General features: G+C 39.6%; 1 protein-coding gene across 1 annotated transcript; it reads left to right on the top strand.

Moving 5' to 3' along the window:
• The first annotated feature begins 25,039 nt into the window (after window positions 1-25,039).
• On the top strand, window positions 25,040-55,957 carry MTPAP (mitochondrial poly(A) polymerase). The gene is made up of 9 exons (XM_061436245.1): window positions 25,040-25,696; window positions 30,429-30,601; window positions 31,118-31,351; window positions 33,318-33,542; window positions 40,748-40,959; window positions 43,364-43,590; window positions 53,293-53,385; window positions 53,466-53,539; window positions 55,205-55,957. The coding sequence occupies exons 1-9, from the start codon at window positions 25,543-25,545 to the stop codon at window positions 55,562-55,564; spliced, it is 1,752 nt and encodes a 583-aa protein (XP_061292229.1). The 5' UTR covers window positions 25,040-25,542; the 3' UTR covers window positions 55,565-55,957.
• Window positions 55,958-72,089: the final 16,132 nt, after the last annotated feature.

The raw sequence follows: 72,089 nt of genomic DNA, 5'->3' as shown, positions 1-72,089 counted from the left end.
AAAAAAATTTTAATAATCTAAAAATTAAATATCTAAACAAACTGAAAAAAAAAAAAACATACAGCCATTAGATCTCAATATTCTTGGACTTAGCTGGTGCTAAGTCACTCATTCAAGAGACTTATGGGGAGCAGTAGCCTCCAGGGACAACCCGCATTGTCCATCTGCTGCTGTTTATTGTCCAGGAAGACACTGGCCAGTCCTCCCTACTTCTGCCCACAGCTGTGCTCTCAGAGGCCACACCAGTTTGAGTGCCCCCAGCCCCTACCTCCTTGGTTGCTTGAAACCTGCCACTCTGGGTGGTTTTGGCTAACTGAACTAAAATCAGGTCATCTGGCTTCACCCACCAGATTAAAGATTCACGAGCATATTCTGGGCACAGACCTCCAAGCAGGGCTGAAAGAGTAAGATACTTATTATTATTCTATTTTTTCTATATAGTATTCATTTATGGCAGTGCTGGGTCTTCGTTGCTATGTGCAGGCTTTCTCCAGTTATGGTTCACCGGCTCCTCAATGCTGCGGCTACTCTGATTGCAGGGCACAGACTCTAGGTGCACGGGCTTCAGTAACTGTGGCACATGGACTCAGTAGCACTGAGGCATGTGGGATCTTCCCAGATCATGGATCAAACTGGTGTCCTTAACCACTCGACCACCAGGGAAGCCCCAAGATGCCTCTTAGCTAATTAAAGATGGAGAAACTCCAACACACCACACGGATCCCATAAGCACCCCTGTCCTGGTGCCCAGGTTGTAGCTTTAACTACTAGAAAAATTTCAAATTAAAGATCATACCAAGACTCTGCGCTTTGTGAAAACTTAAATCTGATGGCAAAGCAAGTTATGTTCACTAAAAACATTCTGGAAAATAGAGATAATGAAATTTACCTACAGTCCTAACACTCAGATCTCCAATAACTACTGTCAACATTGTAATCAACAGCATTCTGATTTTCTTTGTAATGCACAGAAATTAATATTTCCTTGCCTTTTGCCCCTGGGGACTGCTTCTAAAGTCAGCTTTGCAAGTGAGAAGCAGAGAATAACCACCACATGATTTAAAAGGCAATTTGATCACTCATTTGTTTATTCACCAAACACCTGAGTGGCTGGTCTATGGCAGGGACAGTTCGAGGTGCTAGGAAACAACAGTGGACAAGCCCACTGGCCTTCTGGGAGCCTATCACCTGGGGACAGCGAGGCACTGGACAAATACACACAAACATACCATAGTTCAACTTCTGACGAGCGCTCCGACGGAAATGAACAAGGTGGAGGAAGTAAAGGGAAGTGAAAGACACTTATGAACTAGATCTTGCAAAGCTCAGAGAAGACCTTTCTGAGAATGTGCCCCTCACATAAAGATAGTGATGGAGATGATAGCAGCATGATATAGGTCAAATGTCGCTGTGTAGGTGTAGCTGTTTATCACTTAACTCCACCTTTCAATTTTGTTCTGAGCTGATGTGGGTCAATTCTCAAAGTAAGCAATGGTCTTAGAGGTGGTTTAACTCAACACCTTCACTCTATAAATGAGGAGGATGATGTCAAGGGGTGGCTTATTCAGAACCATGTTACTAGCAAAGAGCAGAGCCTCGTCTACAGGCTAACTTTCAGTTCAGTTCAGTTCAGTCGCTCAGTCGTGTCCGACTCTTTGTGACCCCATGAATTGCAGCACACCAGGCCTCCCTGTCCATCACCAACTCCCGGAGTTCACTCAGACTCACATCCAACGAGTCGGTGATGCCATCCAGCCATCTCATCCTCTGTCGTCTCCTTCTCCTCCTGCCCCCAATCCCTCCCAGCATCAGAGTCTTTTCCAATGAGTCAACTCTTCGCATGAGGTGGCCAAAGTACTGGAGTTTCAGCTTTAGCATCATTCCTTCCAAAGAAATCCCAGGGCTGATCTCCTTCAGAATGGACTGGTTGGATCTCCTTGCAGTCCAAGGTACTCTCAGGAGTCTTCGCCAACACTACAGTTCAAAATCATCAATTCTTTGGAGCTCAGCTTTCTTCACAGTCCAACTCTCACATCCATACATAACCACTGGAAAAACCATAGTCTTGACTAGATGGACCTTTGTTGGCAAAGTAACGTCTCTGCTTTTGAATATGCTACCTAGGTTGGTCATAACTTTTCTTCCAGGGAGTAAGCATCTTTTAATTTCATGGCTGTAGTCACCATCTGCAGTGATTTTGGAGCCACAAAAAATAAAATCTGACACTGTTTCCACTATTTCCCCATCTATAACTTTGGTGACCCATAAATCCCATCTATTATTACTATAACATACAGTTCCTTTTCAGTTCAGTTCAGTCGCTCAGTCGTGTCCGACTCTTTGCAACCCCATGGACTGCAGCACGTCAGGCCTCCCTATCCATCACCAACTCCCAGAGTTTACTCAGACTCACGCCCATTGAGTCAGTGATGCCATCTCATCCTCTGTTGCCCTTCTCCTCCTGCCTTCAATCTTTCCCAGTATCAGGGTCTTTTCAATGAGTCAGTTCTTCGCATCAGGTGGCCAAAGTATTGGAGTTTCAGCTTTAGCATCAGTCCTTCCAATGAATATTCAGGCCTGATTTCCTTTAGGATGGACTGGTTGGATCTCTTTGCAGTCCAAGGGACTCTCAAGAGTCTTCTCCAACACTGCAGTTCAAAAGCATCAATTCTTTGGTGCTCAGCTTTCTTTATAGTCCAACTCTCACATCCATACATAACTACTGGATAAACCATAACTTTGACTAGATGGACCTTTGTTGGCAAAGTAATATCTCTTTTTAATTACTTTTAGAGAAGCTTAATAGAAAGAAATGTTGCTCTATATTGTTCTCACAAATACACTGTAATCAAATATAACCAATCACACAGTAACTCGTATCTTTTTTTTCCCCCTCTGATACAAAGTCTAGGGCAAAAGAAAGAAGGAGGATTTTGGTGTTAGTTACATTACATCCAGATGTTTTTTTCTTTTTTCATTCATTCATTTATTCTTTCTTTTGCCTTTCCCTAGCTGGTGGGCTGCCATCTATGGGGTTGCACAGAGTCGGACAGGACTGAAGTGACTTAGCAGCAGCAGCAGCAGCAGCAGCTGTGTGATTGGGAAAACGTACTTAATTCTCTGAACTTTAGTGCCCTTATTTATGAAACCAGCATGCATCGTAAGTGGTGGTTTTTATTCCAATGTTTAAATGGAGAAAATTGGGCAAGATTATAAGGGGAAAAATAGCATACATGGAGTGATACAAGTTAATGTCTTCAACGCAGGGGAAACAGAGTCAAGCTTGCTGGTGGTTGGGTTTTTCTTGCAACTCACTAGGGCTCTGATTAGTAACAGAAACCCTGGGTAAGTGCGTGGAGAAACCTCGTAACCAATCCAGCAGACTGAAGCTGTATCACTGTGGTTTTTCTCTTTAAGATACCAAACCTTCCGGTTTTCTTTGGTGCCTCTTTTCTAAACTTGCTTTATTGACTGCATCACCGGCTGTGTGGTAGTGGTTTCATTTTTACCAGTGAACTGGATTATCCCTCTGCAAATCTCCCTGGGGTTCTTGGAAAAATATCTGAAATTGATAAGAGCCAGGACATACCCAGGGTATTTGAAGGAAATACCCAGCTAAGAAATCACTGACTGCTCTTACACAGTTTGCAGAGGTGTTAGGGAGATCTTAACTGTCTCCTTAGAAAGGCCCAGTTAAAGGTGTATTTTTAGGTCTCAGAGATCTCCTTGGAATGCTCTTTTTTGGGGGGTTGGGGGGACCACCAAGATAGGAAGAAGCCTAATATTAATGTGTTTGAGCCTTTAGCTCTGAGGCTTCTCAAGCAGGCTGCTCTTTTCCTAACTCAGCTGGGTTCCCACAGACCAAGCAGAAATGGTCTGACCCAGAGAGAAGATGTGGGCTCCAGCCCAAGGATGGGCTCTCACTGATCCCAAATACTGATCCCCTCCAACTCGGGGCTCCTTTCCTCTGCTTTGAAGTCCCTGGCAGGCAGTTCTGCCCAGAAAAAGGCATCCTCACTGTGGCTTGCTGGCTGCAACATTTCCAGAGAGATGCACAAGGCAGCCAGTGACGCATGGCTCCCAGAGGGCACACCAGCCTGCAGAGGAAAGAAACGTGTACCGCAATCTCGCTTCTCTCTTTGAAGACTCTTTCTTTCTCCTTTCTTATATATATATAGATATAGATATATATATACATATAAAATAAGATATGAGCTAGCTTTAAATGTGGTAAGAATAAAAATGAATATTTCTGCACTGGTGACTATGTGTCTGGGTTCATGGTCTTTTTGGCATCTAAGGGGCTTCCCTGGTGGTGTAGATGGTAAAAAAAAAAAAAAATCTACCTGCAATGGAGGAGACCTGAGTTCAATCCCTGGCTCAGGAAGATCCCCTGGAGAAGGAAATGGCAACACACTCCAATATTCTTGCCTGAAGAATCCCATGGACAGAGGAGCCTGGCAGGCTACAGTCCATGGAGTCCCAAAGAATTGGACATGTCTGATTGACTAACACAAGGTCATGGACCTCATCATTAAAGACAGAATGACAATTCAAACTCACTTATAAGTGAATCAGTAGAACTCTTTGTAATATAAGTGAAAAAAAATAATGTAAGCAAATATAGCCATTATTATTATTATTAAGAGGGGGCAAGGTCTTCCCTGGTGAGTCAGTGGTTAAGAATCCTCCTGCCAATGCAGGGGACACAGGTTCGATCCCTGGTCTGGGAAGATTCCACACGAAGCAGGACAACTAAGTCCTGTGGCCTAAAACTACTGAGCCCACATGCCTAGAGCCCGTGCTCCACAACAAGAGATACCACCTCAATGAGAAGCCCATGTATGGCGACAAAGAGTAGCCTTCACTTGCTACAACTAGAGAAAGCCCCCCAGCAGCAACGAAGACTCAGCATTGCCAAAAATAATGAATTTTTTTAAAAAGGGAACAAAATATGCCCCCTCAAAATATACCATGTTACTATATAGATTATTCTGAATTAAACCCCCTTGAGCAGCAGCTGGTGCAAGACACACTGACCCTCCTTTATCCCCTGTAAGCAGGAAATAAGTCTCCCAAATGAAGTGACCCTCCGTGTACCAGGAGGGTAGAAAGACATCCTTATCATCAGAGATAGGGAATTCAAGGCTAAGAAAGTTGTATAAACAAACTTTGTTGCTTCCTCAGTAATTTACTGCCCCAAGCCTACACTTCTTCGTGCTATCGATTCTTCACGAATTTACTGTTTCTTTGTCTAAGAGGTATAAAAGGTGCCTGCTTATTCACTGCTTTGAATCTCCTATTTTTATGAACTTCCTTCCATACAAAAATTCAGTTTGTTTTTCTCTGTTCGGTCTGTCTCAGGTCAACTTAATGATTAGAACAGCAGTGATTCTCAGGCTTGAGCATACCTAACACTAACAGCAACCAGTCGATCCTAAAGGAAATCAACTCTAAATATTCATTGGAAGGACTGATGTTGAAGCTGAAGCTCCATTACTTTGACCACCTGATGTGAAGAACCGACTTGCTAGGAACCTGATGCTGGGAAAGATTGAAGGCAGGAGAAGAAGGGGAAGACAGAGGTTGGATGGCATCACCAACTTGATAGACATGAGTTTGAGCAAGCTCCAGGAGATGGTGAAGGACAGGGAACTCTAGCGTGCTGCAGTCCATGGGGCTGCAAAGAGTTGGACACAACTGAGTGATTGAAAAATCACAACAAAACACTAACAGCTTGTAAAAAAAAAAAAAAAAAAAAATTCAGACTCCTGAATCCCACCCCTAGATAGACTGATTAAATAAGTCTGGGGATATAACCTGGAACTCTCTACTTTAGTAAGCTCACCAAATGCAATTGCCAAGTCGTTTCCAACTGTTTGCAACCCCATGGACTGTAGCTCACCAGGCTCCTCCATCCATGGAATTTTTTAGGCAAGAATACTGGAGTTGGTTGCCACTTCCTTACTCCAAGGAATCTTGCCAACCCAGGTATCAGACTTGCGACTCTGTCTCCTGCACTGGCAGGCAGATTCTTTACCACTGCTCCACCTGGGAAGCCCCAAAACTAACTTTAGAAATCCTAGCGTCCCTAAAAGAGAAAGCATACTTAGTATGAAATATACAAAGTAAAAACTGCAAGAACATTGCTGACATGTTCCCAAAGCCAATGCTCATAATTATAAGTGTTTGTACAGGACTTCCAATCTAATGTTCCAACTTCATGTTCTAAGGGGCAACCTCTTAGAAAAAAAAAATTACAGGAGAAAGAGAAAATCTGTCATTGCTGCTGGTGCCTCTCTGGGAAAATGAAGACTATAGGAAAAGCTTTCAAATAAGGTAACTTTGTATCTCAGAGCTCTGAGATTTTTGTGGTCCTAATAGAAATGTTTCCTGTGGTTGGAGGTCTGTACAAATGCCCTCTGGGTTCAGAGTCACCCAAATTACTTTCTTTAAGGGTCTTTTGTTGTTTTTAAAAAATATTGTTTAAATACCACATTTTTTTTCTTGAGAAAGAAAGATATCAACTGAGCTGGGAATGTTGGCTATCCTAATTACTATTCTACCTTTACTCATAGCCTGGTTTTCTTTTGTTGTTGTTGTTTTTTGAGGATGAGATGGTTAGGTAGCATCACCAACTCAGTGGGCATGAATTAGAGCAAACTCTGGGAGATAGTGAAGGACAGGAAAGCCTGGTGTGCTGCAGTCAATGGGGTTGCAAAGAGTTGGACATGACTTAGGGACTCAATAACAATGGATTATTCAATCTCTCTATGCTTTAGTTTCCTCACACATTAAATAAGGATGATAACAGCTTATTTTATCGATTCTAAGATGGACATTTTCCCCATAATTTAGTATGTCTGAAATCAGAGTGCATTTCATCATTGATAATTTTCTTTTTTAAAGCATTGTGTCCTAAATTAACTAGCGTATTTTTCTTAGGGGTGTATAAAATAATGGAATGTCCTATAATGGTGATGTCTGTTGTTGTTGTTGGATGAAATATGATAATAATATGGATATCCTAAGCATTTGTGAGAGTTAACTGAGTTAAGAAACAAAACGCTTAGAACTGTGACTTGCTAATAATTAATCACTTAATAGATATAATCTATTAGTATTCTTACCCATGGGTAGATTATAAATTAACTAGTCGCTCCTTGGTGGCCCTTTAGCTCATCTCCAATATTTCTATCATTATGAAGTGAAGAGAAGGGAAGTGAAAGTTTCTCAGTCATGTCCGACTCTTTGTGACTCCATGGACTAACCATCCATGGAATTCTCCACACCAGAATACTGGAGTGCATGGCCTTCCCCTTCTCCAGGGGATCTTCCCAACCCAGGTATCGAACCCAGGTCTCCCACATTGCAGGCGGATTTTTTATCATCTGAGCCACAAAGGAAGCCCAAGAATACTGGAATGGGTAGCCTATCCCTTCTCCAGCGAATCTTCCCAACCCAGGAATCGAACTGGGGTCTCCTGCATTGCAGGCAGATTCTTTTTACCAACTGAGGTATGAGGGAAGCCCTTCTACTGTTATCAGTTCAGTTCAGTTCAGTCGCTTAGTCGTGTCCAACTCTTTGTGACCCCATGGACTGCAACATGCCAGGCCTTCATGTGCATCACCAACACCCGGAGCTTACTCAAACTCATGTCCATTGAGTCAGTGATGCCATCCAACCATCTCATCTTCTGTCGTCCCCTTCACCTTCTGCCTTAAATCTTTCCCAGCATCAGGGTCTTTTTAAATGAGTCAGCTCTTTGCATCAGGTGGCCAAAGTATTGGAGTTTCAGCTTCAATATCAGTCCTTCCAATGAACACCCATGACCAATCTCCTTTAGGATGGACTGGTTGGATATCCTTGCAGTCCTAGGCACTCTCTAGAGTCTTCTCCAACACCACAGTTCAAAATCATCAATTCTTTGGCACTCAGCTTTCTTCACAGTCCAACTCTCACATCCATACATGACTACTGGAAAAACCATAGTCTTGACTAGATGGACCTTTGTTGGCAAAGTAATGTCTCTGCTTTTGAATATGCTATCTAGGTTGGTCATAACTTTTCTTCCAAGGAGTAAGCGTCTTTTTATTTCATGGCTGCAATCACCATCTGCAGTGATTTTGGAGCCCCCAAAATAAAGTCTGCCACTCTTTCCAATGTTTCTCCATCTATTTGTCATGAAGTGATGGGACCAGATGCTATGATCTTTGTTTTCTGAATGTTGAGCTTTAAGCCAACTTTTTCACTCTCCTTTTTCACTTTTATCAAGAGGCATTTTAGTTCCTCTTCACTTTCTGCCATAAGGGTGGTGTCATCTGCATATCTGAGGTTATTGTTATTTCTCCCCGCAATATTGATTCCAGCTTGTGCTTCATCCAGCCCAGCATTTCTCATGAGGCACTCTGCATATAAGTTAAATAAGCAGGGTGACAATATACAGCCTTGATGTACTCCTTTTCCTATTTGGAACCAGCCTGTTGTTCCATGTCCAGTTCTAACTGTAGCTTCCTGACCTGCATACAGATTTCTCAGGAGGCAGGTCAGGTTGTGGTATTCCCATCTCTTTCAGAATTTTCCGCAGTTTATTGTGATCCACACAAAGGCTTTGGCATAGTCAATAAAGCAGAAATAGATGTTTTTCTGGAACTCTCTTGCTTTTTCCATGTTGGCAATTTGATCTCTGGTTCTTCTGCCTTTTCTAAAACCAGCTTGAACATCTGGAAGTTCACGGTTCATTACTGCTGAAGCCTGGCTTGGAGAATTTTGAGCATTATTTTGCTAGCAAGTGAGATGAGTGCAATTGTGCAGTAGTTTGAGCATTCTTCGGCATTGCCTTTCTTTGGGATTGGAATGAAAACTGACCTTTTCCAGTCCTGTGGCCACTGCTGAGTTTTCCAAATTTGCTGGCATATTGAGTGCAGCACTTTCACAGCATCATCTTTCAGGATTTGGAATAGCTCCACTGGAATTCCATCACCTCCACTAGCTTTGTTCATAGTGATGCTTTCTAAGGCCCACTTGACTTCACATTCCAGGATGTCTGGCTCTAGGTCAGTGATCACACCATCGTGATTATCTGGGTCATGAAGATCTTTTTTGTACAGTTCTTCTGTGTATTCTTGCCACCTCTTCTTAATATCTTCTGCTTCTGCCAGGTCCATACCATTTCTGTCCTTTATTGAGCCCATCTTTGCATGAAATGTTCCTTTGGTATCTCTGATTTTCTTGAAGAGATCTCTAATCTTTCCCATTCTATTGTTTTCCTCTGTTTCTTTGCACTGACCACTGAGAAAGGCTTTCTTATCTCTCCTTGCTATTCTTTGGAACTCTGCATTCAAATGGGTATATCTTTCCTTTTCTCCTTTGCTTTTTGCTTCTCTTCTTTTCACAGCTATTTGTAAGGCTTCCTCAGACAGCCATTTTGCATTTTTGCATTTCTTTTTCTTGGGGATGGTCTTGCTCCCTGTCTCCTGTACAATGTCATGAACCTCTGTCCATAGTTCATCAGTCACTCTGTCCATCAGATCTAACCCCTTAAATCTATTTCTCACTTCCACTGATTTAAATCTAAATCTCACTTTGATTTAAGTCATACCTGAATGGTCTAGTGGTTTTCCCTACTTTCTTCAATTTCAGTCTGAATTTGACAATAAGGAGTTCATGATCAGAGCCACAGTCAACTCCCGGTATTGTTATAGAGCTTCTCCATCTTTGGCTGCAAAGAATATAATCAATCTGATTTCAGTGTTGACCATCTGGTGATGTCCATTTGTAGAGTCTTCTCTTGTGTTTTTGGAAGAGGATGTTTGCTATGACCAGTGCATTTTCTTGGCAGAACTCTATTATCCTTTGCCCTGCTTCATTTTGTACTCTAAGGCCAAATTTGCCTGTTACTCCAGGTGTTTCTTGACTTCCTACTTTTGCATTCCAGTCCTCTATAATGGACACCTTTTTAGGGTGTTAATTCTAGAAGGTCTTGTAGGTCTTCATAGAACCTATCAACTTGAGCTTCTTCAGCATTACTGGTTGGGGCATAGACTTGGATTACCATGATATTGAATGATTTGCCTTAGAAATGAACAGAGATCATTCTGTCGTTTTTGAGACTGCATCCAAGTACTGCATTTCAGACTCTTTTGTTGTCTATGATGGCTACTCCATTTCTTCTAAGTGATTCTTGCCCACAGTAGTAGATATAATGGTCATCTGAGTTAAATTCACCCATTCCGGTCCATTTTAGTTCACTGATTCCTAGAATGTCGACGTTCGCTCTTGCCATCTCCTGTTTGATCACTTCCAGTTTGCCTTGACTTTTGGACCTAACATTCCAGGTTCCTATGCAATATTGCTCTTTACAGCATCAGACTTTACTTCCATCACCAGTCACATCCACAACTGGGAGTTGTTTTTGCTTTGGCTCCATCTTTTATTCTTTCTGGAGTTATTTCTCCACTCTTCTCCAGTAGCATATTGGGCACCTACCGACCTTGGGAGGTCATCTTTCAGTGTCCTATCTTTTTGCCTTTTCATACTGTTCATGGGGTTCTCAAGGCAGGAATACTGAAGTGGTTTGTCATTCCCTGCTCCAGTGCACCACATTCTGTCAGAACTCTCCACCATGACCCATCCATCTTGGGTGGCCCTACACGGCATGGCTCATAGCTTCACTGAGTTAGACAAGGCTGCGGTCCATATGATTAGATTGGTTAGTTTTCTGTGATGGTGGTTTTCAGTCTGTCTGCCCTCTGATGGAGAAGGATAAGAGGCTTACCATTATATACGGCGTCAAATATTTTTGTATGTAACCCTTTATGTTCACCTCTAATTAGGATAGACTGCTAAAAGTGAAATTGCTAAGGTCAAAAAGCAAGAATGGTATTTAAAGGTTGGACTTAAGAAAGTCAAATCTGGATTAGGCTCGCCAAAGGATTCTTAGTCATTCTACTTAGCCTTTCTGCGTCTCGGTTTTTGCATAGATCAAATGAGAATAATGATAAAATTCACAGGTGTTACAGAGAAAAACCACAGGCCCACAAGGGCAGCACATCCCAGAAGGATATCAGGCCTAGACTTAATGGCTCTCCTATTTGCAGTTTCAACCTCCCCTAGAAATGTAATCTTAATCAACCAGTCTGGAATTTTCTGGTCAGTACCAATGACATCATCGGTCACATGGGCCCTTTCCACTCCCCTCCCCACCTCGAAAGGGGGAGGAGGCCAGCTGTGTGATAAACTCCCTTTCCCCTCCCACTCCATAAGTGTCTGGGCCTCAAATAATCTTTTCCTTTCTTTTCACTAACAGTTCCCTTGCCCCATCCTTCTCTCATAGAAACCGTCCATTTGGTACCACCCCTTGGAGTGCCTTTTAGATTCGAGGTGAGGTGCTCCTCTGTTTACGAATCACTGAATAAAACCAATGAGATCTTCAGTTTTACTCGGTGGCATTTTGTTTTTTAACACAGGCATGCTGTGAGGTTTAAATAAAATGATCCAAGTAGACAGCATACAGTACTGGGCCATAGTGAGTTCACAGTGAAGGTAAGCTATTTTACTGGGACATTCAGACTGGGCTTCCCTCGTAGCTCAGTCAGTAACAAATCCGTTTGCAAAGCAGGAATCCGGTTGCTTGCAGGAGACTGAGGTTCGAGTCCTGGATCCGGAAGATCCCCCGGAGACGGAAATGGCTAACCCATGCCAGTATTCTTGCCTGGAAAATCCCATGGACAGAGGAGCCTGACGGGCTACTGTCCATGGGGCCGCAAGAGTCGGACACAAACACGACTTAGCGACTAAACCACTCACCGTCACTAAGCAGACACCCTACTAAGGCGGCCCGTCGTGGACCTGTCCTCGAAGCACTGTGAAATCACCAGGGTCCAACAGTGACCCCATGTGGCCATATTAGAAACAGCAGCTGCAGAAAGAAGGCCTGCGTTGCCAGATACGATGAGATTCCTGTGTTCCTTTCTCGTGGTGTCCCGTGACCAGACTGTCCCCGGCCAGAAGCATGTTCCTGGGATTCTTGAACGACCTGAGACAGACAGACTCAGTTAAGGGGTAATGGGCACTGCCGACCTGAAGAGAAAGACCTGAGCGATTACTTTAAATGTTGATAGATGATGACCTTATAGGTACACGTGAACTGTGGAAAGAGTTAGTCATCATTTCTACAGAAACTACAAAGAACAGTGGATCTCCTTGCACAATATAACCATGAGACAGCACTTTGGCAATTACGTGTGTCCCTTATCAGTCAGTTCAGTTCAGTCGCTTAGTCGTGTCTGACTCTTTGTGACCCCATGAATCGCAGCACGCCAGGCCTCCCTGTCCATCACCAACTCCCGGAGTTCACTCAGACTCACGTCCATTGAGTTAGTGATGCCATCCAACCATCTCATCCTCTGTCATCCCCTTCTCCTCCTGCCCTCAATCCCTCCCAGCATCAGAGTCTTTTCCAATGAGTCGACTCTTCTCATGAGGTGGCCAAAGTACTGGAGTTTCAGCTTTAGCATCATTCCTTCCAAAGAAATGCCAGGGCTGATCTCCTTCAGAATGGACTGGTTGGAACTCCTTGCAGTCCAAAGGACTCTCAAGAGTCTTCTCCAACACCACAGTTCAAAAGCATCAATTCTTCGGCACTCAGCTTTCTTCACAGTCCAACTCTCACATCCATACATGACCACAGGAAAAACCATAGCCTTGACTAGACGGACCTTTGTTGGCAAAGTAATGTCTCAGCTTTTCAATATGCTATCTAGGTTGGTCATAACTTTTCTTCCAAGGAGTAAGCGTCTTTTAATTTCATGGCTGTAGTCACCATCTGCAGTGATTTTTGAGCCCCCCAAAAATAAAGTCTGACACTGTTTCCACTGTTTCCCCATCTATTTCCCATGAAGTGATGGGACCGGATGCCATGATCTTGGTTTTCTGAATGTTGAGCTTTAAGCCAAGTTTCACTCTCCACTTTCACTTTCATCAAGAGGCTTTTGAGTTCCTCTTCACTTTCTGCCATAAGGGTGGTGTCATCTGCATATCTGAGGTTATTGATATTTCTCCCGGCAACCTTGACTCCAGCTTGTGCTTCTTCCAGTCCAGCGTTTCTCATGGTGTACTCTGCATGTAAGTTAAATAAGCAGGGTGACAATATACAGCCTTGATGTACTCTTTTTCCTATTTGGAACCAGCCTGTTGTTCCATGTCCAGTTCTAACTGTTGCTTCCTGACCTGCATATAAGTTTCTCAAGAGGCAGGTCAGGTGGTCTGGTAGTCCCATCTCTTTCAGAATTTCCCACAGTTTATTGTGATCCACACAAAGGCTTTGGCATAGTCAATAAAGCAGAAATAGATGTTTTTCTGGAACTCTGCTTTTTCCATGATCCAGCAGATGTTGGCAATTTGATCTCTGGTTCCTCTGCCTTTTCTAAAACCAGCTTGAACATCAGGAAGTTCATGGTTCACATATTGCTGAAGCCTGGCTTGGAGAATTTTGAGCATTACTTTACTAGCGTGTGAGATGAGTGCAATTGTCCCTTATAAACCCCGACAAATTCTGATACTGAATTTTAGTGAGTGGTTTAGTGGGGCTGTAACTACCCCAAAGACCTTCTGATGCAGCCTGGAGTTCATATAATGAGCACATTGAATATACTTAACAACTGGCTTGTCAGGTGATTGATTTTCATATTTCATCGATTGTGTTTCACATAATACCATGTAGACCTTAATTGTCTGGTGTCTACAATCTACTCAAAAGGATTAACTAAAAGAGAATATGAATTTTAAAAAATTTTTTTAATTGGAGGATTAAAATTACAATATTGTGATGGCTTTTTGCCAAGCACCAACATCACTCAGCATTAGGTACACACATGTCCCCTCCCTCTTGAACCCCCTCCCACCTCCCTGCCCTTTTTATCCCTCTAGGTGGTCACAGAGCGCTGGCTTTGGGTTCCCGGCATCATACAACAAATTCCTGCCAGCTATCTGTTTTAGATAGGGTAATGTATATGTGTATGTTCCAATGCTATTCTCTCATATCATCCCACCCTCTCCTTCCCCGCTGCTGTGTCCAGAATGTCTGTGTCTCCTTTGCTGCCTTGCCAGTAGGATCGTCAGTAAGAGAATATGTTTTTAAAAGAAGCTTTTACTTTTTTAAGTAGACAGCATCTAGAACTACAGAACCTCAAGTAACAGTTGAAAAATGGCCATAAACCATCAAAACCATCAAAATCATATGGATGTGAAAGGTCAGTTTGAATTGGAATAAATTTAGAATATGTAATTTTAAAACTTTATAAGATTTTTTTCAATGTAGTATTTAAGAATGTATATAATAACTTCAAATACCAAGTTATATGGAAGATCTAAAATGCTTAAAGGTATATACTTCCTTTCTCCCTCTAGATACACATGGTTAAAAAAAAAAAAGTAAAGATGTGAAAGGCAGACAATGAAACTAAGTTGTCTCCCCCTCAACCTCCCTACAGCCCCATCAGATCCCCAATTAATCTCCTCAGAGGCAAGCTATAGATATGAGATAATTTATATTTTTAATGAACAAGTGTTTTGAATCTTTAAAATCAAATTTAGAGTTATAATGTTTAAAAATGTTTAAAAGGTCAAAAGCTACACAAGGCAAAAAAAAAAAAAAAAATCTGCCTTTCATACTTGTCTTCCAGCCTTTCAGTCTCATCTCCAAAATCAATCAAGGCTACCAGATTTTCTGTGTATCCTTCCAGAGGTAGTCTGCACACACACCAGCAAATGGGTGTGTTTAGTGTCCTACCCACTGGCTGCTCCACTTGCAATTTTAATAATGTATCTCTCTTTGAAACTTTTTAAAATTGAAGTATAGCTGATTTACAATGCTGTGTTAGTTTCTGATATATAGCAAAATGACATACAGAGATATCTTCTTTTTCACATTCCTTTCCATTAAGGTTTATTACAAGATATTGAATTAGCAATGTATCTTGAAGATTATTCCAGATCAGTAGATAAAGAGCCTCCTCTTTCATTTATTACTTCTTCCACTAAGAGCAAGTTTGTCTCTACTATACATTTCTAGAAGTAGAATTGCTGGATCACAGGTTATATGGATTTGTATTTCTGAGAAGTATAGACAAACTATCTGAAGAACATTTCTAAAATTCAACTGGTTCAAAGAAATTCACACATAGTTGACATTTCATTTGCATTTTTTCATTGCAAAGTCCAGTTTCATAAACAACAGAAAGCTAACTTTAGTCTCATCTCTGTCCAAATTATCTTAATTCCAAATTGGTAGAAGATTAACAAATTCTTTGTCTTCAGACATATAAAATTATAATGAAATTTCTGTAATGGAGCAAATGGAAAAAAGTGACAATTAAACCAAATGGAAATGAAAAGTAATATGCCAGTTTACGAGTAGATGTCCTGTGTTAGCACAAGTGTTTTAAAATTTTGGTTCATAATTCGATGACTTGCGAACCTATTATGTTCTTAGCGCTAGAGGAACAATGATGATTGAGTCACAATTCTTATAACAGCAAGCTGCTCACAGTCTTGAGAGAGAGAGAGTGTTCGTGTACCATGCTTGTCTATTCCTGTGGCCCACCCCTCCCTCACAACACACCATGTATTTTGGGGAACATCTGCTTCATGCTTGCTTTCCCTTCCAGCATTTACCGCTGGATGCTACTTAACCTATCAACCAGTCTGATCGCCTCAGCAGAAGGTAGACTCCCTGAGAGCAGAAACACAGTTTACTCTGATATAAACATCATAGCACCATGCAGTACTGGCTCAGAATTTTAAGGGAATATGTCTTAACTGAATTCTAAGTCTTGGAGTTGTGATGCTAGAGAAGATTCCTTAATGCCACCCAACCATCTCATCCTCTATTGCCCCCTCCTCCTGCCTTCAGTCTTTCTCATCATCAGGGTCTTTTCCAGTGAGTCATCTCTTCACATAAGGTGGCCAAAGTACTGGAGTTTTAGCTTCAGCATCAGTCCTTCCAATTCAGGGTTGATTTCCTTTAGGACTGCAGTCCAAGGGACTCTCAATGGTCTTCTCCAGCACCACAGTTCGAAAGCATCAATTCTTTGGCACTCAGCCTTCTGTATGGTCCAACTCTCACATCCACACATGATTACTGGAAAAACCATAACTTTGACTGGATGGACCTTTGTACGCAAGGTGATATCTCTGCTTTTTAATATGCTAAGTTGCTTTTCTTTCAAGCAAGCATCTTTTAATGTGATGGCTGCAGTCACTGTCTGCAGTGATTTGGGAGCCCAAGAAAATAAAGTCTGTCAAGATGGAAATGACAAAAGAATTTGAGTTTCTCTCCTGAGGACACACATAGCAGGTTTCTGGAAGAGGCAGGACCAGAATCCAGCTTCCTGACTCACCAGGCCAGTGCTTTTCTCACACCTCCTGATGCTTTTGCCTGATCTCAGGTTGCTAGCCAGGGGCTGCCCTCATACAAAGTGCTATGCAGAGCTTTGAGAAACAGCTATGAGGTTGGGTCTTTGGTCTTAAACAATGAATGAAAAGATGGGTGGAATTAGTATAAGTTAGTATAAATTTAGTATAAATTCACTGGAGAAGGGAATGGCAAACCACTTCAGTATTCTTGCCTTGAGAACCCCATGAACAGTATGAAAAGGCAAAATGATAGGATACTGAAAGAGGAACTCCCCAGCTCGGTAGGTACCCAATATGCTACTGGAGATCAGTGGAGAAATAACTCCAGAAAGAATGAAGGGATGGAGCCAAAGCAAAAACAATACCCAGTTGTGGATGTGACTGGTGATAGAAGCAAGAGCCAATGCTGGAAAGAGCAATATTGCATAGGAACCTGGAATGTTAGGTCCATGAATCAAGGCAAATTGGAAGCGGTCAAACAGGAGATGGCAAGAGTGAATGTTGACATTCTAGGAATCAGCAAACTAAAATGGACTGGAATGGGTGAATTTAACTCAGATGACCATTATATCTACTACTGCGGGCAGGAATCCCTCAGAAGAAATGGAGTAGCCATCGTGGTCAACAAAAGAGTCCGAAATGGAGTACTTGGATGCAATCTCAAAAACGACAGAATGATCTCTGTTCATTTCTAAGGCAAACCATTCAATATCATGGTAATCCAAGTCTATGCCCCAACCAGTAATGCTGAAGAAGCTCAAGTTGAATGGTTCTATGAAGACCTACAAGACCTTTTAGAACTAACACCCAAAAAAGATGTCCTTGTCATTATAGGGGACTGGAATGCAAAAGTAGGAAGTCAAGAAACACCTGGAGTAACAGGCAAATTTGGCCTTGGAATACGGAATGAAGCAAGGCAAAGGCTAATAGAATTTTGCCAAGAAAATGCACTGGTCATAGCAAACACCCTCTTCCAAAAACACAAGATAAGACTCTACACATGGACATCACCAGATGGTCAACACCGAAATCAGACTGATTATATTCTTTGCAGCCAAAGATGGAGAAGCTCTATACAGTCAACAAAAACAAGACCAGGAGCTGACTGTGGCTCAGATCATGAACTCCTTATTGCCAAATTCAGACTGAAATTGAAGAAAGTAGGGAAAACCACTAGCCACTCAGGTATGACCTAAATCAAATCCCTTATGATTACACAGTGGAAGTGAGAAATAGATTTAAGGGGTTAGATCTGATAGACAGAGTGCCTGATGAACTATGGAATGAGGTTAATGACATTGTACAGGAGACAGGGAGCAAGACCATCCCATGGAAAAGAAATGCAAAAAAGCAAAATGGCTGTCTGAGTAGGCCTTACAAATAGCTGTGAAAAGAAGAGAAGGAAAAAGCAAAGGAGAAAAGGAAAGATATAAGCATCTGAATGCAGAGTTCCAAAGAATAGCAAGGAGAGATAAGAAAGCCTTCCTCAGCGATCAATGCAAAGAAATAGAGGAAAACAACAGAATGGGAAGACTAGAGATCTCTTCAAGAAAATTAGAGATACCAAGGGAATATTTCATGCAAAGATGGGCTCAATAAAGGACAGAAGTGGTATGGACCTAACAGAAGCAGAAGATATTAAGAAGAGGTGGCAAGAATACACAGAAGAACTGTACAAAAAAGATCTTCATGACCCAGATAATCACGACGGTGTGGTCACTGACCTAAAGCCAGACATCCTGGAATGTGAAGTCAAGTGGGCCTTAGAAAGCATCACTATGAACAAAGCTAGTGGAGGTGATGGAATTCCAGTGGAGCTATTCCAAATCCTGAAAGATGATGCTGTGAAAGTGCTGCACTCAATATGCCAGCAAATTTGGAAAACTCAGCAGTGGCCACAGGACTGGAAAAGGTCAGTTTTCATTCCAATCCCAAAGAAAGGCAATGCCAAAGAATGCTCAAACTACCACATAATTGCACTCATCTCACACACTAGTAAAGTAATGCTCAAAATTCTCCAAGCCAGGCTTCAGCAATACGTGAACTTCCAGATGTTCAAGCTGGTTTTAGAAAAGGCAGAGGAACCAGAGATCAAATTGCCAACATCTGCTGGATCATGGAAAAAGCAAGAGAGTTCCAGAAAAACATCTGTTTCTTCTTTATTGACTATGCCAAAGCCTTTGACTGTGTGGATCACAATAAACTGTGGAAAATTCTGAAAGAGATGGGAATATCAGACCACCTGACCTGCCTCTTGAGAAACCTATATGCAGATCAGGAAGCAACAGTTAGAACTGGACATGGAACAACAGACTGGTTCCAAATAGGAAAAGGAGTACGTCAAGGCTGTATATTGTCACCCTGCTTATTTAACTTATATGCAGAGTACATCATGAGAAACGCTAGGCTGGAAGAAGCACAAGCTGGAATCAAGATTGCTGGGAGAAATATAACCTCAGATATGCAGATGACACCACCCTTATGGCAGAAAGTGAAGAGGAACTAAAAAGCCTCTTGATGAAAGTGAAAGTGGAGAGTGAAAAAGTTGGCTTAAAGCTCAACATTCAGAAAACGAAGATCATGGCATCTGGTCCCATCACTTCATGGCAAATAGATGGGGAAACAGTAGAAACAGTGTCAGACTTTATTTTTGGGGGCTCTAAAATCAGTGCAGATGGTGACTGCAGCCATTAAATTAAAAGATGCTTACTCCTTGGAAGAAAAGTTATGACCAACCTAGGTAGCATATTCAAAAGCAGAGACATTACTTTGCCAACTAAGGTCTGTCTAGTCAAGGCTATGGTTTTTCCTGTGGTCATGTATGGATGTGAGAGTTGGACTGTGAAGAAGGCTGAGTGCCGAAGAATTGATGCTTTTGAACTGTGGTGTTGGAGAAGACTCTTGAGAGTCCCTTGGACTGCAAGGAGATCCAGCCAGTCCATTCTGAAGGAGATCAGCCCTGGGATTTCTTTGGAAGGAATAATGCTAAAGCTGAAACTCCAGTACTTTGGCCACCTCATGGGAAGAGCTAACTCATTGGAAAATACTCTGATGCTGGGAGGGATTGGGGGCAGGAGGAGAAGGGGATGACAGAGGATGAGATGGCTGGATGGCATCACTGACTCGATGGACGTGAGTCTGAGTGAACTCCGGGAGTTGGTGATGGACAGGGAGGCCTGGTGTGCTGGGATTCATGGGGTCACAAAGAGTCGGACACAACTGAGCAACTGAACTGAACTGAACTGAGTATAAATTTCTGTTTGCTGGTAGAGAAGTAAATCTTCCTACCTGGGCTGGTCCGAAGCAAGTGAAAGGGGATTATGAGCTTTCCTTGCTGCTGAGAGGTGAAAAGCTGGGTGAGGTGGACCATTTTGTAGACTCAGCGTTTCTCCACCAGGCTCTCTCCTGATTCGATGCTGTGATGCCAAGAAGGCAGTGAAAGCTTGCAGTTGCACCTTTGATGGAACACTGAAGAATTTAACAAAGGACAGCTCCAGTCTCCAGTGTCACCCCTGGGCCTCACAGATGGGAGGGCAGGAATCTTTGGCAAATGGGGATGAGAATCGTGGATTGCTGATTTTACTCAAACATGATTTGAGAGGGAAAGTAAACTACAACCTCTCTCAGTATCCTCGGGGCATTGCTTCCAGGATCCCTGCAGATTCCAAAATTCACAGATGCTCAAGTCTGTTATATAAAGTGGCGTAGTATTTGCATATAACATACACAAATCTTCCCATATGTAGGGGGTTGGGGTGCTGACTCCCATGCAGTGGGAAATCCACAGATAACTTCAAACTCCTCCAAAACTTTACTACTAAAGCATTCTGTTGACCAGAAGCTTTACCAATAGAATAGACAGTCAATTAACACATATTTTGTATGTTTTATATATTATACTGTATGTTGTTGTTCAGTCACTAAATCGTGTCTGACTTTTTGCGACCTTGTAGACTGTAGCATGCCAGGCTTCCCTGTCCTCTATTGTCTCCTAGAGGTTGCTCAAGTTCATGTCTATTGAGTTGGCGATGCTATTTAACCATCTCATCCTCTTCCACCCGTATATAGTGTATTCTTACAATAAAACAAGCTAGAGAAAAGAAAATGTTATTAAGGAAATCATAAGGAAAATACAGGTAATGTATTATATTTATCCATACATCATCTGTTTATGAGTCATTGTGTCAGTACCTATGTCAATATTGTCTTAGATGGTACAAAACACGGTAGATGTCATACATATTACTAACACTAGCCGTCACAAATGAAAAGATAATGTGAAAAGGAAATTTGTTTATTTATAGTTATAACAAATCATGCATTGATAACTTTATGGTTGCCTCATGTCATGGATAAGATTGCTCCACAATTAATGTACACAAATGAATGAATCATTATAAAATTTTATGGCATAGAGTGTTAGTCATATTCATAATACTGTATTGGAAGCATTGCTACATTTTTTAAAAAACCACTTACCTATGATGATAGCTGATACACAGCTTCTCCAATTACGAGAGGGATACCATACAGTAATGAAATTCTTTGAAAGCAAAGCTGTAAAACAACAAGGAAAGTAACCCATTATTAATTTTATAGTAAATATCATTCACCTTATGCCTACATAAGGAAACACTGTGAATGAGTGCTCAGTTACTCAGTCGTGTCCTACTCTTTGCAACCCCATGGACTGTACCCCGCCAGGCTCTCCTATCCATGAGATTTTACAGGCAAGAATACTAGAGTGGGTTGCCATTCCTTCTTCAGGGAATCTTCCTGGCCCAGAGATCAAACATGCATCTTTGGCTTCTCCTTCATTGACAGGCAGAGTCTTTATCGCTGAGCCACCTGGGAAACCAATACACTAATATCTGAATATATTTTATGCATTCATAGCATAACCTTTTTTGTTATATATATTTCCAGGCCAGGCTATGAATTTCATCTGTAAGTTTTTTGAAATTGTCACAAATCTCCAGAAAATGTTCCAATATAGTTATTGAAAAAAATTTACATGTAGGTAGATTCATGCAGCTTAAACCCGTGTTGTTCAAGTCAACTGTGCTTTAAATCATCTGTAGATTTCTTATAATACCTAATACAAAGCAAATGTTATATAGTTGTCTTCGTGGGGAAAATTCAAGTTTGGTTTTTTAGAATTTTCAGAAATTTTATTTTTCGAATGTTTTCCTTCTGAGGTTGGCTGAATCTGCAGATGTGGAACCCATGGACATAGAAGGCTGACTGTAATTTAGCATACAACTTAGCAGCAGCAGCAGCAGTGAGGAAAATAGTTATTTTTCTACAGCAGCAAAAATATAAATATTGTAGAGAATGGACATTTTCATGATTTTATAGATAAAAAACATAATTTCTCAGAAATTCTAAGACTGTGATAGCTCATGCCTTTCAAAATCCCAGTGGTTGTAAGTTTGCTTTTCTCTGCTAGTAAAGCTTTCTTTTGCACTTCTGCTTGCTGAGCTGTTCTTAGTCGACATACTCAGCTTTGAACATGAAAATCCTTCTTGATGACTTGAACAGGAAACCACGAACTGAAAGGCCATTAGTAAGGTAGCCAGATAATTTATCCTCTGAATTGGAATACTTGTTAGAGTGAGAGTGTGGAGTTAATAATTACATGAGCACCACTGAATATATGCCCTCTGGAGGCTTAAATCACACACTTTCACATTTTATCAAAGACAAGCTTAACATGTAAAAAGCATTGTGTGGCATATGAAATGTAGACACAATTTAAGAATTTCCTTACTCATTTTCTATTGGCTTTCCATCTGCAAAGGATTCCTTTTTCTTTTTAGTGATAAAAATAATACCTGTTTGTTTAAAAAAAAAAATACTAAATGCTGGGACTTCCTTGGTAGTCCAGTGGTTAAGAATCCACTTTGCAATGCAGGGGATGCAGGTTCAATCCCTGGTCGGGGAACTAAGATCCCACACGTCTCAAAGCAACTAAGAGTAGGTACTCTATTAACAGAAGAGTCTCATGATGCAACGGAGATCCCACACGGCACAACTAAGACCCGAGGCAACCAAACTCATGAATTAATTTTAAAAATGCTAAATGCTAAAAGTCTCTCATTTCTATGCCCCTCAGCGCCTAATTTCCCTCCTCATCAGATAGCACCATTTAGGTGGCTTAAAATAAAAGAAATGTATTGTCTCACTATTTTGAAGGACAGAAATCCAAAGTCAAGGTGTTAGCAAGGTTGTGTTCCCTCTGAAGCCTGTAGGAGAATTTTGTGGCTTGCCAGCCATCTTTTGGCTACATCTCTCCAGTCTCCACCTTGTCATCACTTGTCATTCTTCTGTGTGTCTGGCTTCATCTGGCTGCCTTCTTATAAGGACACCAGTTATACCCCCTGCCCCTGCTTCACTATGAACTTATCTTAACTGATTACATCTATAATAACCCTATCTCTAAATAAGGTCACATTCTGAGTTCCTGGGGGTTAGGATAACTTTAGACGGGCACGATTCAATCCACAATAGAAGCTAAACTCTGTAAGTCAATAAATTAAGGCTGCCATCTATAACAAATATTCATAATACCTCAAAGTTTGGCTCTTTTTACCCATGTTTGAGAGAATCTATGGGAGCAACATTTTTTAATTGACATATAATTGAGTTATAATGTTGTGTTAATTTCTGCTGGTTTTCAATTTCAGCAAAAATGATTCAGTTTATATATATATATATATATATTCTTTTTTCATACTCTTTTCCACTATAATAACCACAGGAATTGAATATGGTTCCCTGTACCATACAATGGGACCTTGTTGTTTATCCATTCTATATATAATAGTTTGCATCTGTCAGTCCCAACCTCCCATTCCTTCCCTCCCCCATCTACCTATTCCTTAGCAATGTGTGGGTAAATTATTGATAGACATAGAGAAGCCTGAATGAACTGACCTCAGCTAACCAGAATCACCAACTTATTGACCAAAATGTATATGCACTGGACTTTCCAAAAGAGCAGTCATTAACAAGAAAATACTCAATGACATGAATGTAACTTTGTATTAAATATTGAGTAGATACAAAATAACATTTATAAACATGTGTATGGTAAGAAGAATTCTGATCCAATGAACAATTATAGCCCCACCACACAGTTTAAAAAATAAAACACTATCCTTCAAGAATTCTACATTTAATTTTTAAATGGCTAAATTAATGTGTGGACATACTTAGTCTAAAAACTTTTTATAATTAGAATTCTATTGAACAAAAATAGAATGGAATAAATAAATAAAACAGATAATAAGGAGTATTGACAAGAATGTAGAGAAACTGGAACACTCATAAACTAGTCGTGAGAATGAATATGATTCAGCAGCTATGGAAAATAGCCTACAGTTCCTCAAAAAGTTAAACACATGACCCACCAATTCCACTCCTAGGTATGTATCCAAGAGAAGTGAAAACACATGCTCACACAAAAACTTATACATGAAAATTCATAGCAGCATTATTTATAGTAACAAAAAGGTGGAGACAACCCAAAGGCCCATGAAGTGATGACTGGATACCCACTTGTGGCATAGTCACACAATGGAATATTATTCTGCCACAGAAAGAAATAAGGTGAGATAGATGCTACAACGTGGGTCAACCTTGAAATGATCATATCCTGTGAAAGAAGCTAGTGACCAAAAAAAAAAAAAAATCTCATGTGATTCCATGTATATGAAATGTCCAGAAAGGCAGTTCCATAGACACACAGAGTAGATAAGTGGTTATTTAGTGCTGGGGGGAGTGTGGTGGTTAGGGGTGGTAGCTGACAGGGGCACAAGGTTTCTTTTGGAGGTAATGAAAGTGTTTCTAAAAATAACGGTGATTGGTGTCCATTTTCGTGAATATACTAAAAATCACTGAATGATGCACCTAAAGGGGTGTAGCAATGGCACCCCACTCCAGTACTCTTGCCTGGAAAATCCCATGGGTGGAGGAGCCTGGTAGGCTGCAGTCCATGGGATCGCTGAGGGTCAGACACGACTGAACGACTTCACTTTCACTTTTCACTTTCCTGCATTGGAGAAGGAAATGGCAACCCACTCCAGTGTTCTTGCCTGGAGAATCCCAGGGACAGGGGAGCCTGGTAGGCTGCAGTCCATGGGATCGCTGAGGGTCAGACACGACTGAACGACTTCACTTTCATCTTTCACTTTCCTGCATTGGAGAAGGAAATGGCAACCCACTCCAGTGTTCTTGCCTGGAGAATCCCAGGGACGGGGAGCCTGGTGGGCTGCCGTCTATGGGGTCGCACAGAGTCGGACACGACTGAAGTGACTTAGCAGCAACAGCAAAGGGGTGTATTTTGTTGTATATGAATTAAATCGCAATGGAAATTTTACCAAAAAATGACAGGGAGGGAGCGAGAGAGGGAGGGAGGAAGGGAAACCCTACTGTGAAACCTAGGTTTACTTCTATTTCTTTCCCAGTCTGGCTGTAGAACTTTAGGAATGTTACTTAACTTCTCTAAGCCTTAACTTCCCCATAAATAAATGGGCATAGTAAGAGTTCTTACGTCACAGGGCTGTTGTAAGAATTTAAAAAGTCAACACACGTCAAGGGCTTGAAGTGAAGTCGCTCAGTCGTGTCCGACTCTGCGACCCCATGGACTGTAGCCTACCAGGCTCCTCCCTCCATGGGATTCTCCAGGCAAGAGTACTAGAGTGGGTTGCCATTCCCTTCTCCAGGGGATATTCCCGACCCAGGGATCGAACCCGGGTGTCCCTCATTCCAGGCAAATAGTTTAACCTCTGGGCCACCAGGGAAAGAAAAAGTGTCGAATTTATTATATTCTTAGATTCCCAAGTCAGCGCCTCTTCCTCATGCCCCCGTCTCTGGTTCTATTTTCAATGTAAAAGAGTAAGTCGCCTGCTAGTTCTCTTCAGCGTCTTTTTTCAGAGAACCGCGGGAGAGTGGAAATATTAAAACATGTCAGAAAGCTCGGGCATCTTTATTCAAGCTGCATCTTATTATCTAAGGGAAACGTCCTTTGCTTAGTTTGACCCTCTAGGCTTCCTATCCTTTTCGCCTCAGCGCGCATGCGCGGAAGCCCGGCGCCCCTTCGTTCGTGCTTCTGCCGCTTTGACAATGGCGGCTTGCAGCGTGGGGCTGTTGACCCGTTTGTCCCTGCGCGTTCAGAGAAGCCAAGTCCAGCGCCCTCTTCGCAGGCTTCTCAGTTGCCCAGGAACGGTGGCCGCAGGCCTCAGGAGGGAAGAGCAGTCCTCGGGGAGCGCGGAGACAGGTGTGGTGCCGGGGCTGTAGCCGCGATCTGCCTCGGGCCAGGGCAGGAGGAAGAGTCTGGAGTCGCGGGCGGGCGCTTGACCTGTGGAAGCGGCCGAGGAGCCTTTGGCCATCGGAGAGGCGTCCCGACCTCGTCTGACCGCGCTCGGGGAATCTAGAGCCGCCGTCGTGGCTCGTGGTCGTAGCGGGGTTTGTGACATTTCTGCCTTCGGGGACTCCGTGTCCAGCAGTGAAGTCGTTCAAGGCTCGTTTGCAGGCCAGGAACACAATTTGCCAGTGTTTGAGTTTGGCGAAACATTGTTGCCAGTAATGGTAGTGATTCCACAGTTCCTTTTTCGGTAGCTTCCTAGCTCACAAATGTATCTGATTTTGATGCTCACAAGTTGCTCATGGAGGCCGAGCGATGCCTTGATGAATGGGTAACTGGGATCCCTGGTCCTCCAGTGGAGGCTCTGCTTCTGAAGTTACTGCCTTTTGCTTTATTCTTCTGGCCAGTTTGAACAAAATCAGCCTGGTTAACAGACCTGCAGGGGCTGGAACAGCAGGAGTTTTAAGTTTATGTGTTGGTGTGTTCAGAAGTCCAGCCACCCCTCTTGAAACCTAAGAGATGTGTATACGCTGTTTATAATTCTTAAAGCAATCTAGCAAGAAATGTATAATTGTTTCCATTTTAGAGATGTAGACAGAGGCCCAAGGTGCTGAGTGGTTTGCAGCTCAGTTAATTTATACCTCGAGTCCCGCTGTTAAACAAAATATGTTGATTTTACCATTTCTTGGAGCTGGAATTTTAAGATATGAAATTATTTCTGGGAACAACTCTAAAACATGCTACACCAGGAAAGTGTTTTTCCCTAAAATAAATGATAGGGTTGCCGTCCTCATCAGACTGTTTGAGAGACTCATTGACAGTGAGTGGGAAATACTGCTTAATATGACAATTCATTGAAATGCTGATTGGGTTGTGTGTAGTAGAAACTGCTTCTGTTAGAATCTCTTTAAGTGACTCAAAATTTAAGTAAGACTTCTGCCAAAGAAGCTATTATAATTTAACATGACTATGGAGAAGGCAATGGCAGCCCACTCCAGTACTCTTGCCTGGAAAATCCCATGGACAGAGGAGCCTGGTAGGCTGCAGTCCATGGGGTCGATAAGAGTCGGACACGACTGACTGACTTCACTTTCACTTTTCACTTTCATGCATTGGAGAAGGAAATGGCAACCTACTCCAGTGTTCTTGCCTGGAGAATCCCAGAGACGGGGAGCCTGGTGGGCTGCCGTCTATGGGGTCGCACAGAGTTGGACACGACTGAAGCGACTTAGCAGCAGCAGCATAGCGGCTTAATTTTAGAGTATTTTCATATGCTCTTTGAGATACAGAACTATGTGAACTCAGTTTGGAAGGAATTATTAGTCCATTTTATAGATACAGAAACAAGTTTGTCCAGGTGGTGAGTAAGTGGTTCAAACTCATTCAGCTATTCAGTGGCAAAGGTAAGAATAAACCCTTCTGATTCCAAGGCTTCATTTAGTAGAACTTTTGTGTTTTCCTTAAGAAATGTGTTTCATTTTGTATCATTAGGGTAATATAACTGGCTAAATATTTAGAAATTCTTGTGAGGCATAACAAGTAACAAAATTCTCATTTGAATTGCTTTTCTGTTTTTAAAGAGAAGAAGGTGATTATTCTATGTAATTTTATAATTAGAAGAAAATTGAGAAATACCCAGTTGAGTTATTCACTCAGTGCAAGAACTCATTGCCAAAGCTTTGCTAGTTACATTTTCTAATAACAAGGAACACACTATTTCATAAAAAAGTCAGTTCATTTTTGATGAGGCTCTGATGGCTGGAAAATATTTATAATGAGCTAAAGCTACTAATTTCCCATTTCCCTGTTGGTCTTAGTTTTGACATAGCTTTCATGTGAGAAGTGGAAAGAACCCTGATTTAAGAACAAGAATTTGTATTGTTCAGGACTCTGGGTGCAGATGACAGAAACTAACTCAAATTAAAGGGAGGATCCACCAACCATGTAACCAAACTCCAGAAGGAGACATGACTGCTTTAAGGTCACCTGGATGGATGTGATGAGAGTGAGTTATTTCCTCTGCTGTTCTTGTGGCGGCCTCCTTATCTCAGGTTCTTCTTCTACAGGTTGTTAATGGTGAGGTGGGGAGGAATGGCCACTAGTAGCTTGCAACTTTGTCCTGTGGGAGAATAATCTTTTGCCTGAATTTCAAAGATCCTAAGAAAGAGTTTTTGATCATCACCCCATCCCACCCCGCCACCCTCACCTACTGGACCAAGAGGTGCTGTTTCAAATCATTTGAGAGTCCTGGCCCGCCTAGTGGGGCGTGGGCACATGTATGGGAAGATAGCTATTGACAGCTGCCCCCTACAATCTCACAGACAGGGTTGTGTGTTACCAGAACAGGGGACATGTGTCAGGCAACCAAGAAGCAGCTAAGCTCTTCAGGAGGCTACCCAGCTTGTTAGATGTTTGATTTGTTTTTTCATCATTAATGATACTTACCTTGTCTATCTCAAAAGGTTATTATGAGATTCAGAAGAGAGTGTTTTTGTGAAAACTGGAAAGTGCTGCCCCAGTGGAAGGGCAGCTGTCGCGTTCTCGTTGGTTTGTTCCAGGTTGTAAATCCCTACTTTCTTTGCAGTGCTTCCCTACCAGAGTTTTAGACCTTTGATTACTTCTTTCCAGATGCTCTCTGGTTAATCAGCATCCTTCAGATCCCTAATGTCTGGAGCAGAGCGTATACTCTACATGTGGCCTGACCAGTGAATAGTGAAAAAGTGACGGTACCCCTTGAACTTGGATTTTATATCTATATCTATCTTCTCCCCATTCTCACCCCAGAAGTTAATACATTCCCTTGGCTTATATTGAACTTTCATCAAATCACACTTTTGTTCTTCTTTTATACATCTACTGCTAGCTGATCCCTCCCCTCCTCCCACCCCACCCCCATTATGTGCTTCTGTGTTTATGTTGTTTTTGATTCTAAATGAAGGACAGTATTCTCTGTGTTTTTGCTTATCAGATTGTTATCACGACCACTGCAAATTTGAATCTGTCTTAGAATATTAGCACTTACTACTTTTTCCTTCCAACTTTGTGTTCTTTGTACATTTGACAAGCCTTTTTACAAGGTAATGAACTTACATTACCTGAACTTTCTGACCCCTCTTTCATGCCTTTGTTCTGTCTGCATCATTCATACCTTCTGTTGTTGAGGGCCAGAGCTGTTAGTTCTGTAGACCCTGCCTTCCCCCCTTACCTCCTGTCTTTTCAAGCATGTTTCTCCATCATTCATCAAACTTCTCGATCTCCTTCTCAAATTCAGTTTCTGTTCCTCCTCAGTAGTCCAACTGCAGGCAAATACTTGCATAAAAGTGCAAAGACATTGTATACTGATGACATTGCAGTGTTGCTCGTGATAGTGATAAACCATCTAAATATTTATCGTAGAGGATTAATTAAATTACCATAAATACCCAAGAATACTTATGCAATTATTTTTAAAATAAGGTAAATATATATCTACTGATGTGAAAAGATATGACAGTGTATTAAATATTTTAAAACGTATTACAGAACAGAATGTACAGTACATTTTCAGTAATTTCAGTTATGTGAAAAATGTTTATCTCTGGAGAGGTACAGATGTATATGTTTATATATGCCTTGAAAATGTCTGGAAAAGTATCACACTTAATACTTGGGTGTTAGAACTGCAGGAGGATTTATACATTTACTCTATGAAATTTTGCAGTTTGATTTTACTTTTACAATTAGCAGTTGAACATCAGTGTAGAGTCAGTAAATATCAGCAACAAGAAGATTGAGGTGGTAATTACAACTGGAGAAGTGGATGAGAAAAACTTGGACCATTAAAAAAAGAAGAAAATAGGGACCAGGTGGAAAGGCTGTCAGTAGACTGAGGTCATCCCTGTCCTAAGGACGGAAGACAGGTCCTCTTCTGTGTTGTTAAAGTAAATACAACACTGTGACTGACATTCTTCCAGAGATGTTGAAGTGAGGTATTGTAGAGTGGAGGCGATTCTGCCAAGAAGAGTCACAGACCTGAGCCCAATTTGCAGGATGAATGGGAGTTTGTGAGACAGAAAATGAGAAGGTGGGCATTGCAGCCAGAGAGAGAGGCTGTGAAAGTTCACTGTGTGATGGTGTCGTGTGGAGAGCACTGTAGGTTCGCAGTGTGGAGGAGGAGGAGGTGGCGGAAGAGACGTGGGTGAGAAGGGGCCAAGGTGCTGGGAGCCTCAAACTCAGGCCATGGGGCTGAGACCGGACTGGGAGCACAGCAAGAAGAAGACTTTGCTAAAAAGATTATTTTATAAAAGGGACTTTGGCACCTTTGTTTCATTGCACTCAGGCTTGAAAGTATTTCTTTTAGACTTTGAAATGTTACAGCTTATATAGACTTCTTATGTGTGTATTTATAAAAGTGGTTTTACTTTGAAAATTTTGTGGAACACTCCCTTTTTAGCGCTATTCATTGAATATAGTCAATCAAAACAGTGGAAAGGTGAGTGGTAAACACAAGGAAATGGTGGAGCACTTCACCTTGATAAAGGAGGAGAAGAAATAAGATGAGGTTAGGATAAAGTTGACTGTAGCCAAGTGTACAGTCTTTATATCCTTATCAAGAGACGCTTTAAATTTTACGTGTGTGTTGGTAACGTCTTTGTCTCATTCATAGGCTCTGAAGACAGGACTCCAAAAAAGAGATTCTCTGAGGTGCAAAATGAGAGACGAGAGCAGGCCCAGCGGACTGTGTTGATCCACTGCCCAGACAAAATCAATGAGAAAAAGTTTCTCAAGTTCTTATCCCAGCACGGACCTATTAACAGCCACTTCTTCTATGAAAGTTTTGTAAGTATTTGAGAAACGGTCTGACTGAACAGTCATGTATATTTTTTTTAGTTATTTTTTGCTCTCTTGCCTCTGCCACATGGTAAAGTGATATTTTCTGTTAATATCCTACAGCTTTCTTTATCTAAATTTCTTTAATGAGGTTTTTTTTTAATATGAGAAGTCCTTATAGGAGTATTACAGAATTATAAGCAGAATTATAACCGAATCATAATTTGACTACTTTAAATCATTCCATTATCTTAGGCATTGGAGCCAGTGGGAGGTCCTTTTTTACCTTTTAATTTTCTGTGTCAGCATTATTTTCAGCTTAACTCATACCATTTTATAGTGTTCCTTTTGTTAATCTGCTTATAATGGTTTAAAACCATTGCTTGTGTGCATACCATTGTAGATTTTAACAATGAACGTTTTTCATGTTGTGGTAATTGCTTGGAAATATGAACTAAAACACTTTTAGTTTAAAAATATTAATAGTATTTAGGAATATGTTCTATTCTTATGTTTTTGATCTAGGGTCTTTACGCTGCTGTAGAATTTTGTCAGAAGGAAAGTGTAACTTCGTTGCAGAATATAACCCGGACTCCAAGCCTGGGCCCAGAGGCTGCAATTCCATTCAAGTCACGTTATTTAAATTTAAAATTGAGAAATTCATTAAACCAGACTTCTGAACTGTCAAGCATTCAATGTAGTAACCAGTCTTCTCCTTCAAGCAAGAAGCTTTATCGGTTACTTTGTTGTGCAGAAAGTGTAAGTTTTTAGGTATACTTCCCCAGCTTGATATATGTGTATTTGACTTGTTTTGTACATTTTAAGTTTTTATTATCAAATATTATTAAATATTCAAATTACAGAGATACTGACCGAGTGAAAAGTAAAATCAATCCTTCCCCACTCCTTACCTGATGCACCATTTGTGATCATAAGAAGTAATCACATTCTTCCAAAGTTTTGGGCCTTTGGATTATTCTAGTTTTCTCTCTCTTGTCAACATGACATATAATTGTATATGACATTCTTTTTGTAAACTAAAAGATCTTATTTCTGGTTTTATCTCTTTTTTTCCTGCTCTGATAATGTTTGCAGTTGCTGACCAGTCGCTCAGTTGTGTCTGACTCTTTGTGACCCCGGGGACTGCAGCAGGCCAGGTTTCCCTGTCCTTTACCATCTCCCGGAGTTTGCTCAAGCTCATGTCCATTGAGTTGGTGATGCCACCATCTCATCCTCTGTCACCCCCTTCTCCTCTTGCCTTCAGTCTTTCCCAGCATCAGAGTCTTTTCCAATGAGTTGCCTCTTCGCATCAGGTGGCTAAAGTATTGGTGCTTCAGCTTCAGCCTCAGTCCTTCTGATGAACATTCAGGACTGATTTCCTTTAGGATTGACTGGTTTGATCTCCTTACTGTCCAAGGGACTTTCAAGAGTCTTCTCCAGCACCACAGTTTGAAAGCATCAATTCTGTGGCCGTTAGCCTTCTTTATGGTCCAACTCTCATATCTGTACATGACTACTGGAAAAACCGTAGCTGTAACTATACGGACCTTTGTTGGCCAAATAATGTCTCTGCTTTTTAATATGCTGTCTAGGTTGGTCAGAGCCTTTTTTCCAAGAAGAAAGTGTCTTTTAATTTCATGGCTGCAGTCACCATCTGCAGTCATTTTGGAGCCCAAGAAAATAAAGTCTGTCACTGTTTCCATTGTTTCCCCTTTTATTTGCCATGAAGCTATGGGACCGGATACCATGATGTTTATATTAGTTTTGGTTTTTCTTACAGACTTGTCAAAGATTTAGCTAGTTCTTTTCAAGAACCTCTTTATGGTTTTATTTATCAAAATATATTATTTGGGGGTATTGATTTTTCTAGTTTTTAAAACTTCTAACCTTTTATATTTCCTCTACTTTGTGGGCCTTTAAGGCTGTGGTTTTTATTTTAAATATGAATATTTAAGCTTCAGCATGCACCTTCATCGGAGAAGGCAATGGCACCCCACTCCAGTACTCTTGCCTGGAAAATCCATGGACGGAGGAGCCTGGTGGGCTGTAGTCCATGGGGTCACTAAGAGTCGGACACGACTGAGCGACTTCACTTTCACTTTTCTCTTTCATGCATTGGAGAAGGAAATGGCAACCCACTCCAGCGTTCTTGCCTGGAGAATCCCAGGGACCGGGGAGCCTGGTGGGCTGCCGTCTATGGGGTCGCAGAGTCGAACACGACTGAAGCGACTTAGCAGCAGCAGCAGCATGCACCTTCATGGTATGATCATTTTAGCACCAGTTTCCTAGGAAACATCCAGGACTGTTGTTCTAAGAAACTGGGGGATCGTGGGCCTTCATTCCTGAAACTTTGCTGCTTTCTAGTGTTTCTTGCCTTGAACATTGGCTCTCCTCTCCCCTGCAACTCCCTTTAAATGTCCAGCTTTGTGGTGGTTTCTACCTCCTCTACTAGAGCACTTTACTGTTTTCATTTTCCTTAAACAATACTTTATACTCAGTGCCTAAGAAAAGTCGTAGTTTTAATTCTAGCCAATTTTTATTTTGCTGGTATCCTTCCTCATTCCTCAGTACTTTTTAAAGGGCATTTGTAATAAGGCTCAATGTAAAAAGATTGTGTATTTTTAAAGTCAGTCTCCTAAGCCATCAAATATCTGAAATAATATGACCATTATGCAACATGACCTGAACATTTTCTGTGTTTTGTTGTTTTGTTTTGGCCAGCTAGGTAGATGACCAGCTGAACACTCTCTTGAGGGAATTCCAGCTCACAGAGGAGAACACCAGGCTTCGATATCTCACCTGCTCTCTCATTGAAGATGTAGCGGCTGCATACTTTCCAGACTGTGCAGTCAGACCCTTTGGCTCCTCGGTGAATAGTTTTGGGAAACTAGGATGTGATTTGGACATGTTTTTGGATCTAGATGAAATTGGAAAATTTACTGCTCAAAAGGTAACTGCATTTCTTTAAATCACAAAGTTAAAATTATTAGAAGAAATAAAGGAAATCTTTGGACTTAATAAAATTATAACTTGATTTCTAAGCTTAAGAGGCAGTGTGGTTACAGAGTAAAGTCTATTTGATACTGCTTCTTTGGAATTGTAACATCTTTGCATTAGTCTAATATGTGGTCATTTTTTGTGAACATCTTAAACATGTAATAAAATGTTTGTTCCTTTCGGGGGTTGAGAAATTTTTTGGATAGACCAAGGTTACTTACTGTGTTTTTCAGATTATGTGTATATTAACTAATCGTTTTATCTGCATAACCTAGTTACTGAAATACTTTTTACATCTCATGTTATTTGCTTTTATTCATTTCTCAGAATTCTTCTGATTTTTATTGTATTCAAAGACTATGTTAGCTACATTTAAGTGTATGATTATTTATTTTTTATTTTATTTTATTTTTAAACTTTACAATATTGTATTGGTTTTGCCAAATAACGAAATGAATCTGCCACAGGTATACATGTGTTCCCCATCCTGAACCCTCCTCCCTCCTCCCTCCCCATACCATCCCTCTGGGTCGTCCCAGTGCACCAGCCCCAAGCATCCAGTATTGTGCATTGAACCTGGACTGGCGACTCGTTACCTTTTTATCGGGTTGTTCATTTATCATTGTTATGTCCATCATCTCTGTAAATGCCTTTTCTTTGAATTCTTTTTTGTTTATTAAGATGGCCCCTTGTTATCTGTCTCAGAAACCTTCTTCTGTATCACTATTTTCAGCTTTCACATTTTTGTTCAGTTGCTAAGTCATATCTGACTCTTTGAGACCCAATGGACTGCATTATGCCAGGCTTCCCTGTCCTTCACTGTCTCCTGGAGCTTGCTCACACTCATGTCCATTGAGTCAGTGATGCCATCCAACCATCTCATTCTCTGTTGCCCCTTCTCCTGCTCTCAATCTTTCGCAGCATCAGGGTCTTTTCCAATGAGAAGCTATGGTTTTTCCAGTAGTCATGTATGGATGTGAGAGTTGGACTATAAAGAAAGCTGAGCATCAAAGAACTGATGCTTTTGAACTGTGGTGTTGGAGAAGACTCTTGAGAGTCCCTTGGACTGCAAGGAGATCCAACCAGTCCATCCTAAAGGAAATCAGTCCTGAATATTCATTGGAAGGACTGATGCTGAAGCTGAAGCTCTAGTACTTCAGCCACCTTATGTGAAGAACTGACTCATCTGAAAAGACCCTGATGCTGGGAAAGATTGAATGAGGGAGGAGAAGGGAACTGCAGAGGATGAGATGGTTGGATGGCATCACTGACTCAATGAACATGAGTTTGAGTAAACTCTGGGAGTTGGTGACGGACAGGAAGGCCTGGCGTGCTGCAGTCCACGGGGTCGAAAAGATTCAGACACAACTGAGCAACTAAACTGAAGCTCTTCGCATCAGATGGCCACAGTATTGGAGCTTCAACTTCAGCGTTAGTCCTTCTAATGAATTTTCAGAGTTGATTTCCTTTAGGATTGACTGATTTGATGATCTTAGTGTCCAGGGGACTCTCAAGAGTCTTCTCCAACACCACAGTTCAGAAGCATCAGTTCTTTGGTGCTGTCTTCTTTATGGTCCAACTCTCACATCCATACATGACTACTGGAAAAACCATAGCTTTGACTGGATGGACCTTTGTCGGCAAAGTGGTATCTCTGCTTTTAATATGCTATCTAGGTTTGTCATAGCTTTCCTTCCAAGGAGCAAGCATGTTTTAATTTCATGGCTGCAGTCATACTCTGCAGTGATTTTGGAGCCTGAGAAAAGAAAATCCATCACTGTTTCCACTTTTTCCCCATCTATTTGCCATCAAGTGATGGGACAGGATGCCATGATCTTAGTTTTCTGTATGTTGAGTTTTAAGTCAGCTTTTTCAGTCTTTCATCCTCATCAAGAGGCTCTTTCTGAGACTGTTGATATTTCTCTCAGCAACGTAACATAAGTTGTTATATTTTGGGTATAAATAGCAAATCACTGAATTTTATGCTTTTAGTCCAATCTTTGAGTCTTTTTATTTATTATTACTGGTAAAATTTGATTTTATTTCTACTGTTTAATTTTTTATTTCCTATTTTCTATGCTTTTCCTTTGCTTTTCCTTCCTTTCTTCCTCCTGTTGAATTCTTTCTTTATTCTGCCCTTTCATCCCTTACCTTCTTTCCATTTACAGTTTAGAGATTTTATATCCCATTTATAGTTTATTAACATGCATGTCTGACAGAGTAAAGTTAATCAGTGTGTCTGGTATCATCCCAAACAGTATAAGAGGGGCTTTAATTTAATTACAACTTTGATTTGGAAAAACTTCTGCATTTTTGTACAATCTTAGGTTTCTATGACTTTTCTTTCTTATGTATTTCAAACTAATAATCTCTGTGTGACTGTCTAGTTGAAACGTCAAACTTAACATTTTGAAAACAAAAGTTTATCTTAATCTCCTTGTTAATATTCTTAAGGTTTTATGAAAGTTATTTACATGTCACATGTTAATTAGTGGCATTTTAGCTTTCCTGATATTTGCTGTCACCTAAGCAAAGAAATCTAAGCTAATCTTTTAGGCCTGTCTCTTCATTTACATCCTCAAAGCTGCAGTCACAGGGTCCCTTAAAACTTCTCAGTTAAATGATTATAACAACATCTTGCTTTCCACGTATTCCTTGCATTATGCCTTGGTATTCTAGCCCTCAGGTTCTGCTGAAGTTACCTTAAAACACAGATTGGATCATCCACAAACTTAGAATTGTTCTTTTTAACAGAGAATTGAAATGATCTGTTTCATAATTCATTTTAGTGATAATTTCTCATTCTGTATCTTCACACACCAGTTTTTCAGTTATATCACTTAATTACCTAATTGTAAGGCACTTTTATGATGTGGATAACAACGAAACAACTGTTATGTCTCTTCATTGAGGAGTGCTGTTTCCTTCCATTCCTGACTGCCATTCCTAAGCAGCTTGCAAGTCCTAGTTCTGATTCCACCTTCTTAAAACCATACTTGATTTTTTTTTTGCTCCAGTCAAAATCAATCACTCCTTTTTTGCAGTGTCTTGCTCATCTTTCTGTCTCTAGATTCCTCCTGGGTTACATTTAGTTAGTGGTTGATCTGTGTCTCTCACTGTATCATAAGCGTGGGCAGAACAGGGACCGCGTATGTTCGTTTTCTCATCCCACACAGTGCCTATCTGCTTGGTGTGTAATTACAGAGTCAAAACTGGCCAAGGAATATAAAACACATCACAGTGAAACGGATCAGTCTTACTAAGATGAACATGCTTTTAATACTTGAAGTTGTATTAAATTCCTGGTGGGGACACTTAAGTTGTATTAGGTTATTTTTATATTAAATAATTAACATGGCTAACAATATGTTGTGATGGTGAAAGCTTGGGCTCAGGAGCCACACTGCAGATTAATCATTCTTCTACTTACAGCTGTGTGACAATGGGTAAGTTATTTACCTTCTCTGTGCCTTGATTTTCCTAGCTGTAAAACTGGATTGGTGCTGTAGAACCAACTCATAGAATGAGAGGATTGGTAGACAGTAAGAAACAGTTTTTTTTCTGTTGGAAGTAGAGGAAGGAGTTGGAAACTTAGTTGGATGTTAGATTTCTGAACTAAAGAGCTATTTAAAAGACAGTGTTTTAAAAAAGTATTTTAAAAGACAGTGCTTCAGTCTCACTAAACAGTTTGACATAATTTTGTATGTAGGTTTAACTTAAGCAGTGTTGTTATATACTTATATTCTGAAATATGTGCTTATTTAAGATTATAATAGCTTTGCTAATAGAAACTTTTTAGAAATATAATGAAAAACAGGAGCATTTTTTAATTTTAATTTTTAAATAAATAAAAATAAATTAACAGCAACAAAAAGCAGGACTACTTTTAAATTCGTCCTCCATAAAGCAGCTTCTTTGATTGCTGTATGCCGTCATGAACCTCTCCTTCCTCTTGGTGCTCTGTGTGTCTCGGTACCCCACCTTGGTTTGTAATTCTCGGGACTTGTTTTATTCTTCAGCCAGAGTTGAGGACAGTTAGGAAGAGATTATAACTAAATCTATAAATATGTCTTAGCTTCAATCTACTGTATCCTTTTAAAAAATGGCTGCAGAATATTCTATTGAATGAATGCACCATAATTTATTTCATAACCAGTCCTTTTTCGTTAGTTAGGGAGCAGTATCTTTTTTCCTGCTTTATTGCCAACTATAGTAGGTGATATTCTTAGGTTGTGCGTAACAGAAACCAACCCAGAGCAGCTTAAACAAACAGAAGTAGAGGAAGCATCCTAGAACTCAGGAGTCAGGAGTCAGGAGTGTGGGTGAGTCCTGGGAAAAGACTAGAACTAAAGTATAAACTATCAATAATCCACAAAGGGTCTGTTTCTCTCCATGTTTTGCTTTGTTTAATATCTTCCTCCCCTTCACTCTCCTTTCCCCACCCCACTTTGATTTTCTTTACTTTTTCATCCTGGTGGTGTAGCATGTGCCTGCCCCAAAGTTTCTGAGTTCCATTTCAGCCACCTGGTAGCCTCTGCCCCTCAGTTGCAGTTCCTGGTGGAAACACTGGGTGGTGAGGGGAGCCTCCATGCTGCTCACGTCAGCAACCCTGTCTGGTCCACATGCATTGTCAGGGCCTTCATCCTTTCAGGAGGAATGAGTTCTTGAAGAGGGGTGGGTTGAGGGTAGAGGGCTTTAAGCTAGATAGAGGTTTTAGAAGGTATTCTACCACACAAATAGTGCTGCAGTGAGTGAACAGCTTTGTAAATCTGCTCATTTGTATTAGCATTCCTTTGGGGTGATTTCCTAGGATTTTAGTAACTAATCAAAATCTTACATATTCAAAGTTTTGCTATTTCAATATTGAAGTTGTCCCAAAAGTATGTCTCAGTTTACACTCCTCTTGTCAGGATGGATGTGTTTCTCCTCACCCACCAAAGCTGGTCCTGTCAGCCTTTTTGTTTTTGCCAGACTGATAATCAAAAAAAACCTCATTGCTGTTTTAATTTCCTCTTAGTTTCTGGAAAACAAGAACATCTTTTACTATGTTTCTTGCTCAGTTTTATTTCTTCTGTTAATTTCTTATTCAAATGTTTTTGGCCATTTGTAGAATTCGGCTCTGTGTAAACGCTTCATAAATTAGGGACATTATCCCTTTATATGACATGTATTATTATCTTCATTTGTCTTCTGTCGAGTAATAAATATGCTTGGCCTTAAGATGATTTTCACTTTTATTCATTCATATTCTTTTGTGTGTTCTGGAATTTTGTGTCATGCTTAGAGAATCCTTTATGATTGTATGAACATTCTCCCATTGTATTCTGGTATTTTATTGTTCAAAACCTTTTTTATTGAAGTCTTTGCTCTGTGTTGAATTTATTTTGGTTTTGGACTAGTCTAGTTTCTTTTTTTGATGGCCACTTGACTCATTCTTTCAGTAGCATTTCTACAGTAATTTGCAGAGTTCATTTTATTAACTATTAAATGCCTATAGTTACATCTAGTTATATTGTCTGTTTCCTTCTGTTGACCTGCTCTTCTCATGCATGTATTTCCTGTTATAACTACTGTGGGTTTGCAGATCTTATGAAAATGGAAAGGCTGACTTGGAAAGGGCATGTATATATATATGTTCTCAGAGTCTGTGGTTCTATGTGTAGTATTACATAAGTCAATTATAAAAAACCAATGATCTTTCAAGTTAGTATTTTATACTTTAGAGAATCAAAAGACAACTGAAGATTTTTTTAGTGTTTTATTGAAGTATAAGTTGATTTACAGTGTCATGTTCATTTCTGGTGTACAGCAAAGTGACTCCATTATACATATATTGTGTCTATTCTTCTGCATATTCTTTTCCATTATGGTTTATCACAGGATATTTAATATAGTTATCTGTGCTATACAGTAGGACCTTGTTGTTCGTTTTATATATAGCAGTTCGTATCTGCTAATTCTAAACTCCTAATTTATCCCTTCCCTATCTCCATACCCTTTGGTAACCATAAGTTTGTTTTCTATGTCTATGAGTCTGTTTCTGTTTTATAAATAAGTTTATTTGTATCATATTTTAAATTCCACATATAAGTGGTATCATATATTTATCTTTCTCCTTCTGACTTCATGGTAATCCTTGGTCCATTTATGTTGTGTAAATAGCATTATTTCGTTCTTTTTTTTTTGGCTGAGTAGTATTCCAGTGTGTGTGTATGTGTGTGTGTGTGTGTGAGTGAGTGAGTGTATATCACATCATCTTTATCTGTTCATCTGTCAGTGGACATTTAGGCTGCTGCTATGTCTTGTCTGTTGTAAATAGTGCTGCCGTGAGCATTGGGGTGCGTGTATCTTTTCAGATTTTTCTCCAGATAAATGCTCAAGAGATGGAGTTTTGGATCATATGGTAGCTCTATTTTTGTTTTTTAAAGGAACCTCTATACTGTTTTCCATAGTGGCTTCACAATATGCATTTCCACGAAGAATGTAGAAGGGGTCCCTTTTCTCTTCACCCTCTCCAGCATTTATTATTTGTAGACTTTTTAATGATGGCTGTTCTGACTGGTGTGAGGTGATATTTAATTGTTTTTAAATTTATTTTTAATTGAAGGATAATTGCATTACAGTATTGTGTTGGTTTCTGCCATACAGCAGCATGAATCAGCCATAGATATACATGTGTCCCCTCCCTCTTGAACCTCCCTCCCACCTAATTTTAGCTTTGATTTATGTTTCTCTAGTAATTAGCGATGTTGAGCATCTTTTCATGTGACTATTGGCCATCTGTGTGTCTTCTTTGGAGAAATGTCTGTTTAGGTCTTACACACATTTTTTGATTGGGTCTTTTTTTTTTTTTCTTTGGTTTTTGTTTTTGTCATTGAGTTGTATGAGCCATTTGTATATATTGGCCCTTGTCCAGTTGAAGTGTTTGCAGATATTTTCTCCTAGTCTATCAATTGTCTTTTCATTTTGACAATTGAGGGTTTTTGGTCTGCTTTTGGCTGTGATTGCATGGAGAATTTTTTGTGTCTGTATGGTTATTAATTTTTTGTTTTGTGTGTGTGTGTTTTGACCAGAAATGACTTAGAGCATCTTTTTAGAAAAGTTTCAGAAGTTCCTTTTTATAAAAAGCTCCTATTTGCTAATGTTTTTATTATTCAGACCTCAGGAAATTTTCTGATGGAATTTCAAGTGAAAAACGTTCCTTCGGAAAGAGTTGCAACTCAGAAGATCCTGTCTGTGATAGGAGAGTGCCTAGACCAGTTTGGCCCAGGCTGCGTGGGAGTCCAGAGGATCCTGAATGCCCGCTGCCCGCTTGTCAGGTTTTCACACCAGGCCTCCGGGTTTCAGTGTGATCTGACTACTAACAATAGGTACGGTCTCTTACTTACCATCTTAAATGAATGTTACAAAGGATTAGCATAGTTTTTCTTGTGCAGAAACAGTGATTTTTGACTCTTGGATATGCTTTACTAGTAATTTTTTTAAAACGTGAAAACTTGAAAAGTAGGAAGTACTTGGGTTTTTTTTTTTTTTTGGTGTTCTTAATAAAATGTTAAGATGCTGTGTTAAAATATTAACATACCTAACAAACATCTTCTGAGAACTGTGTTTCATTGTTCCTACTTATGTAGCCTGATAACAACTCAAAAGTTCTGAGTATCTAGCCTTCTAGTTTACTTAGAAAGTAAAGTGGCATCTTGAGTTTGCCCTGGGAATTGCCTCCAGATATAGTCAACTTTGTGTCAAACAAATGGTGAACTGAGCAGCCTAAGAAGACTGCATAGTTTTCTTCAGCATGTTTTCATTTTATTATCAATCTGTTTGCTTAAAAAAGGGGGGTAATGAGAATGACAAGTTCTTTTATGCCCTGATAACTTTTCTTTGGTTCTCAGTAGGGAAAACTTCAGTTGAGGCGTTTGTTTCTTTACACTCTAGTGTACTCATTGCGTGCATTTCGTCTCCCTGTACTATCTGTTAGTTAAATAATCATAACTAAAAATAGATTCAGAAAATCCAATCTAAAGCAGTTTTGAATAAACTCAAGTGTTCGCTAACGAGTCAGTGCTAAATACTTCTGAATTTCTCTCAAGTGGCTCATGGACTAAAAATAAATAAAAATGCATACTATACTTTCTCTCATTACTATATTTTCTTTATAGTATGTAAGTCGAATAAAATGACTTTTATCTTTGTAATAATGTTCTTTTCATTGTCTTGTTGCTATAGTTTTTACAACTTTAATATGCATCAGACTTTTTATATTTGCATGTTTCTTTATATCAGATACCTTGTACTGTGTGCTCGGAGAAGGCAATGGCACCCCACTCCAGTACTCTTGCCTGGAAAATCCCATGGACGGAGGGGCCTGGTGGGCTGCAGTCCATGGGGTCGCTAAGAGTCGGACACGACTGAGCGACTTCACTTTGACTTTTCACTTTCATGCATTGGAGAAGGCAATGGCACCCCACTCCAGTACTCTTGCCTGGAGAATCCCATGGACGGAGGAGCCTGGTGGGCTGCAGTCCGTGGGGTCGCTGAGAGTCGGACACGACTGAGCGACTTCACTCACTCACTCACTCACTGTGTGCTACTTCTTTTTCAGCTTAATTTAGCTTCATTTACATAGCTAACGCATTTAATCACCATGAATTTCCACCCATGATGTGCCACCCATGATGGTACTTAGTAGACAGTTTGGAGTTGATACTGTGAAATAACATGTGCCCTCTCTTGGGTCTTTGAGAAATTACAAGACATGTCTTGATCATTAGGAACTTAATTTTAAAATATTTCTTATAATTCTTTGCATTATAACATATGACTAGAAGACTTAGAAAATAGGCTCTGAAGACTGATTTCTTAATACATATTTAATCTTCCTGAGTTGTGGTTTTTATAAATAGTACACTTAACTAATTTTGGCTAACTTTTAAAAGACTTATACTTTCTTGATAAAATAATATTTCCCTTGTCTGTTGAAGGACTAGATAATCTCCCTTTCCCATTCTGAAGTGTCCTGATTTGGATGATAAAGTATAAGGTTAGGTCACCTATAATCAATCCATAACAAAATCAAATTGTTTTTGAAATTCAGTTATCAGGAAATCTTTGTCATATTTTTCTTCCTGTGGCGAGTGCAAATCCTACATATGACTTCATTTCCCTTATAGCTTCTTCTGATAGGAAGATCAGAAATAATCATGCAGCACAGTTTTAATTAATCTGCAGAACCATTGGATTGGAATGCCTGTAGCCCAAATAGATTCTGATTCTGACTTTGTTCATTCTGTCTTTATCTTCTCTGCATGTATCTTCAGTGCCCCTTAAAACACTAGAAAAGCTGTGGGTGCAACAAATAAACACAGGAATTAATGATGACTTAAAACAGAAAAGGACTAGTTAATCTACATTGCAACTAAAATATGAAGCTCCTACTTACAGACCTGCCTGTGTCTTTATTGATAATTAATAAAGAGCACTTAGGTATTATTTCACTTATTACATCATGTTTAGGGACTTTGATTTAAAATTTTCAAGTATGATAACTGCATTGTGGTTGTCAGCATTTAGAATAATGTTTTAATGATAATGAAAGGTTACCTTATTAAATGTTATATTGCAGATACATAATGCATTTGATGATCTGCTCTTGTTGTTCTGAATATGTTTAGATAGAGTAAGATAGTTAGATATGTGCCCAGGTTTGTGTTTTGTTCTACTCTGGGATCATATTTTGGGGGGGTTGAAAATTTCTGTTATTTTTCTCTTTCGAAGGATTGCCTTGAAAAGTTCTGAACTGCTTTACATGTATGGTGCCCTGGACTCGCGGGTTAGAGCCTTGGTGTTCAGTGTCCGATGCTGGGCTCGAGCACATTCGTTAACGAGTAGTATTCCTGGTGCTTGGATTACAAATTTCTCCCTCACCATGATGGTCATCTTTTTTCTCCAGAGGAGGTCACCTCCTATTCTTCCAACACTAGACTACCTAAAAACCCTTGCAGGTGAGACTCAAAACATCTGTTTTCTCTCTAACTGTTTGAATGGATAGCAGTACCATGTGTTATCAAAGCCATGTGTGTGTGTTTGTTTATTGTTCAGTTGCTCAGTCAGGTAACTTTGCAACCCCATGGACTGCAGCATGCCAGGCCTCCCCGTCCTTCACTATGTACTGGAGTTTGCTCAGACTCATGTCCATTGCGTTGATGATGCCATCCAACCATCTCATCCCGTCTCCCCCTTCTCCTCCTGCCTTCAGTCTTTCCCATCATCAGGGTCTTTTCCAATGAGTCAGCTCTTTGCATCAGGTGGCCAAAGTATTGGAGCTTCAGCATCAGTCCTTCCAATGAATATTCAGGGTTGACTTCCATTAGGATTAATCTCCTTGCTGTCCAAGGGACTCTCAAGAGTCTTCTCTAGCACCACGGTTTGAAAGCATCAGTGCTTGGGCACTCAGTTTGTTTAAGGGTCATGTATTTTCAAAGTGTTGTGACTCTTATTAATAAAATCTAAAAACTGTTAATTTACTTAATGTCCACCAGGGGTCATGAGAGCTGATGATTTGTGAAGCAGAGGCCTTTAAAATTTTTCAAGAGCTCTGTCTTTCTGTGTCAGTTGGCAACATTGTTTACCATCTCCTGAGCCAATTGGAGCCTCTCCTGCCTTGACCAAGTTTGGAATGACCTTGGAGAAAAATATATCCCAGATGCAGCTTCTGATTGGAGCCCAGCTTACAAATGACTTTCCAAGTTTGAATCTATTTCCAGATTTCTCTTAGAAATGCCAAAAACCATTTCATGGTGTTTCAAGGTCCTAGATTTTTTTTTTTTTTTTGGTTGAAAGTTTATAGGCAATCTTAGGTAAATGGTTTTAGAATTAGTATACTATTTAATTTGTGTTTTAAATAAATTGAAATTTTGATAGTCTGCTGGGGGAGATACTAAAGTATTACAGTCTTAAATTATGAAAGGAAAATAATTCAGGGATTTACTCAGAAAATGTATATGCACTCCATCGTCTGCCCCTCCTATATATTGCTGCCAGATAATTCTTTTAAAGTACATTCCTAAAGTGGCCCTCTTTAAAGGGATTGTAAAAGGATTTTATTCCCTAGAAAATAAACCTCAGGCAGTTGGCTTAGCTTTGTATTATATAGGATCTTCACCTCTAGCCATTTTTCCAGCCTCTTCTCCCACTCTTTCTCTTCATGTGTTCCCACATTTCAGCCAATAACATGTTCATAACATTTCCTCTTAGCTCCTTTTTATATGATATTTGTTTTTCATCCTGGAACATGCCTTTTCTTCTCTATAAATTCTTTTAAGTTCACTTCCATGCCACTTTTCTTATTATTCAAATTAGAAGTAATCTCTTCTTTCCCTCAAACACTGTAAGTGTTGGTCCCACTTGAAAATAAGCTTTAAAAATCTCCGTGTGGTAGGTTATGGAAAGTAGGAAGTTTAGAGGGAGGTAGAGCAGTGGGCCTGTATCTCACCTTTGAGGTCCATGCCTGTGTTCATCTCCTCATTCGGTGTCATTCATTCACTCCGGATCTGTTGGCTACAAACTATGTGTCAGGTGTGGGTTTTGGTGCAGTGGTCTACATATAGACGATAGACGATGTTCTCAGGCAACGCTTAAATCTAGTAAAGAGATAAGATGCACACAAACAGAAAACCTGGGTAGGTCTCACCTATTAGCCGCCTGGAAAGAGCACTTCCTGTTCAGTCCTGCTGTGTGCACTGATGCTTAAGACTACTTTCCTAGAAACTGTTTGGGGAGGTATCATGGATTTTGGAGTTCAGAAGCGAAGAAAGAATAGAAACTGAAAAAAGGAGGCTGCTTTGAAGCAGATTTGTGTTAGCGGCACACCATCACACCTTGATGGTTCTCTCCCACCCCTGCTGCTGTCCGGCCCTCCGCATCCCTGCCTGGGGACATTTGCACCGCTTCTCCCTTCCCACTGCTCTGGTCTTAACTAACGGTGATTTTCAGAAATTCACATCTAATTGTAGTATTCACTCTCTTGAAATCCTTTCAGTAATTTTCCTATTATCTTTTTAAATTTCCACTAATTGTTTTAGAAAAAGAATATAATTTGTGAACAAATTTAAAATGACATGTTGAGTTTTTATTCCAAATCTATTTTAAGCCAAATACAAATTTAATCACATTCTACAGCATCAAAACATTCCTTTGATGGGAATTCTTTTATTTTCTACTTAAAAATACCAGGTTGGTTGTTTAACATTTTTCATGCTCATTCTTAAACATGGTCAGAGAAATCAGGCCATTTCAGTTGCTTTTTTCCACATAGCAAATTATAGGTGTGAATTGCTAATAAATGTAAAAGTGAACTTGATATAATTGTTGCTACTTTTTGATCATTGATTTTTAAACTTCTAGTGAAATCTTGAACTTTCTATGAAATACTTTTTCATAGGTAAATGTGTGTTTGAAGGATGTGGTAAAGATAATTTTGAGAAGAATGTATCTAAATTTTTTTTCCTATTCATTTACATGTTCTTTAGAATCCATGCTTTTTATACTTTCTGATTTTAACCAGGGGTCCCAGACCAATGTATCTTCAACAGTATATGGCTAAGAATAAAAACAATGTTAAACTGTGAAATCATTGCCATCATGGGAACCCCGTGGTTCATCAGCTGAGGGGCTTGAGTCCTGTTACAGTCATTTTCTTCTGAACTGTGCCTTTCGTTTGATATTCAGATAGAGCCTATCAATTTGTATTGTTTCAAAAAGAAGAAAGTAAGAGAGTAAGCTTGCTTGATTGCCTGGTAGTTTATTAGTAGAAGGCAGTGTCAGTTTGTGGAACACCTGTCAGCACTTCTAGGACTCTGTCAACCACTGTTTGAAATCTGGAAGTTGAAGTCCAGAGCTTCTAGCTTTGCGTTTAGGGTCCCTCATGATCTTTGTCTTCCTCCGCTTCTTGTACCTTCTCTCCTCTGTGCAGCTCAGGAGCTGCAGTTCTCCACACTCCTCACTGATCCTAGAGCCTCTGCACTTCTGCATCTTGTGCCTTCGCCTGCAGTGGCTTCTTCTCCTGCCTTCTCTTTTTACCTGGAGAAGCTCATCCCGATCAAGCCAGGGAAGAGAAGAGACAAACCCAGTCCAGAATGTGACTTCTTAGGTCTTTCCTGGCTTCCTCTCTCCTCCCTTCCTTCTCGGAGGTGGTGCCCTGGTGCCTTCCAAGCACCTGGAACACACCTGTATTGTGACAACTATTAGATTGTTTTTGACCTGGCTGCCTTGACCAAGCGTTTCTAGGTCAGGCTGTCTCTGCATTTTCCACTCCTGGCTTAGAGGAGTTCAGTAAATAGATTCAGATGATTGGATGAACATTTTAAAGTTGAAGGCTGTTTGTACTGAGCCCAATGGCAGCTTTCATATTTTGGTTATTCTTGAAGTTTGTCTCTTCATGTTCTCTTACAGTCTCTACTGCTTTCCCCGTGTGTCTCTCTTATTTTCTTGCGTTTTCTGTCTTGTTTTGGCTTTGGTCCCTTTGTAATATTTACTTCTGTGCTTAATGCTTTTAATCCAGCATCTTCCTCTTATAATCAGTCATTTGATTAGAGTTCTTTTGTTTAGGTTGCCTGTTTTTCTTTCCTATGATGAATTAAAGGTTTCAAGAAGAAATGACTGGGTGGCACTTTCAGCAAGTTTGATGCAGAGACCCCAACATAGAAGAGAGCTTTAGTTGCTCATTCTCCGTGACCCAGTGACAATTCTTTGAGTTCCAGGCACTTGGGTGAAATTTTTTTTGCATCATCTAAGTTTCCTATGTTAGAACATGCTCTTTCAGTCTTTTTTTCTGGAAGAGAAGGCCTGGCTTCTGACATGCTGAAACTTTGGCGTTTATTACACCATTTGTTGTGTTTAGAACAGTTTTCCCACTCTCAAACGTGTCTTGCATCTCCTAGTATAGAGATTCTTTCTTGTACTGTCTCCAGGGTAAACCTGACATTTTCTGTCAGGAAGAGACCTGGGGGTCTCACTGCTCTAAGCATCAGGCATCCAGGCTGGGCCCTTCTGGTCAGACCTGGCACTTCAGCTGCTAAGCTTTTGGAGGCTCTGCCTGAATGTCTGGTTTCTTCTTGGCTTTCTTTACTGCTGGTTTAGGACCCAGTGTTCTCAGATCTCCTTCAGTCATTGCTGCTTGTTCATCAGTTCTTCAACGTAAAATTTTTGGTTGCTCTTGTCTTTCCTATTCTCCATCTTTAAGATTTTATGTCATTTTACTCTCATTTCAGTAGTGCTTTGGGGTAAAGGTAGATGCTGAGTTTATATCACCATCTTTACCCCAGAGCATGTGCTCTGAAACAGCATGTAGGTGCCACCCAGAGGGGCTGAGTGTCACTGGCATGCGTGGCCTGGTAGGAGGGGTAATAGGACTTGACCTTGTCTGTAGATTGCCAGTGTTTCATACAATACTTCTAAGAAGTAAGTAATTTCCATAGAAATGAACAGAGAGAAATAGGGTGGCATAGGAGCTTCCCAGGTGGCTCAGCAATAAGGAGTCCACCTGCCAGTGCAGGAGACATCCCTGATTTGGGGAGATCCCCTAGAGTAGGAAAGGGCAACCCTCTCCAGTATTCTTGCCTGAGAAATCCCATGGACAGAGGAGCGTGGTGGGCTACAGTCCATGGGATCGCAAAGGGTTGGACATGACTGAGCGACTGGGCATGCACACATACAACAGGCTGTCATGTTTGAATAGGCTGAGAATGATTTCTCTACGGCAACATGGTTCAGTAGAGCTTCCTGTCATCACATTGTCCATTGGGCAGCCACTTGTTACCTGTGGCTCTCAGGCACTTGAAATATGGTTAGTGTGACTAAGGAACTGAATTTTTAATTTTAATGGCTATCATTTGTATATTAGTTTAATAGCAGAAAAACAGGAGCGAGAGTAAAAAGGGAGAAGACTCAACAGCTGAGTTGTTTCCTGGGTTTGAATGCTTTAGGGGTTTTGAGAAAACAAAACTGGCCCTGTCTTAAATCAGGGGGTCGTTTTTTTCCTTCAAGTTTTACTGCTTTCTGTTAAAAACTTTTTCTGGTGAAGACCAACAGTTATAGACACAGTCTGTTTTTCATCACTGTACATTCCTAGAAATATTCAGTACTTTAATATAGATATACTTTAAAGTGGATTTACTTTTCTATTGTAAATATATTCCTGGAAAAAAGAAAAATAAGACACAGCAGCTAGAAGAGCATCAGTATATATGACTGGCCTGCTGATAATTTGAAATAATAAGGCATGTGCCCAGGTCCCAGGAAAAATAAATCTAAGTGGACCTGTATATAAATTCTTCAGTTGTATAACAGTGCACATAAAATGTGCTGTTAAAAAATGAGTAACAGTTTTAGAATTTAGTATCAGTGTTAGAATCTGGAATGATTTTTGAGTACTTAAGTCAGTAACCAGGGTTTTAACCAAAAAATAACCAAAACCACACCAAAAAACGGGAGGTGGTAGTTTGAAGAAACCTTGTTTTATGAATTTCTCTCTGGCTGTTACAGATAATCATTCAAAGTCAAATATCAGCTAACATTCAGATTCTTGGTTATGTGCCTGCTGTATGCTGGACACTGTTGCTGTGGACTGGCCAGTGGGAAGAGGGAAGGTCATCACTGCCTTGGACTGGACAGTGGTCTCTCTAGTCCCAGACTGGGGTCAGGGAGTAGATAGCATGAATGCAGCCATAGTGTGGTCAGGTGCTTGCTGATGGAGCACAGGACAAAAGGCTGGGCGCCCCCTTACAGCTAGGAAAAGAGAAAGCCTTTTTAGTGGGGGTTGATTAGTCTTTTAAGAGTGGGAGTTTGTTTGCCTGCATTTGTACAGTGGGAGGTGGATTAGAATGGATGAAGGATTTCATGGTGGCTGTATATTTATCCATAACTAGGGAAGCGATTACCTCTAAAGATGTAAATACTGTTAGGAAAGGTGAATTGTGTGAGTCCACTGTGCTGTTAAATGAGTCTTACTGAATCCCGGTCACTGCAGAGGCCTGCCTCTTAGAAATTACCAGAAGTTTTTCAGAACTCTTAGAACATTCAGTTTGTATGTGTCTTGGATGAGTTGTCGAAAGTAAATGCACAAAAGGGTAATAAGACTGAAAATGGAGATCTAAATTAAATATCATTGATCAAAGATAGTACCAGGATTTAAGTTAGTGAAAGATGGGAACGGTCTACATTTTCATTTATTACTAGAAAATTGATGACCTCAGAGGATAGATTACGAATCATTGAGCGTCGATGGACAGTCTGTTCACCAAAGTTCCTGTAAGGTTAATTTTACTGTAGTATAATTGCTCTCAAATCCTTTTTAATGGAGTTTTAATCCTACTATTTATACTATATATAAAAAACCCTGACCAATAATCAGATCAGATCAGTCGCTCAGTCGTGTCCGACTCTTTGCGACCCCATGAATCGCAGCATGCCAGGCCTCCCCGTCCATCACCAACTCCCGGAGTTCACTCAGACTCACGTCCATCGAGTCAGTGATGCCATCCAGCCATCTCATCCTCTGTCGTCCCCTTCTCCTCCTGCCCCCAATCCCTCCCAGCATCAGAGTCTTTGCCAATGAGTCAACTCTTCGCATGAGGTGGCCAAAGTACTGGAGTTTCAGCTTCAGCATCATTCCTTCCAAAGAAATCCCAGGGCTGATGTCCTTCAGAATGGACTGGTTGGATCTCCTTGCAGTCCAAGGGACTCTCAAGAGTCTTCTCCAACACCACAGTTCAAAAGCATCAATTCTTCGGCGCTCAGCCTTCTTCACAGTCCAACTCTCACATCCACGCATGACCACAGGAAAAACCATAGCCTTGACTAGACGGACCTTTGTTGGCAAAGTAATGGTCTCTGCTTTTGAATATACTATCTAGGTTGGTCATAACTTTTCTTCCAAGGAGTAGGCGTCTTTTAATTTTATGGCTGCAGTCACCATCTGTAGTGATTTTGGAGCCCAGAAAAATAAAGTCTGACACTGTTTCCACTGTTTCCCCATCTATTTCCCATGAAGTGGTGGGACCAGATGCCATGATCTCCATTTTCTGAATGTTGAGCTTTAAGCCAACTTTTTCACTCTCCTCTTTCACTTTCATCAAGAGGCTTTTTAGCTCCTCTTCACTTTCTGCCATAAGGGTGGTGTCATCTGCATATCTGAGGTTATTGATATTTCTCCCAGCAATCTTGATTCCAGCTTGTGTTTCTTCCAGTCCAGCATTTCTCATGATGTACTCTGCATATAAGTTAAATAAACAGGGTGACAATATACAACCTTGATGAACTCTTTTTCCTATTTGGAACCAGTCTGTTGTTCCATGTCCAGTTCTAACTGTTGCTTCCTGACCTGCATATAGGTTTCTCAAGAGGCAGGTCAGGTGGTCTGATATTCCCATCTCTTTCAGAATTTTCCACAGTTTATTGTGATCCACACAGTCAAAGGCTTTGGCATAGTCAATAAAGCAGAAATAGATATTTTTCTGGAACTCTCTTGCTTTTTCCATGATCCAGCAGATGTTGGCAATTTGATCTCTGGTTCCTCTGCCTTTTCTAAAACCAGCTTGAACATCTGGAAGTTCACGGTTCACATACTGCTGAAGCCTAGCTTGGAGAATTTTGAGCATTACTAGCGTGTGAGATGAGTGCAATTGTGCAGTAGTTTGAGCATTCTTTGGCATTGCCTTTCTTTGGGATTGGAATGAAAACTGACCTTTTCCAGTCCTGTGGCCACTGCTGAGTTTTCCAAATTTGCTGGCATATTGAGTGCAGCACTTTCACAGCATCATCTTTCAGGATTTGGAATAGCTCAACTGGAATTCCATCACCTCCACTAGCTTTGTTCGTAGTGATGCTTTCTAAGGCCCACTTGACTTCACATTCCAGGATGTCTGGCACTAGGTGAGTGATCACACCATTGTGAGTATCTGGGTCGTGAAGATCTTTTTTGTACAGTTCTTCTATGTATTCTTGCCATCTCTTCTTAATATCTTCTGCTTCTGTTGGGTCCATACCATTTCTGTCCTTTATTGAGCTCATCTTTGCATGAAATGTTCCTTTGATATCTCTGATTTTCTTGAAGAGATCCCTAGTCTTTCCCATTTTGTTGTTTTCCTCTATTTCTTTACATTGATCACTGAAGAAGGCTTTCTCACCTCTTCTTGCTATTCTTTGGAACTCTGCATTTAGATGTTTATATCTTTCCTTTTCTCCTTTGCTTTTCGCTTCTCTTCTTTTCACAGCTATTTGTAAGGCCTACTCAGACAGCCATTTTGCTTTTTTGCATTTCTTTTCTATGAGAATGGTCTTGATCCCTGTCTCCTGTACAATGTCACGAACCTCTATCCATAGTTCATCAGGCACTCTATCTATCAGATCTAGGCCCTTAAATCTATTTCTCACTTCCACTGTATAATCATAAGGGATTTGATTTAGGTCATGCCTGAGTGGTCTAGTGGTTTTCCCTACTTTCTTCAATTTCAGTCTGAATTTGGCAATAAGGAGTTCATGGTCTGAGCCACAGTCAGCTCCTGGTCTTGTTTTTGCTGACTGTATAGAGCTTCTCCATCTTTGGCTGCAAAGAATATAATCAATCTGATTTCGGTGTTGACCATCTGGTGATGTCCATGTATAGAGTCTTCTCTTGTGTTGTTGGAAGAGGGTGTTTGCTATGACCAGTGCATTTTCTTGGCAAAATTCTATTAGTCTTTGCCCTGCTTCATTCCGTATTCCAAGGCCAAATTTGCCTATTACTCCAGGTGTTTCTTGACTTCCTAGTTTTGCATTCCAGTCCCCTATAATGACAAGGACATCTTTTTTTGGGTGTTAGTTCTAAAAGGTCTTGTAGGTCTTCATAGAACCATTCAACTTCAGCTTCTTCAGCGTTACTGGTTGGGGCATAGACTTGGATTACTGTGATATTGAGTGGTTTGCCTTGGAAACAAACAGAGATCATTCTGTCATTTTTGAGATTGCATCTAAGTACTGCATTTCGAACTCTTTTGTTGACCATGATGGCCACTCCATTTCTTCTGAGGGATTCCTGCCCACAGTAGTAGATATAATGGTCATAATGGTCTGACTTAAATTCACCCATTCCAGACCATTTCAGTTCGCTGATTCCTACAATGTCAACATTCACTCTTGCCATCTCTTGTTTGACCACTTGCAATTTGCCTTGATTCATGGACCTGACATTCCAGGTTCCTATGCAATATTGCTGTTTACAGCATCGGACCTTGCTTCTATCACCAGCCACATCCACAGCTGGGTATTGTTTTTGCTTTGGCTCCATCCCTTCATTCTTTCTGGATTACTTCTCCACTGATCTCCAGTAGCATACTGGGCACCTACTGACCTGGGGAGTTTCTCTTTCAGTATCCTATCATTTTGCCTTTTCATACTGTTCATGGGGTTCTCAAGGCAAGAATACTGAAGTGGTTTGCCATTCCCTTCTCCAGTGGACCACATCTGTCAAATCTCTCCACCATGACCCGCCCATCTTGGGTTGCCCCACTGGCATGGCTTAGTTTCATTGAGTTAGACAAGGCTGTGGTCCTAGTGTGATTAATAGGGCATGTTAATCTATAGCTTTGCTTTGTGTGATTATAAATTTCTGAAGTAGGGAATATCTTTGAAATAGAATGTGAAATATTTTCCATTTCTGTTTATTTAAGATGCAGAAGATAAGTGTATAATAGAAGGCCACAACTGTACATTTGTTGGCGACTTGAATAGAATTAAACCTTCACGAAACACAGAAACACTAGGTAGGTGTTTTCCTTTTCTTTGTTCCTTTTTGGACTGAAATAGACTTTCTTATTATCTTTCTTGTTTTATTTTCTTACAGAATTACTACTGAAAGAATTTTTTGAGTATTTTGGAAATTTTGCCTTCAATAAAAATTCCATAAATATTCGACAGGTAAGTACTATTTCATATTTGATTATTAGGTATATGGTCTTCTATTGTACTAATATTTAATGAGTGTAGTTTTCAAAGCATTCTAACAAATGTCATTGTATGTCAACTCTTGATGATAGAGTGATAAAAAATTGACACGTATTGGAGCTATATGACTTGGGCCAAGATTCATCTAGTAGACCAGTTCTTTTCAGCATCTGTCTTTGTCAGTTTGCCATGATATCTTTGTCATCACCTACTACTAAGACTGTATCCTTCAAAATATGGAATATATTCTAAAAAGTTTTTTAGAAAGCATAATTTTATATACACTTCTATAAACCAGATTGAGTTTCTGTGGAAGAAATGGAATACCTAGTCTCAAAGATAGATTTTAGTAATTCCCTCAATTTGAGCCCTTAGGGTTTAATTTACCTAGGCAAGTGAATTTATTATTTTGGTTCATCTGAGTAGGCTGAATGACAGACATTTTCCGTAAAAGAAGAGCCATCAGAGCAAACTCCAAGCAGAATCTGTTTACAAGTGGGGGATACGTGAGATGGCCTCTGGGTTTATTCTGTTTAGTGTGTGGATATTTGGTTACAGCCCGTGTAAGACTGGCTTCATAAAACACATACTCAGATATTCTTTTTTGCTGTTTTTTCAACTCTCCTTTTTTCATCCTTCCCTGACCCTTATCCTGTTCATGGAGACTTTGTTTAAAAAAGGAAAAAAAGAGAGAAAAAGTGTGGGATAGAGAGGGTAAGAGACACAGAGCTCTGGAATGTAGTTTAGAAGACAAAGGTCATAGAACACAGGAAATGCTTCCCCCTTTATATGCCCTCACTACTCAGGGCTCAGAGAGAACGGTAGGACAGCACCCCCACTGGACAGTGGCTTGAGAGGCATTAGGGAATTAACAGGGGCTGCCCACAGTGGAGACTCCTGACTTGGTTTTATAGTATTTATGTATGTGATATCATTTGAAAGAGGAAAAGATTATGTAGATTAGTGGATCACTGATGTTCATGAGTCATCTCTAGCTTTTCCTTTTAATTCTATGAGATATCTCACCTGGCAGAGCCTTGTTTAAGTTGAATCTTTAGGAATGTATATAGGAAGCTTTTAATGTTTTAAAATACATAATGGATAATCCTTTGTTCCTTCTCTACCTTTCTCATTTCATACTTGTGAAACATTAATTATTATATTTAAGGCTTCTAATTTTGTGTGCTTCTATTTTGTGTGTAATAGATATGTTTTTAGGAAGTCCCCAAAATAACTATCTTATGCCATTTTTCTTTTCCATATTTTTTTTTTCCTTCCCAGTTCTATTCTGTTAGATAAATGTTATGTTATTTTAAAAATACTTTTATTGGTTGACTTAGTCCAGATACCTCTCATTGGAGCAGTGACATCATCATCCATAGCTCATAAACCTAATTTATTTTTCTCTAAAGAGCACTCATAAAACCAGTGGAAAAAGCCAGTCAGAAGTACACACACATATATACACTAACACATAACATGCATACATACCGAGCTCCCTTGGGGAAGAGATTCTTTACTCTGTAAAGTTAGTGCTGGTGTTTTATGTGTTTTTGACATTTTATTAAACCAAACAGTTTCTGTATCTGAGCCCTTAATATATTCATACATCTTTTTCTTCCTGGTAATGATCTACAGGGAAGGGAACAGAACAAACCAGAATCTTCTCCACTGCACATTCAGAATCCTTTTGAAACTTCTCTCAACGTTAGCAAAAATGTAAGTCAAAGCCAACTGCAAAAATTTGTGGATCTGGCCAGAGAAAGTGCCTGGATTTTACATCAGGAAGGTAAAGACCGCCCTTCGCCATCAAGTAATCAGCCTTGGGGGTTGGCAGCCCTGCTGCTACCTTCTGTAGCAAATAATATGTCTCTTTCCAAGAAGAAAAAGAAGCCTGCAAGTGAAAGAATTAAAAACTTGTTGGATTCCATAAAAAGTAGCGGTGCAGAAAATTCCACAGCCACTAATGGGAGAAGAGCAATTAGCACTCAGGCATGATGGCTGCTCATTTGCTTTCAGAACTGGTTTTATCCTGTAAGCTGGTCGCTGACTGCCTGGAAAAACTGTGTGAAGCCCTGGCAGGTCATACTTCCATCCAGTGTCTCTCTTCTCATGATCTTCCTGTCGGGCCCTTTAAACTGGTCTGAGATTCTGCGATATGTTCAGTCTGAAGGCAGTGGCACCATATGAAAATGCTAGCCATAGGAACAGGTGAAAGAAGATTAGAATGTACTTCAGATAAAATATACAAAGCAGGTGGGAAAAATCAGTCCTAGAATCAAACCATTGTTGATATCCGCATCAGTCTCTGGGTGTAAATCATTTAAAGGGACTTCTAGGTATGTATATATGTAGGCAATGAATACAATAAAGTTGAGAAATTTGATAGAACTCCTTAGTTTTGTATTCTTCCAAGTATTCTTTCACATATAAATACAAACATATTGGTACTGATTTCCAAAAACGTTAATATTTTTAAAAGAGATGAATATAGGTACTTCAGTTAGTACATTCTAGATATTCTAAGCTAAAAATATAAAAATATTGGTACTGTGTATTTAAAAATATTAATCAGCTTTTCTATCTTCAAAAATAAAATCCTTTTTCTACTAGTATGTGATATTCCAATATTCCTTCAATCTTGTTTCAGAATTCTTTCTCCCTGTGGGAAGTAGATAGTATTGAAGTATAATTTCCTTTATAGTCTCTGTAGAGTGACTGTCAGTTTATGAAGCAAGTAGTATAGTGTCTGAGAACACAAACTTGAGCCAAACTGCCTTCGTGGTGAATCACTGTCTCTTTGGGTCTCGTCTGTAAAATGGGGGTGATGGCAGCGCCTCCTTTGCGGTGGCTGTGGAGATTAGATCAGCCCACAGGAAAGTGCAGGGCCATAGGCAGGCCTGGCATGTAGTACCGTATTTGTAATGTTGGTGGTAGATAGTCATTATTCATGCTACTCAGAACTCAGATTGAGAGATTGTACTGGTTTTCAAAATAGTTTCCCATCTAAATTTTAGGTCAGAAAGTATGAGCCCTGCTTGAGGTCTTATGGGAAACTCACTAATAGAACTGTTGTGAAGCAGGTAAGTTCTGTGCCCATGTGGCTAGGCAGTTCACTTTCACATCTGAAACCAACAAGCAGGCATCAGTGTTCTATTCAAGTGGCGTCCTTAAACTAAAAGCTGTTTTTCTTTCCTTTTCTGGCGGGGGAGGGGGGCTGCATGCAGCACAGCTTCTGGGATCTTAGTTCCCTAACCAGGGATGGAACTTGGGCCCCAGCAGTGCAAGCACTATGTCCTAACCACTGGACTGCCAGGGAATTCCGTGTTTGTTTTTTTAATTAGGTTAATTCTGTTGGACTAGATATGTGTACTGAGAGCTAGAAAGAGGTTTAAAAAGCATATTCAAGCGTTTTTAAATGATTTTTTCTATTCATAAGTATTTAACTGGACATATTTCTTTTTTAGGTTGGTGTTAAGTCTAAAATGATCATTTAAAGCACATAAAGCATTAATGTGTATATGTGTTCACATTTCTTTTTGTTTTTATAATTTATAGAATAACTTTGACACCCTAGGTCTGTTTTACTTTGCAGAATGAGGTTTACTTACGAGATGAGTTTTAATTTACATCAGTCTTTTACATGAAGTTTTCTTTCTAGTAAACTGCATAAGGACTACAAACAAATTTATAATGTTTTCTCCTAAGTTCATTGTGTATGTGTGAGTCGTTTAGTTGTGTCCAACCCTTTGTGACCCCATGGATTGTAGCCTGTCAGGTTCCTCGTCCATGGAATTCTCCAGGCAAGAATACTAGAGTGGGTTGCCATTCTGTTCTCCAGGAAATCTTCCCAACCCAGGGATCAAACCCAAGTCTCCTGCATTGCAGGCATATTCTTTGTTATTTGAGCTACCAGTGATGCTAATAAATTCATTGTATCACTTTCCAAATTTTTAAAAAATAGTTTTTATTAATCTTAGGGATAATCAGTAGTTATTTGTCATTGTCATTTCTTAAACTAATTGCAGCAATAAAGGTAAAGAAAAATTTTTAAAGTTTTTCTTTTCTAGCTGTTATGAGGCTTTTAGTCACTAGCTCTCATGAATAATGGGTTTTATTCTCTATGTGAAAATAATTTGATATGAGTTTACCTGGATCACATTGCTTTCAGTGTACATCGTTCCTGATTTTATAGCGCACTAGTCTGATTCCTGAGTTATTACCCATTTTTAGGAAATTAGAGAATTGACCAAGCATTCTAGGAAAACAACATATGATCTGTCTCCCTCACAACTTCCAGTTGTCATAGAGAAGAGGTAATAAGACATTTGAAGTAGGACTTTCTTCCTGCTCTTGTTTACTGCTTCCCTCTTTGTTTTGCTCTAGGTTGAGAACAGAATTAGACTCTTAAGTCACCTCTGTTTCCTAGAAATCCCCTGGCCTTAGAAGTACAGCTCTATTCGCTTCCCTACAGCCTGCTGCTGCCGACAGTAGGAAAATGCAGCATTTACATGTGAGTTAACACCTGCGCAGGGAACACCCACCACGAAACCAGCAGACGAGCTGCCAAGCAGCCGCGGCTGGTCCGGGTAGCAGCTCTCTGGTCCACCCTCCAGAGCTTGGTGTTCAGTGGTGAGTAGCTGTCTGCTCTCGGTTCATCCCCTTCAGGAAACACTGTAGGAGTGGAATATTCAAAATACTGTAGCAGGGAAGAACTCTTTACTACCAGAGATGATCAGAGAAGGTTTCATCAAGTAGGACGGTAGGCTTTGAAGGGACCATGGTCTCTGTCGACCAGAGGAGGGACATCAGGATTATCGTTCTGGGAACAGAAGACAGTGTGAATAGGTGTCAGGGAGATGAAGTATGTTTGGAGAAGGGGCAGTCCAGACAGGTGGGGTGGAGTTTTTGCTGTGATGCTCAGAGTCAAGGTTTAGAGAGATTGTGAAGGATGGCCTGTGGCAAGTTAGGAGGTTGAGTATATTTTCAGTGGTAAAGCATTGAAGATTTTTGTGTATGAGGGAAATAAACATTAATCAGTTGCTTTTTTAGGTGACTAATCTATTAATAAGTGTAGTTATCAAGTGCCACTCCTTTTTTCTTAGCAAATTTGAGTACTTTAGGTCCCATCGTTAAGTTAGATAAAATTTGGTTGTTAAATTTTTCACACAGGTCCAGAAGCTGACCCTCATACACCTAGCAAGAGTATTTCACAAGAAAGTTAAGACTAAGTGGTTTAAAGCTATTGCACCAGGAAATATCATCAGGTCATGACATATGATTTTATGTAAAGCCTTACTAATGAGAAATTCTTTGCAGTATATACTTGGGAAGGAATGAAAACATAACCAGAAATCACTTTTCACCTTGGGATGATGTTGGAAAATTTATTTTAAATACTTGAAAGGCTTATTTTAGTTTCCATGCTGAGCTCAATTACTTGTGGATACATACTCCAGCGAGTATAAACATTACAGTGTTCCTCTGGAATTCCCGTGGAGCAACTCCCAGAAAATGTCTGTTTTAGATGGAATCTTTAAACTGAAATATCTATGACACAGGATATATAAATCAACACAAATTATTTTTAAAATACACTATATTTTAAATGTGATCCCTTATGTTATCTGTGTGTATGTGTATTCCCCCATCTTTTAAGTACTCAGTGGAGTCAAAACTAGGCTAAAGACAGTAGATGAATACATTTAAACCTTTTTATTCACAGCAAAATTTCTAATCTTTTAGGATATGGTGCCAAGATATTTCTAAAAGAGTATTGGAAAGATGGGACTTGAAACAGTAATTGTTACACCGTGAAGAATACATAGGTAAAATACTTAATTTGGAATAGGCCAACTCTAAATTAATGAAAAATATAAGTTATAAATTATCTTTTCTGGGTGTGTTTTGAAGTATGACACATTGAAAACTTGCTGTAATGGATGATGTGAAATAAAATGGAGCAAATTAATGAAAGGTTACAAATTAAGTCAGTGTTACATTCTGTGTCACCAGAACTCATTAACTTGTCAGGTACAGTGGAAGTCATCCATTTTGAAACATCCTATTGCACAGTTCAGTTACTTGGCTTAGGTTAATGTAGCTTAATGATTAGGATTTTAATTAATCTTCACTTAACTTACACATGGACTTGGAGAGTATATGAGATAACATTAATATCATCTCTTTTTATCTCAAAAACTGAGTAAAAGATGGATTATGAAGCTGGCTGATGCCTTACAATGAATTTCTAAATTTAAAAACTGATTTTTTTATTCATTCCATGAAAAATGTGTAAAGAATCCACCTGCAATGCGGAAGACCTGGTTTGATCCTGGGTTGGGACGATCCCCTGGGGAAGGGAAAGGCTAAAGGGCTTCCCTCATAGCTCAGTTGGTAAAGAATCCGCCTGCAATGCAGGAGATCTTGGTTCAATTCCTGGGTCAGGAAGATCTACTGGAGAAGGGATAGACTACACTCCAGTGTTCTTGGGCTTCCCTTGTGGCTCAGCTGGTAAAGAATCCACCTGCAATGCAGGAGACCTGGGTTCAATCCCTGAGTTGGGAAGATCCCCTGGAGAAGGGGAAAGGCTACCCACTCCAGTATTCTGGCCTGGAGAATTCCATGGACTATATAGTCCATGGGGTCGCAAAGAGTCAGACACTACTGAGAGACTTTGAAAATGTGTATTACAGTTCTACAGATACACATATCAGTATAAAACTGACACAAGCTTCCCCTTGCTTTTCTTTTTTAGCAGTTAATTTGGTGATTTTAGAAGGGTTGTTTGTGTATGATTTATGTGAAAATGTTCCCTTTCCCCATGTTCTCTGGTTAAACCTACAGTAAGCATCTTTGAAATTTCCCTGCTTCATTTCTTGGCATCACTGGTTATAAAGCTTGGTTACCAGGACTGAGTGGTCTCCTTCAGCTTTATATCACTGAATTTTTGCACAAGAGACTTACAGCATTTCTTGCATATTTTATATTTTTATTTGATCAAAATATTTTTATATTTTGGTTTCTTCACTAAAGAAGTGATGTCTAAGAATAACAGTGAGCAATTTAGAGAAGAGCTAACACCTATCCTGCTCAAACTCTTCCAGAAAATTGCAGAGGAAGGTAAACTTCCAAACTCATTCTATGAGGCCACCATCACCCTAATCCCAAAACCTGACAAAGATCCTACAAAAAAAGAAAACTACAGGCCAATATCACTGATGAACATAGATGCAAAAATCCTTAACAAAATTCTAGCAATCAGAATCCAACAACACATTAAAAAGATCATACACCATGATCAAGTGGGCTTTATCCCAGGGATGCAAGGATTCTTGAATATCCGCAAATCAATCAATGTAATACACCACATTAAACCATATGATTATCTCAATAGATGCAGAGAAAGCCTTTGACAAAATTCAACATTCATTTATGATAAAAACTCTCCAGAAACAGGAATAGAAGGAACATACCTCAACATAATAAAAGCTATATATGACAAACCCACTGCAAACATTATCCTCAATGGTGAAAAATTGAAAGCATTTCCTCTAAAGTCAGGAACAAGACAAGGGTGCCCACTTTCACCATTACTATTCAACATAGTTTTGGAAGTTTTGGCCACAGTAATCAGAGCAGAAAAAGAAATAAAGGAATCCAAATTGGAAAAGAAGAAGTAAAACTCTCACTATTTGCAGATGACATGATCCTCTACATAGAAAACCCTAAAGAGTCCACCAGAAAATTACTAGAAATAATCAATGAGTATAGTAAAGTTGCAGGATATAAAATCAACATCCCTTGCATTCCTATACACTAATAATGAGTTAAGGAAACAATTCCATTCACCATTGCTAAAATACTTAGGAATATATCTACCTAAAGAAACTAAAGACCTGAAAACTATAAAACACTGGTGAAAGAAATCAAAGATGACACTAATAGATGGAGAAACATACCATGTTCATGGATTGGAAGAATCAATATAGTGAAAATGAGTATACTACCCAAAGCAATCTATAGATTCAACGCAATCCCTATCAAGCTACCAACAGTATTCTTCACAGAGCTAGAACAAATAATTTCACAATTTGTATGGAAATACAAAAAACCTCTAATAGCCAAAGCGATCTTGAGAAAGAAGAATGGAACTGGAGGAATCAACCTACCTGACTTCAGGCTCTACTACAAAGCCACAGTTATCAAGACAGTATGGTACTGGCACAAAGACAGAAATATTGATCAATGGAATAAAATAGAAAGCCCAGAGATAAATCCACGCACATATGGACACCTTATCTTCGACAAAGGAGGCAAGAATATACAATGGATTAAAGACAATCTCTTTAACAAGTGGTGCTGGGAAATCTGGTCAACCACTTGTAAAAGAATGAAACTGGACCAATTTCTAACACCATACACAAAAATAAACTCAAAATGGATTAAAGATCTAAACGTAAGACCAGAAACTATAAAACTCCTAGAGGAGAACATAGGAAAAACACTTTGCAGGATCCTCTATGACCCACCTCCCAGAATATTGGAAATAAAAGCAAAAATAAACAAATGGGACCTAATTAACCTTAAAAGCTTCTGCACATCAAAGGAAACTATTAGCAAGGTGAAAAGACAGCCTTCAGAATGGGAGAAAATAATAGCAAATGAAGCAACGGACAAACAACTAATCTCAAAAATATACAAGCAACTCCTACAGCTCAACTCCAGAAAAATAAACGACCCAATCAAAAAATGGGCCAAAGAACTAAATAGACATTTCTCCAAAAAAGACATACAGATGGCTAACAAACACATGAAAAGATGCTCAACATCACTCATTATCAGAGAAATGCAAATCAAAACCACTATGAGGTACCATTTCACACCAGTCAGAATGGCTGCGATCAAAAGTCTACAAATAATAAATGCTGGAGAGGGTGTGGAGAAAAGGGAACCCTCTTACACTGTTGGTGGGAATGCAAACTAGTACAGCCACTATGGAGAACAGTGTGGAGATTCCTTAAAAAACTGGAAATAGAACTGCCTTATGATCCAGCAACCCCACTGCTGGGCATACACACTGTGTACCCCAATGTTCATCGCAGCACTGTTTATAATAGCCAAGACGTGGAAGCAACCTAGATGTCCATCAGCAGATGAATGGATAAGAAAGCTGTGGTACATATACACAATGGAGTATTACTCAGCCATTAAAAAGAATACATTTGAATCGGTTCTAATGAGGTGGATGAAACTGGAGCCTATTATACAGAGTGAAGTAAGCCAGAAGGAAAAACATAAATACAGTATACTAACGCATATATATGGAATTTAGAAAGATGGTAACAATATGTACGAGACAGCAAAAGAGACACTGATGTATAGAACAGTCTTATGGACTCTCAATGAAACATGTAAAATATCATGCTTGCCAGTCCAGGTTCGATGCATGATGCTAGATGCTTGGGGCTGGTGCACTGGGACGGCCCAGAGGGATCGGGATGGGGAACACATGTATACCTGTGGCGGATTCATTTCGATATTTGGCAAAACTAATACAATTATGTAAAGTTTATAAAATAAAATCAGTGAGCAGTGGCACTTCACTTACCTGTTATTAAGTGATAAGATGGGTTTGAATAAATATATTTTTTCCATATATCACTGATTTCCAGAGTTTCATGCTCACTTCTGTATATAGGACTATCAAATCATTATTGTAGTCCCACCTCTAAAACTTTGTCACGCTCACTTCTGTATATAGGACTATCAAATCATTATTGTAGTCCCACCTCTAAAACTTTATCATGATTGTGTACTGGACTTTGTGCTTTACCTCCAATTTGACCTGTTTTAAATTAAAATTATTTTCTTCCTTAAAATTGGCTAGCTTCATTATTTTCTTATTTCTGTTGTTGGTACCATTATTCTCTGCCACCATAGCTCAAACTCAGAGATCCTTTGGACCCTTTCTTTTTTTGCACTTTGTTTTATTAACTCTATTTCTGTTATGATCAGCTTAGTTTATGTCATTACCTCTCTTCTAATTTAATAATCTACTAGCTAGTTTCCCAACCCAATGTTTTCCTTCTTTTGTGTACCTATGTAAACAGCCATCAGTTTTCAAAGGAATGGGAGGCCAGAAAGTACATTTTACAGTAAATTAATATTAAGTTATATGTGTTTATTTATTGTAATTCTAAAGTTAGCTTGGAGTTTTACAGAGCTTTAAGGTCATTCTTAATATGAGGTATACAAAATAGATACTGGTTGAAAATTCTAATTAGTAAAAAGCACTGGCTTCTTCTGTAACCTCAGAATATATTCTGTGTATAAACTCCACTGATTTTAAAGTTTTCAAACTTCTCTACTTGTGACACTTAATCCCAAAATACTGGTATAATGGAGTTATTCATTCAGTAAACATTTAGCCATGTTTGCTCTGTACCAGACACTCAAAATTGAGGCATACCAAGAGATGAAAGGTTTGAATTGCTAGAAAAATGATTTTTGTTCTTGGATAGAAAGGCTCAATATAAGGGTAACAGTTTTGCCTACATATCAGTTAATGATGACGCAGTCAATTAAAATCCCATAAGGATTTTTAAAAGAAACTTGAAAGTCATTGAAAGTGTATGAGTAAGGATATACAAAACTCACTAAGAGAAAGAACTTTTTTATTTTGACAAATGACATGAAAATATAAAGTAAGATAATTAAAACAGAATATTTCTGATTTGAGATAGACAAACCAATAGAACAGTCCAGAAATATATTCAAGATATATGTGGGGATTTATAGTGGTATGATAAAGGGTAACATTTCAGGTCAATAGAAAGATGGAGTATTCAGTAAATCCTGTTGGGACAACTGGTGTGTGCTTAGTCACTTCAGTCGTATCTGACTATTTGCAACCCCATGGACTTGTAGCCCACCAGGCTCCTCTGTCCATGGAATTCTCCAGGCAAGAATATACCGGCGTGGGTAGCCATTCCTTTCTCCAAGGGATCTTCCTGACCCAGGGATCAAACCTGCATCTCTTGCATTGCAGGCAGATCCTTTACCATCTGAGCTACCAGGGACAACTGGTAGCTACTGGGAGGAAAAAAAAACCAGTTTGGTCCCAGTCTCACTCTTACACCCAAATAAATTCCAAGTGGGTCGGAATTTGAATGTGAAAGGGGAGAAGTGAAACCATAGAGTACTAAACAGATCCTGGACGAATATTATGAACTTCGAGTAGAAAAGGGTGCCTTTTCAAATATGACATGAATTTATAAAAGAATATATTGATAAATTTGACTACTTTAAAATGAGAAGCCATGCCACATAACAGCTGTAAACAAAATTCTGATACTGTAGAAAAGGGCTATTTTTTTCTAATAATGAGCTCCACAAATGTATAAGTAATAGGCAAAGAAAAAGATAAGCAATTAAAATGGACAAGTAATAAAGATGGTCAAGCTTACTGATAATTATGTAAAACCTTATTATTATGGAGAATTTTGAACACAGAAGTAAACTGAAAAGTATAATCAGTTCAGTTCAGTCAGTCGTGTCTGACTCTTTGCGACCCCATGAACCGCAGCACGCCAGGCCTCCCTGTCCATCACCAATTCCCAGAGTCCACCCAAACCCATGTCCGTTGTATCAGTGACGCCATCCAACCATCTTGTCCTCTGTCGTCCCCTTCTCCTCCTGCCCTCAATCTTTCCCAGCATCAGGGTCTTTTCAAATGAGTCAGCTCTCCTCATCATGCGGCCAAAGTATTGGAGTTTCAGCTTCAACATCAGTCCCTGCAGTGAACACCCAGCATTGATCTCCTTTAGGATGGACTGGTTGGATCTCCTTGCAGTCCAAGGGACTCTCAAGAGTCTTCTCCAACACCACAATTCAAAAGCATCAATTCTTTTGTGCTCAGCTTTCTTTATAGTCCAACTCTCACATCCATCCATGACTACTGGAAAAACCATAGCCTTGACTAGACTTTTTTGCATAAATCCATCACCTGTTTCGGTAATTAACTCATGGCAAATTTGCTTTAATGTGTAACCCCATTTATTTACCCAATCGGTATTATTTTAAGCATATTTCAGTCATTCTGTCATTTTATCTGTAAATATGTCAGTTACCACCAAAAGGTAACTTTTTTATAACATGATCACAAATTATTATCAAACCTAAGTAGAACAAACAAAAATAATAAATCTCTCATATCTTCATACCCACTTAGAGTTCAAGTTTCCAATTGTCTTATGGATATCACAGCTGTCTTTTTTCCCAAGAATATTTGAGTCAGGATCCAGTTACAGTCCCCACACAGTGAGTGGTTGACCTGTTTCCAAAGTCTTTAATTCTTAGGTTTCTGCTTCATCTCTCTTTTTCTCCTGTGATTTATTGGAGATACGGGATTGTCCGTCATACGGAGTTTTCTCAAACATGGACAGTGCTGATTTTGTTGACACATATGATTCCGTGCTGTGTAGTTGTTCAACATTACTTAATGATGTAAAAATATCTTTTATCAGTTGCAGAAAACTTTCAATCTTTTTTTTTTATATATATATCTTTTGTGTCTTCATTCTGGGTGTTTCTAACCTATATTACGGCTCATTAACTTTTTTCTTTAGCTGTGTCTAATTTTTTAAACCCATTCATTCAATTCTTAATTCCAATTGAGTTTTTTTTTCCCCCAGTTCTGGAGTTTCTATGTGATATTTCAAATTATTTTTTCTGATTTTCTGACAGAATTCTTAGTCTCCTCTTTGATTTTCCTATGAAGTCTGCCTGATAACTCAGTTATCTGGTCTGCTCTGTGACTCACTTCCCTCCTAGGCTGCCTGACTGGTGGTGGTTTGTGTGTTGACATTGTGTGTGGAAAACAGATGAGGGAGGGCACTGTTGATCTTCCTTCAGAATGGATTTATCATTGTTTCTGGAAGGTGGGTGGGGGCACTTAGGATCCTGGATCACTGTGATCCAGAAGGGGCTTGAGATTTGAAGTTGGGTTCAGTTCCGTATTCTAGCATCACCCAAAGCCAGGAGTGCCCAGCAGGGCCCTTCTTCTTGGGTGGCCCTGAGCTCCAGTTCTTGTCCCCTTTTCCTGCCATCCTTCTGAAAGTCCTGCTCAGCTCTGATCGCCTCGTTGGCAGGTATCTCCATGGGGAAAGCAGTCCCATGTGGTAGGCTCACCTCTGTAGATTTGCATGGCCACAGTCCTTAGGCTTTCACTGCCTTGTTAGCATGTGGATGCTTTCAAGCTGCTGCCGTTTGTCTTGCCCAGCTGCAGTGAGAACTGGTATGTACCACTCAGTCTGCCATTACTAGAAGCCACTGAGTTCTTCTTGACTCCAGCTTCTGGTCCTATATGTATGTATAAACATTTTTGGTTTTATAGGGATGATGTATACTGTTTATACAGTTTACTTCCTTGTAAGGGGCTTTCACATGATGTCTCATTTGCCAACAAGCCTTGAGTCGTGCAGATGCCTGGCCAGATTGAAAGCCTAGTTCACCACTGAGGAAACAAGGTATTACAGATGTTGTTTGTGCTCTGCTTCAGAAGTCAGAAATTGCCAGCTTTTATTTCTGAATTGTGATATCCTCACAGAGGATTTTGTCCATGCCAATTCAGAGTTTAAATTTATGCCATGTGTGAATGAGTGGCAAAGCGCCCGAATGAGAATGGGGAAAATATCTTCTTTTTCCAGCCATATTCAGATACCTCAAACAACCATGAAATACAATTTTTCTTCCAGTTTTCCAAAATATTTATCTGGGTTGAGACCAAGAATGAAAGCATTTTAGGCCAAAATGCTCGTTGGAAATATTATGATTTATAAGAGAGTTCTCTTTTAAATTTTAGGCATATGTTATTAGAGTATCTTATTTATGAACACAAAATTTTAGTGCATTTTTGCATCAGTGAAATACTTGTGTTTCTTTTCTATGTTATGAGTTATTTTTATAATATTTTACTATTTCATATTTATAGATTTCAGCTAAATTATCAGCTTATAATTGTTTAGGTAGTAGATATATAGCAATTAAAAATATCCATCCTTATTTTGTTAGTTTTCAACTTATGTTGATAATTTGCTACATTCTAGCTCTGCTATATTGCCAGAAACCTTAATTCAAGTCTCTAAATATTTCATAACGCCATTTTAAAAACTGAAATTTTTCGATGTTTTTATCTTGGTTGCTCTGACAAAGCCAGTTCTTCAAACTTCTCCTTGATGCTTCAGTAAAAATTGCATTAAGTAGTATTTGAATTTAAATGTGGTTTAAAACATTTCTTAATTCTTAAGCCCTCTGTATTCCCATTTTCTAAGCAATATTAGCTACATTTGATCTTCTGCATGAAGAAAGTCTTGAGTATGATTAAATATGTGCAGTACCATCCTGGAATAAATTTTACTCATAGATTAATAAAATATGTGCAGCATGATTTAGGAGAAAATATTTTAGGCCATTAGATTTAGTTACATAAGCTACCGTCTGTTTTAAATTCTGTGCAATGAAATCTGTTTTGCTTTAAAAATAAAAAGTTCATTACACTGGGAAATGTGGAATATTTGTTTTTCAAGCATACCCGATCACACATTTAGGGAAATTTTGAAATACTAGTTTTAGTGTATCAGTTTAGTGGCATTTGTTATGATTATTGAATTTGTTATCTGTGCTTCAAAGCACTGGATGTTTGATTTGGTCGCATTTCTTATGGTACATTGGTTCCAATACAGTTCTTTTCTCTGATAGGAAATAAGTACAAGACCTACAATTAAGAACCAATTTCTTATCAAAAATCATGGATGCCAGAGAGTGGATAATACATTGAAAGTCCTGGAAGGAAAAGTCATATCAAACAAGAATGCTGTAGCTGGGACTTCCCTGGTGGTCCAGTGGATAAGAATCCGCCTACTAGTGCAGGGGACATGGGTTCCATCCTTGGTCCAGGAGGATCCCACATTGCTGTGGAGCAACTAAGCTGTTACGCCCCAACTACTGAGGCCGCATTGCAACTGCTAGAGCCCTCAAGCTGCAGCTGCTGAGCACATGTCCTGTAACTGCTGAAGCCCTTGTGCCTAGAGCCTGCACTGTACAGCAAAGGTCACTGCGATGAGAAGCCCATGTACCGCAGCTAGAGAGTAGCCCCCTCTCAGCGCAACTAGATAATACTGTATCTGGCAAAACTGTCCTTCAGAGATGAAGGAGAAATAGGATTTTTCTAGATGAACAAAAGCTGAGGCAGCTAGTCACCTGGAGACCTGCCCAACAAGAGACACTGATGGGAACTTTCAGACTTCCATGAGGAGCATTAGATGTAACTCCAAGCCATATGACAAAGTACAAGAATGAAGTTAACTGTTATAACTGTATTTTTTGGTAATTTTTGTTTTATATGTGATTTAAGCAACAAATGCATAAAATTGATTATAAATCTATGTAATGGACTCACAGTGTCAGTTCAGTTCAGTTCAGTCACTCAGTTGTGTCCAACTCTTTGCAATCCCATGAACTGCAGCACGCCGGGCCTCCCTGTCCATCACCAACTGCCGGAGTCTACCCAAACCCATGTCCATTGTATCAGTGATGCCATCCAAGCATCTCATCCTCTGTTGTCCCCTTCTCCTTCTGCCCTCAATCTTTCCCAGCATCAGGGTCTTTTCAAATGAGTCAGCTCTCTGCATTAGTTGGCCAAATTGTTGGAGTTTCAGCTTCAATATCAGTCCTTCCAGTAAACACTCAGGACCAATCTCTTTTAGAACAGACTGGTTGGATCTCCTTGCAGTCTAAGAGACTCTCAAAAGTCTTCTCCAACACCACAGTTCAAAAGCATCAATTCTTTGGTGCTCAGCTTTCTTTATAGTCAAACTCGCACATCCATCCATGACTACTGGAAAAACCATAACCTTGGCCAGACAGACCTTTGTTGACAAAGTAATGTCTCTGCTTTTGAATATGCTGTCTAGGTTGGTCATAACTTTCCTTCCAAGAAGTAAGCGTCTTTTAATTTCATGGCTGCAGTCACCATCTGCAGTGATTTTGGAGCCCAAAAAATAAAGTCACCCACTGTTTCCCCATCTATTTCCCAAGAAGTGATGGGACCAGATGCCATGATCTTAGTTTTCTGAATGTTGAGCTTTAAGCCAACTTTTTCACTCTCCTCTTTCACTTTCATCAAGAGGCTCTTTAGTTCTTCACTTTCTGCCATAAGGGTGATGTCATCTGCATATTTGAGGTTATTGATATTTCATCCAGCAATCTTGATTCCAGCTTGTGCTTCCTCCAGCCCAGTATTTCTCAGGATGTACTCTGCATATAAGTTAAATAAATCCATGTAATGAACACAGTGTACAAGGATATAGTGACTGTTACAGCAGGAAGGAGGAACAAAGTTGTGTAATAGCAGAGATTTTGTGCATCACTGAAGCTAAATTGGTATTCAAAGTAGATTGTTACAGTTCTAAGATGCAAATTATAATCCATAGGATAACCACTAATAAGTAAAAAATATACAGAAAAGTAAATTAGATAATCATAATAGTACCCTAGAACAAATAAACACTAGACAGTAATAGAGGAATTGAGGAACCAAAAAATATGACATAGAAAAAAAATAAATGGCAGAAATGAAATTGCTTTACCAGCAATTGCTTTAAATGAAAGTAGATTGAACTCTCCAATTAAAAGGCAAAGAGACAGAAAGGACTGAAAAACAAGGGCCAACTCTATGCCATCTGTGCCCCTCTCTTTTCTCTGGTGTTCTGCTTTGCAACCTGTGGTACCTGGGTCTCCATCTTCTTGACTCGGGAAGTCCTCTGGTCCCGGGTCCCCTTCCCATGGCTCCACCAGGGAAACTCAAGGCAGTGAGCTGGGAAAACCCTCTCTCAGGGCTCATTTCTTTTTCCTTTATGTCCAAAGTCATGAAAACTGTTTATCATAGACATTTTAGTTGTCTTAAGTGGGATAGTAAATGTAGTCTATTACTCTATCTTGTCTGGAAGCAGAGGCAGTATTGATTAATAGAAGTCATATAATGATTAGGGTTATACTTTTTTAACCCTTTAAAAAGTTTGAGTTATATTAGTAAACTTTGGCTTTTCATCAATTACTCTATAAACTAGATTTATTTTGATAACCTTATAATTATCCATTAAAAAGGTAATCCTTTGGACTTTTAAAAATCATTTTAATGATGACAAATATATTAATTGAAAAAAGCATTGTACTTTTTTTAAACCTACTATAAAAAAAAGTTCTTTATATTGATCTTTTGGTTTTTCTTCCCACTAAGAGTAAGAGAAACTAAATTAAGTTCAAATGTGTTAACAAGTGTCTGTTGCCAGTAAGCTATTTTTTGTGTCTCAGGAAAATAATTGTATGCATTAGGTCATTATGGACTTATATTAATTACAGCAGTTACAGGGGTAGGTAAAGAAAGAAAGCTCGAACAGGCATCTTATTACTGATCTGGAAACAGAACAACTGGAAATGTGGTTCTATGTTTTCTTTTAAAAATAATGCCTTTTGATCTTAAAAACACTAATTTAGATAGTTGGAAACTTCTAAATTTGGATATTTATATCTTTTCTTAGGTTTAATGAAAATAATTTTGTGAGTCTGTATCTGTGCTTGGTTTCTTCCTCTGAAAACTGCTTTAGATTTGAACATTCCACTCATTTAAATGAAAGAACTTATTCTTAAGTGTAGGAGGAAAAGTAGAAGTTTCATGACTCACATTGATATGAAAAAAAAAAAAGAATAGTGATGGGTATTGTTTTAATATGTAGTTAACAAGTGATGAATAACAAGGTTATATGAACTCTGGATGTAATGCCAGAAAAAATAATGCTTCAAACATACAGTAATAATACTTGGTCCTAAAATGTATGAATAAGTCATAATTCATTTTTGATAGAATATTCATTATGATTTGTATTTCTTGACATAAATATTAATTTTCAAGGAGTTTATAGCTGTGACTAAGAAAAATACTACATAATCTTGGATAAGAACAATTTTAGAAATGAATTTAATAGTAATTTTGCTAATAAAAACTGCCACATACTGCTTCCATGCTGCAAATCAGTGGTAAATATTTTGTGCTTTTTGACAGCTTAACATCGTGGCTGACAGTAAGATCAGATGTTGGTCAATAGATCAGAATCATAATGTCATTGTTGGATAAATTAAAGCTATTATTCCAATTTTGATTGGGTGGTTTTAGTATGGGACATGAATAAGTGAATAAAATTTGAGCCAAATCAGGCATATAACAGAAGAACAGCAGTTTGCTTCATTTAAGAGCATCTGTGCACATCTCTGCCCCCAACCTTGGTACTCTCCTGTCTTCTTATTCCTCATATCCAGGAGGAACTGTACTCAACACATACTCTAGGCAAAGAAGGCCCATCAGCTACAGAAGGCTCTGGGAAGTTAGTTGTGTAGCATCGCATTGTTGTTCAGTTGCTAAGTCGCGTCCGACTCTTTGCAGCCCCATGGACTACAGCATGCCAGG

Source organism: Bos javanicus, chromosome 13 (genome assembly GCF_032452875.1).
Source record: "Bos javanicus breed banteng chromosome 13, ARS-OSU_banteng_1.0, whole genome shotgun sequence".
Lineage (NCBI taxonomy): Eukaryota > Metazoa > Chordata > Mammalia > Artiodactyla > Bovidae > Bos > Bos javanicus.
Note: the sequence above shows the minus strand (reverse complement) of the source record. Positions and strands in the feature narration are given on the sequence as shown.

Bases quoted from the DNA above. Each gene is read 5' to 3' on its own strand.
- MTPAP (XM_061436245.1), top strand. From the start codon at position 25,543: ATGGCGGCTTGCAGCGTGGGGCTGTTGACCCGTTTGTCCCTGCGCGTT. The intron at 25,697-30,428 runs GTGTGGTGCCGG...TCTCATTCATAG, and splicing joins CTCGGGGAGCGCGGAGACAG to GCTCTGAAGACAGGACTCCA. The intron at 53,386-53,465 runs GTAGGTGTTTTC...ATTTTCTTACAG, and splicing joins ACGAAACACAGAAACACTAG to AATTACTACTGAAAGAATTT.